This window comes from Bufo gargarizans, chromosome 5 (assembly GCF_014858855.1).
Source record: "Bufo gargarizans isolate SCDJY-AF-19 chromosome 5, ASM1485885v1, whole genome shotgun sequence".
Taxonomy (NCBI): Eukaryota; Metazoa; Chordata; class Amphibia; order Anura; family Bufonidae; genus Bufo; species Bufo gargarizans.
In genome coordinates, this window is record NC_058084.1 from 26615148 (window position 1) to 26687236 (window position 72089).

General features: G+C 45.7%; 2 protein-coding genes across 2 annotated transcripts; both read left to right on the plus strand.

Moving 5' to 3' along the window:
* Positions 1 to 27596: 27596 nt before the first annotated feature.
* EXOSC4 (exosome component 4) lies at positions 27597 to 30213 on the plus strand. The gene is made up of 3 exons (XM_044294500.1): positions 27597 to 27857; positions 29237 to 29443; positions 29663 to 30213. The coding sequence occupies exons 1-3, from the start codon at positions 27687 to 27689 to the stop codon at positions 30032 to 30034; spliced, it is 750 nt and encodes a 249-aa protein (XP_044150435.1). The 5' UTR covers positions 27597 to 27686; the 3' UTR covers positions 30035 to 30213.
* A 6955-nt stretch (positions 30214 to 37168) lies between these two features.
* GPAA1 (glycosylphosphatidylinositol anchor attachment 1) lies at positions 37169 to 56668 on the plus strand. The gene is made up of 13 exons (XM_044294972.1): positions 37169 to 37220; positions 40839 to 40928; positions 44279 to 44458; positions 45720 to 45831; positions 45918 to 46065; positions 46888 to 46989; positions 48186 to 48382; positions 51611 to 51807; positions 51958 to 52111; positions 53400 to 53471; positions 53549 to 53745; positions 55738 to 55908; positions 56320 to 56668. Exons 2-13 carry the CDS (start codon positions 40855 to 40857, stop codon positions 56561 to 56563), a joined length of 1848 nt encoding a protein of 615 aa, XP_044150907.1. The 5' UTR covers positions 37169 to 37220; positions 40839 to 40854; the 3' UTR covers positions 56564 to 56668.
* The last annotated feature ends 15421 nt before the right edge of the window (positions 56669 to 72089 follow it).

Here is a 72089-nt window from a genome sequence, read left to right on the forward strand (position 1 = left end):
ACCTCCGCGGTAAAGATAGCGGGTGGTCTGTCGACTAAACAAGCTCAGGAAGCCAAAGAGTTGGTGAGTCGAAATAGGGACGTATTCTCTGAGCTTCCTGGTCGAACTTCGGTAGTCCGACATGACATCGTCACCGAGCCCCACGTCAGGGTACGGTTAAAGCCGTATTGTGTACCGGAGGCCCGGCGACAGGCCATTTCAGAAGAAGTAAGGTCCATGTTGAGGTTAGGGGTGATTGAGGAGTCAAGGAGCGAGTGGGCCAGCCCCATAGTCCTCATCCCAAAACCTGACTGTACTCTGCGCTTCTGCAATGACTTTAGAAAGCTCAACGAAGTGTCGAAATTCGATGCCTACCCCATGCCCCGGGTAGACGAGCTCATAGAACGGCTAGGGAAAGCTCGCTATTTCTCGGTCCTCGACCTCACAAAAGGATATTGGCAGGTGCCTCTCACGGAGGCGGCAAAGGAGAAGACTGCCTTTGTCACCCCCGAGGGGTTATTTCAGTACCAAGTTTTGCCCTTTGGCCTACATGGCGCTCCAGCCACCTTCCAGCGATTGATGGACGTCATCCTACGGCCCCATCGTCCATATGCTTCGGCATATCTGGACGACATCATCGTGTTTAGCCAGGACTGGGAGAGTCACCTGCCCAAGGTACAGGCCGTAGTCGATTCACTTAGAAAAGCTGGACTGACGGCCAACCCAAAAAAGTGTTCGCTCGGGTTCGAGGAGGTCCGGTACCTGGGATACGTGATTGGGCGGGGAGTTGTCAAACCCCAGGTAGACAAGGTTGAGGCGATCAAGAGCTGGCCCAGACCTCTTACCACCAAGCAAGTACGTTCGTTCCTAGGGATGATAGGATATTACATGCGCTTTATCCCCAACTTTGCCACAGTAGCGGCCCCATTGACAAGACTTTTAAAGGAGAGGAAGACGGTGATGGTCCGCTGGGATGAGCAGGCGGAGGAGGCATTCTCCCGTTTGAAGTCGGCTCTGTGTGGGTCCCCGGTTTTGGTGACACCCGACTTCACACGGGAATTTGTCGCTCAGACGGACGCCTCTGGAGTGGGCCTAGGGGCAGTACTCTCTCAGGAAATCAGTGGGGAGGAACACCCTGTTGTCTTCCTGAGTCGCAAACTCACCCCAGCGGAAACCAGGTACAGCGTGGTAGAGAGAGAATGCCTGGCCATTAAGTGGGCCCTCGAGTCCCTTAGGTACTATCTGTTAGGGAGAAGGTTCCGTCTGGTGACCGACCATTCCCCTCTCCAGTGGATGAGTCGGGCCAAGGAGGGGAGTGCCCGGGTCACCAAATGGTTCTTGTCCCTCCAGAATTTTAAGTTCAGTGTCGAACACAGGGCAGGCCGCTTACAGGGGAATGCCGATGCCCTGTCCCGGGTACACTGTTGTACATGTGTCCAACCCCTCAGGATTGAACAGGGTGTGCAACCCTTCAGGGTTGAACAAAGGGGGGGGATATGTAGGAGAGTACCTGGGGTGGTAGTAGACGGAAGGTACGTGCCACCGGGGTCCTGGCCCCGGTGGAGTAAGAGCCAGAAAAGTGCATTTTGCAGTGGTTATGCTGTTAACACAGCGGATCCGGGCCGGCTCTTATTGGGAGCAGGCAGATATGCGGGCGGGTGCCTGTCTCCCCACGGTCCAGGCCAGGGTTAAAACCTGACCAGCAACAAGGGTGTGGTGTGCAATGTGAAGCTTCTGTGTTCTCTGGCTGTGAGAGTGAGAAGTGGAGGTGAGCTGGGCTGTGTGCTGAGGCCTGTGGAGGACTGTGCAGGATCCTGCAGCTGAAACCAGGAGGGATCCGTGTCCTGTGGCTAGAAGCAAGACCCATGGACTTACTTCACCAAGGAGAAAAAGGTGACATTACTCCTGGCTTTCAATAGACTTTGCTTTATGTGACTGAAACAGGCCTCAAGTAGCTGCAGCAGGGACTTGCTGTGTTTGAACTATTATTTTGCTGTTGTGTGTGGCCACCCTCCCTATGAACTGCACCGTCTTTCACAAATATGCACCGTGTGAATAAACAAAGCATCGTGTTTTACACCAAGACCATTCTGTGTTGCCTCTATACTGCACTCGCTACCACTGCCTACCAGAGCGGATCCCCACAATATATAAATATGTGTGTGTGTGTGTGTGTGTGTGTGTGTGTGTATATATATGTGTGTGTGTGTATATATGTGTGTGTGTGTGTGTGTGTGTGTGTATATATATATAATATAGAAATGGAAATTCAAGGCAGCACTCCTGGTAGTAGATGGTATGGGTGCCAGCGGTGGAGTCACCTCACCAAGGTGTATCATATAGAAAGAAGAATAACACCGCAGCACTCCATTTAGTGAAAAAAGTGGGACCCTTTATTCACCTATGCGACGTTTCGGTCCGCTTGCTGGGACCATTATCAAGCAATACAACATTGTGAAGACTGTGGATATTTATGCAGTCGTGACTAATTGTCTAACATAAGTGACAATTATTAAAATGTTAAAAAAACAGAATGTACAATACATATCATCAAAGAAAAATATGGCTTATCTGGAGGGTAACAAAGAGTGAAATCATAATCGGTATATATCAAGCCCCCAGATATACATATTCATAGTTATTACAATCAATATACATAAGTGACAGTAAATTGTGAATCATCATCACCTGTGAGTATAAAAAATTAACAGGACCAAACGTGGAATCAGGCGTGCTCAATCCTGGGAGAATACAATGTAGCGAGTTGCGTCGCATGGATCCGGCGTCCCGGAACTGCAAATGCGCATGTCCGTGACGTCACTGTGGGTGATTCACGTGATCACTCACGGAACGTCACATGGTAACAGACATATCGCATCAGTGTCATAGAAACTGACGTTTCGGTCCAGCAAGCGGACCGAAACGTCGCATAGGTGAATAAAGGGTCCCACTTTTTTCACTAAATGGAGTGCTGCGGTGTTATTCTTCTTTCTCTTTATATATATATAATATGTGTGTGTGTATATATGTGTGTGTGTGTGTGTGTATATATATTTATGTGTGTGTGTGTTTATATACAGGGAGTGCAGAATTATTAGGCAAGTTGTATTTTTGAGGATTAATTTTATTATTGAACAACAACCATGTTCTCAATGAACCCAAAAAACTCATTAATATCAAAGCTGAATATTTTTGGAAGTAGTTTTTAGTTTGTTTTTAGTTTTAGCTATTTTAGGGGGATATCTGTGTGTGCAGGTGACTATTACTGTGCATAATTATTAGGCAACTTAACAAAAAACAAATATATACCCATTTCAATTATTTATTTTTACCAGTGAAACCAATATAACATCTCAACATTCACAAATATACATTTCTGACATTCAAAAACAAAACAAAAACAAATCAGTGACCAATATAGCCACCTTTCTTTGCAAGGACACTCAAAAGCCGGCCATCCATGGATTCTGTCAGTGTTTTGATCTGTTCACCATCAACATTGCGTGCAGCAGCAACCACAGCCTCCCAGACACTGTTCAGAGAGGTGGACTGTTTTCCCTCCTTGTAAATCTCACATTTGATGATGGACCACAGGTTCTCAATGGGGTTCAGATCAGGTGAACAAGGAGGCCATGTCATTAGATTTTCTTCTTTTATACCCTTTCTTGCCAGCCACGTTGTGGAGTACTTGGACGCGTGTGATGGAGCATTGTCCTGCATGAAAATCATGTTTTTCTTACCTTGCAGACTTCATCCTGTACCACTGCTTGAAGAAGGTGTCTTCCAGAAACTGGCAGTAGGACTGGGAGTTGAGCTTGACTCCATCCTCAACCCAAAAAGGCCCCACAAGCTCATCTTTGATGATACCAGCCCAAACCAGTACTCCACCTCCACCTTGCTGGCGTCTGAGTCGGACTGGAGCTCTCTGCCCTTTACCAATCCAGCAACGGGCCCATCCATCTGGCCCATCAAGACTCACTCTCATTTCATCAGTCCATAAAACCTTAGATAAATCAGTCTTGAGATATTTCTTGGCCCAGTCTTGACGTTTCAGCTTGTGTGTCTTGTTCAGTGGTGGTCGTCTTTCAGCCTTTCTTACCTTGGCCATGTCTCTGAGTATTGCACACCTTGTGCTTTTGGGCACTCCAGTGATGTTGCAGCTCTGAAATATGGCCAAACTGGTGGCAAGTGGCATCTTGGCAGCTGCACGCTTGACCTTTCTCAGTTCATGGGCAGTTATTTTGCGCCTTGGTTTTTCCACACGCTTCTTACGACCCTGTTGACTATTTTGAATGAAACGCTTGATTGTTCGATGATCACGCTTCAGAAGCTTTGCAATTTTAAGAGTGCTGCATCCCTCTGCAAGATATCTCACTATTTTTGACTTTTCTGAGCCTGTCAAGTCCTTCTTTTGACCCATTTTGCCAAAGGAAAGGAAGTTGCCTAATAATTATGCACACCTGATATAGGGTGTTGATGTCATTAGACCACACCCCTTCTCATTACAGAGATGCACATCACCTAATATGCTTAATTGGTAGTAGGCTTTCGAGCCTATACAGCTTGGAGTAAGACAACATGCAGAAAGAGGATGATGTGGTCAAAATACTCATTTGCCTAATAATTCTGCACTCCCTGTATATATGTGTGTGTGTGTATATATATATATGTGTGTGTGTGTGTATATATATATATATATATATGTGTGTATATATATATATATATATAATGTGTGTGTGTGTGTGTATATGTGTGTGTGTGTATGTATATATATATATATATATATATATATATATATATATATATATATATATATATATACTACTCACAAGAAGTTAGGGATATTTGGCTTTCGGTTGAAATTTATGGAAAATGTAAAAAGTTCCGGCTCCAGTGATATGATATCATGAAATTCGGGCATTTAAGAAGAAGCAACAATGGCGATTTCCTCATCTCAAACAATTTATTGAAACCAAAGCCGACCCCAGTGCTGGGTATACCGCCACAAAATGTCAACGTCTCAAGAACTTTTCATGTGGCCTTGAGGATCAATTAGAACATCAATGTCTCCTGCTGTTCAGAAGGCGACTTAATGTCTGCCGAGGCATGGCATCCCACTCTTCTTGAAGGGCGGCCCTCTGGTCATTGAGGTTCTGGGGTACAGAGTTATGAGCCTCCACGCGGCCACTCAGCTGATCCCATAGGTTTTCAATGGGATTCAGGTCTGGAGAAAGTGCAGGCCACTCCATTTGAGGTCCCCAAGTCTCCAGCTGCTGTTCCCTAATAATGGGACCTCGATGAGCTGATTTGCACACTAATTACCGTACACTAATATCTCTGGAAACTTAAATTGATGTCTCTCAAAACTGTCCAAAACACGAAGGTCTTACATATATACTTACATAATCTGTATATAATGGTTTTACATCTTTTTGCGGGTTGCTGCTTATCTCACTTGGGTTTGGTTTCATTTTTGCCTTTCTTACAGAAAATACATAAATTACCAATTGTATCACACGGCAAATAAAGCATATCCCCTATCATCCTAAGAAATCCCAACATATATTTATTCTGTGCTTGTGTATGTGAATGCAAAATGCTACTATCAGTTAGGGCCCGTGCATGCGACAGTGAAAAAATGGCCGTTAAAAACGGATACCCAGTCGGTTTTTCATGGTCATTTTACACCCATTTTCTGTCCGCCTATCCGTTTTTAATGGCCATTATGCATCTGTTGTTAATACCCTCTAAAAACAGCCGTATGGATGAATTTAATTTGTTTTGAAACCCCTGCAGTGCCCCCAGTATATATAATGCCCCCCATGCAGTGCCTAGTAAAAGTAATGGCACCTATTGTGCCCCACTATAGATAATGCTCCTCATTAGTGCCCTGGCATAAATTATACCCCCTTCATGCCCCCCAGTAAAATAATGCCCCCTTAGTGCCCTCAGTATACATAATGCCCCCGATGTAGTGCCACACTAGTATAAGTAATGGCCACTATTGCGCCCCACTATAAATATTGCTTCTTATTAGTGCCCCCAGTAAAAATAATACCCCCTTAGTGCTCCCAGTATACATAATTCACACCCATGTAGAGCCCCCCTAGTATAGGTAATGGCCCCTATAGCGCTCTACTATAGATATTGCTCCTCATTAGTGCCCCTGGCATAAATTATACCCCCCTATGTGCCACCCAGTAAAAATAATACCCCCTTAGTGCCCCCAGTATACATAATGCCCGCCCATGTAGAGCCCCCCTTGTATAGGTAATAGCCCCTATTGTGCCCCACTATAGATATTGCTCCTCATTAGTGCCACTGGAATAAATTATACCTCGCTTTGTGAAACCCAGTAAAAATAATGCCCCCTTAGTACTGCCAGTATAAATTATGCCCCCTCTTTGTGCTCCCTTAGTTGAAATAATGCCCCCTTAGTGCCCCTCAGTATGAATTCTGACCCACTTTGTGCCCCAAAAAAACAAAAACCTCTACCACTTGAACACACTCACTCCTCACTGGTTCTGCAGGACCTGCATGTGACAATGTGGTCATGTGACATCATCATGCTTGGGACGTCAGGTCCTGCTGCATCCAGTCTATTACTGTCTGAGATCAGTAACTGCTGAGGCCAGTGATTGGCTGAGCAGACGCTCTATGAATGTCCTGTGTGTGGAACCAACATGAATGTGGACTTCAGAAGCACAGGCAGCACATGGCTCAGTGGTTAGTGGTGGCTCAGTGGTTAGCACAGGTGCATTGCAGCGCTAGGGTCCTGGGTTCAAATCTGAGATAAGGACGACATCTGCATGGGTCGGGGCGCCACAAAGACTTCAGAAGAGACCCTATAAATCAATGGGATCCATCAGCAAATCCATCATGACTGCCATGTTTCAGGTAATGTGAACAGAGACTAAAATAATTCCACCACAAAGAGGATAATTTAGCATTTGAGAGTCTTCATTGATAAATCCCACAGTAGTTCATTGTTTCTTGGCACAAACACATGAAAAATCCCATCATTCCTGCCCGCGATCCGTTATGTTTCTCTAACAACCGGCTTGACGAATAAAAGCAGCAGTGAGCAAGGTAAATTGACCAAGATGAATGAATGACCCTAATCAAAGCAGGAATTCCCACTCACAGAAACAGGAAGCGTTGCTAGGTAACAATTGCTGCAGTTCCCATGGCGACTGTCTCTGCTAGTATAGTTGTAACATTTCATTCCACTACGGAGGCGACACAATGTTTCAGGCTGGTTTCATTGAGAAGAAAGTCTCGCTAACGATTTATCGGTCACAGATTATTTCCATGTTTTTTCCTGTCATTCATCTAGTGCTGCATATTCTGCCGAGCCGTCCGCAAGACGTGTCTACTCCCATCAGTCATATGGATAAGAGTGCACCGCCATCACTGGCTCTACTTCCACTTAAAGGGGACCTGAAGACGACTTATCTCAGCCATTTAGTTCCAGAGGACATATCACAATATTCTTACTTCTGCTATATTGCTATATTGGATCTGTACCATGACACTATGCTGTCTGCTCAAAATGTATAGGAAGCAGGCAGGCATTTACCGCTTGCCTCACCATTTTTATAATTGGGTAATTTTAAATCCAGGGGGAAGACAGGATATGGTATATAGCAGCAGTATATGTATACTGTACACACTAAAACCACATTTACGATCCATATAAACATAAGACGCTTAGCAAATGTATTTTGATCAAAAATATCTGTGCCCGTCCACCACAGCAAGGTGACCTCAGTCTGGATGGCAAACTAACCGTATGATGTTTTTTTTAGTTTTGGCGGCATAAATGTAGAGGTCTGGCTTCCATAATGTCGTTTGTACTACTACTAAGTCCTTCCTCATGTGGTTTTAATCAGTGTGATATACACTAATCAGTGTGATATATTTTGCACTCCTTGCTCATTGGAGGTTCTTTGGTGTTGTAGCTGGCTGACCTAGAGAGGTAACACTGTAGCTGACACAGCATATATGTGTGGGTTCTGCACTCCTTGAATACAGGTGCCCATGAACGGCACAGTGATAGGTATTCAATAGAGTTAGGTTCCCATCCAGACTGAGGTCACCTTGCTGTGGTGGACGGGCACAGATATTTTTGATCAAAATATATTTGCTAAAAGCCTCATGTGTATATGTATAGTAATGGTGTTGTTAGTGTATATAGATAATTTTTTATATATTTGACATTTATAGACTGCTGCTATATGCCTTATCCAGACTTCCCCTTTAATTATGGCTATGGGCACCTGCGGATTTACTTTATCCTGCAGGATGTGCCGAATAATTCTGTTCACCCCAGTAAAATTGTGTCATGGAAACTTAACAAAAAGTCCTACAAAATATTCCCCCAGATGCAGTTTTTTTTCTTTAAAGGCTCCTTTTGGGGGGTGTAACAAGGGCGTCACCACTGCATCAAACGCTCTTCTACCTTTCACTGTTGGCCACGCCCCCTCTAGCTCTGAGTGACAGGTCCAGACAGTGGAGACACCTGACCCTGAACTCTTGCACCTTTGTGTTCGCACACACAATACAGGCCGGATGCGGAAGGTGCCTGTACCGCACGCGTCTGCCAACCCCCCGAGGCGAACATGTCAATCAAGCGTGTGTGTGTGGGGGGGGAGGGGGTACACAGTAAAATAAAGCAGAGATATTGGTGAAATGAGGTGCAATGGTGACTGTCTTGTTGCACCAAGCAGATCATTTGCATATAATTAATGCATGAATCTCTCTGAAATGGGGGCACAGATTGGGACAGACGAGCGCAACTCTGACAACTCATTTGGATTACTACGGGTTTATGTGGTGACATTCCCTTTAAGGGATTCTGAGGGCCTCAGTGCAGCTCACTAATCAGTTTACGTATCCCAGTGTAAGGCCCCATTCACACGTCAGTGGTCTCCACAGACGGGACACGTACCCATTGACTTTAACCCTTTCAGCCCCAGAGTTTTTTTGTTTTGTTTTTACCTTTTACGTTTTTCACTCCCTGCCTTTCTGGGGCAATAACTTTTTTATTTTACATAGCCGTATGAGGGCTTCTTTTATGTGGGATTAGTTGCACTATCCTATTCCACCATTTAGTATTGCATACAATGTAGTGGGGAGCTGGAAAAAAAAAAATTCCAGATGGTGTGAAGCTGGTAGAAAAACGCGATTCCGCACAGTTTATGGGTTTCGTTTTTACGGCATTCCCTATACGGTAAAACTGACCAGTTACTTTCAGACTTCAGGTCAGTATGATTACGGCGATACCACATACAGTATGTATAGTTTTTCTTGCGTTTTTATACTGAAAAAAAAAAGAAAAACCTTTTAAAAAATGTGTTTTTTCTTTTCGTCACCATATTCTGACCCCTAAAACTTTTTGTAGTTATGTGGACGCTGTATGAGGGCTCATTATTTGTGGGGTGGTCTATACCTCTCATTTGATACCATTCTGGGGTGTGTTTGACTTTTGGATCATTTTTTTATGACAATTAGATTTTTTTATGGAAAAAAATGTTGAATTGGCCAATTTGACTTTTTTGGGGGGGCAGAGAACAGCCGGATGGATTTCTTTGACGCCTGTGAGAAGGTAGCCATACCTGGTCTTGGCTCACAATCACTGATCAATCACTGACTGACTGAGCGAGTGTACGAGTTGATGCTTCTCTTAGGGCTAGGACCGCTCGGCTATTTTCGGAAGACCCATAGAAAGGAATTGGAAACCTACCATACAAGCGTGGCCGCCGCTCCATTCACTTCAATTGGTTTGATGAAAATAGTTGTAGCACTCGGCTTTTTTCATCACTCCCATAGAAATGTATGGACGGCAGCTGCGCATGCGCAGTCCGCTCACCTTCAGTTATAGAGACAAGTGCGGGTCCCCGAGGTGGCACCCACACCTATAAGACATTGGGGGCATAGCGATATTTCAGCAATGCTTGACGATGCTTAGCCAATTGCCTGACGTGGCGATTTAAAGTTTTTTTTTATTTCGCTCCCTGCCGTCCCAGAGCCTTCATTTTTTTTCTTCCGTTCACATAGTTGCATGAGGGCTTGTCTAATGGCACCATTTAATATTACATAGGATGTAGTTGGAAGAGAAAAAAATTCCAGATGCGCTGGAATTGGAAAAAACCTGCAATTTCGCCACAGTTTTACTTTTTTTTTTTCTTTACAGCGTTCACTAGGCGCAAAAACTGACTTGTGCTCTTCATTCTCCAGGTCAGTACAAATCCAGCAACACCACATATGTATAGGTTTTCTTGCTTTATTTTTTTGCGGGACGATCTGTAGTTTTTGCTTATATCATTTTTGGGTGTGTATGATTTTTTGATCACTTTTTATTCCATTTTTTGGGATGATAAAACAACAATTTGGCCATATTTTTTTTTTCCATTACGCCATTCACCGTATGGGCTAGTACGGGCGTTTTCATATGAGGCGATGGCAATGATGTGATTTTTTTTTTAATTGTTAACTTTTTTTTATTTTGGGGAAAACGGGGATGTTTGAATTTTTATATATTTTTTTTATTTTTCCAAACTTTTTTTTTAAACTTTTTGTTAGGTCCCCAGGGGGACCACAACTTGTACAGAATAATGAAAAATAGTCCATTATTCTGTACAGAAATCAGTATTTACCAATTCAGTGCTGCCACCTAGTGGCCTGAACTGGGATATACTAATAATAAGACATGACGCCTAGTATAGGCTGCGGCTCATTATTAGAGCTTTCCCTAATATCCGCAAGGGGAAAGCGAGCCTGACCTGGAAGCGCGCACTTCTGGGTTTTAACTCCTCATTTGACTATGGCATCTGAGAAGTTAAATGTCCGCGGTCGGCATTACCGTCAATCGCGTACATTAGCTGCCAATGCCTGCTGCATGAGCTGGCACCAACTTCAAAGACCCGACATCCATCGTGCATGTACGGCGGATGGCGGTAAGGGGTTAATGGGCAGTTCCTCAGGTAGCAGTGCTTTACGTTTGATGCTGATTGACTGTATTAATACCAATATTCTGGTTCTGCAGGAATGTGCCGGTTTTTGGCCACCGGGAACTTTTCCCGTAGAGTCTACGGCCTGTCCGCCCCTGACTACAGGAGAAGTCTACATTCTAGTTTCTAGCACTGCGCAGCACGAAGGCACAAGAGTGAAACATTTCTCATGGAAATAATTATTTTATATCCGGCGGTCACTTGTGAGGAGACCACATCCGATCGTCTCTCCAACATCCCGGAGAAATGACCCCCCTGACCACGTTCCTCCCAAAACGTACCATAGATTTGATGTCCTGAAAAAGAAAAGTAAAGAAAAAGAAAGCAGTATTCTGGATGAATAAACTACAAACTATTAATCCTTTGGGTCTGAACGAAATCACAGAAACGATCTTAGAAGTAAAACATTTTTTGGGACGTTTCTATAATTAGTATTTTTATTTTTGGGCAATTTGGCTCCCTCTTGTGTTCAACGATGGGAACTACAACTCTTTCTTTTAATTATATTAAACCGTGAATAATTCTACATTTTTATGGTAATCACATTACTAATGACCCAACGGTGCTAACATTATTTTATTATTATTTTTAATGTTTCCAATATAACTGACAGTTGTAACTTTTGCCACGCCCTCCCCTTTTTCCTATTTTAGGAGTACATTCAATCCTTGTCCTTTACCTATAATATATCGCGGCCACTGGTTAGTTTTATTTCATGTATTCTTCATCAAGTTTGTAATGATTTATTATTCTTGTGACGCGCCCCTCACCCATCTTCCTGTCTTTTGGCGTTTTTTTTCCTTTTAAATGGTGACGTTTTTACATTGGATGTGATCTGAAGAAGGAACCGGCGCGGTTATCTGGCATCTCTTCCTACAATGAGCAGCGCGCGGACCTTCTTTTCTTTCTCTCCTGCAAACCGCGGCATCTAGTGAGATTAGACAACGGAGGGGGGGGGGGGGGGTTCCCCTGTCCTCCGATCAAAGCCCCCTCCCATGGTGAAATCACAGGGCACCAATCGGTGGCTACGAGCCTGGGGCCTGTTCTAACCTAGATAACCTGGGAAGCTGTGCCTGAGGCAGCCTGTGAAAATCCCATAGACTGCAATAGTATTCTATTGCAGTCTACAGGACAAGCGATCAGAAGTTCAAGTCCGCTAAGGGGACTAAAAATTAAAGTTAAAAAAAATATATATTTTTTTGTTTTTAAATTAAAAACCCAAAATTTTAAAATTCCTAATCTAATATATAAAGCTGAGTGTATATGTCCTCTAAAGGAATCCTCACCGTCACATTTACAATCACAAACTTTGGCACACAGGTACATCAGGTGTCCGGGAAGGTTTTAGACTGGGTCTCAGCTCTCTAGGACGTACCGTTCCCTAGATATTTCCCTTCAGGGACCCTTTGGACCCGGGATTTCAATTTATTAAGGTTCAAATAGCCAAACGGCTAATAGATTCCCGTTTACGGTCTAATTTAAAATATAACGTTTATTTCGTATTCCTTTTAAAAAATATACGGGAAGACAGAAAAGAAAAAATGTGTCTTAAAATTAAAGTGCACTTGTGCTTGCAGCAATATGTGTTTTCTTTTTCAATAATTACTGCTTTTGTTTGCAGTCCATTTTCTTAGTGTATCTACCACTCTATCCTGAGGGATTAATCTTTATCTGTTTCCCTACTCCGGTTTGGTAAGGGTATGACGAGATGACTGCTCTCTGTCAGCCCTACACCGGAGTAACTGGAGTGTATATAACTCTAAACCTTTATTGCTCTTAATGGATTGAGTGTTGCTGTTTGTATCGGCTTGCCCAGTGTCTGCAGTGCACCGGGAGCCGAACACTAAGCACAAACGCACTGTTTAAAACCTAACTTGCAGCTCCCCCGACATGTTTCACCACAGATGTGGCGTCTTCAGGGGCAATGGAGCTACTATCAACACGATCGCCATATCAGCTGGAGTTTAAATATGGTATGGGTGGATCTTTCCTTTCCAATTTACCAATACATTTCCGGCGATCGCATGATAGTCACAGTCGTTAGACCAATAGATTCTATTTTTGTACTTGGTCAGTCAGAGGACTCACCAATGTTTGCAGAGAGTATGCGCCTGCGTAGCAACTTGTACCTTTATCCCGTCTGCCTTCTCCAGCGCATGTCCAAACAGGATAGATTCTTCGCATGGACACCAAGTCTGGGCACTTGCGCACCACACTCCATATCGCTTCCTCATGGTCTATCCCTACTGCGCATGCCCACCGACTTAGTTCAGGTATTTCCCTGAATAGAGGGGAGAGGAAAGGGGGAAGCAGGGATAAAAGGAGTTTTTGTGGATGTCTTATATTTAGTTCTATTTTTAGAGGATATTTTTGCTGTTATATCTTATTATATTTTATAACTACAGGAAATTATGAATCCATCCTATTTAAAGAAAGGGGGGGGGGTATATAGTGCTGTTTTATTTCATAACCTATAATAGTATCTAATGCTGTAATGCTTGATAGGGTATCACTAAAGATGTACTACAGTGATATCCGTTCTCTCTATAATTTATATCCAATAATCTTATTTATAATTTTTATATAAATTTTATTTTTTATTTTTATTTTTTCTTCTGTTATATTTCTTATCCTGTATATGGGTTATAAGATGCAGACTGCACTACTGGGAATCCTCTCCGTGATACTGACCAAGATGGTAATTGGCCTTACTTTTTTTTCTAAAATTCTTCCTTTTGTTTCTTGTATTTAAATCTATTTAAATATATATCTATGTATTTCAGTATACTAGGTTTCCTTTTTCTATGCAAATATAATTTCATGCTAGATGAATGCTGCGAATGAAAAGCCTTCATTCAGTCCATAGGGACTCATAGTATTTAATCTATCAATCCATCGGGCTTCGCATTGTAACAGTTTTTTATCTAGATTGCCACCTCTTGGTCCCATGGATATCTTTTCTATTCCCCAGAATCTAAGTATCGAACTCTGGTTTCCATGTATATATTTGACATGTCTAGCCAGAGGGGTATCTTTATCTGTTTCAATTGTGCTTAGATGCCCTGAGATTCGGCGTCTCAGCTCCTGTATAGTCTTACCCACATACAGTTTTGGGCATGGACAGGCAGCTATATATATAACTCCTTGTGTTCTACATGTTATTAGTTCTCTAATTTCATATTCTTTCTTGTCTCCAGGGTTCATGAATTTCTTGATACGAGGTATGTATTTACAAAAGGAGCAGTTCCCACACGGTGATGATCCCTTATAATCTTTCTCTTTTATCAACAGGTTGGATTTTTTCTTCTGCCAGGGGGCTATGGACCAACTGGTCCTTGAGGTTCGGTCCTCTTCTGTATGTTATGGATGGATATGGGGTAAGGACCATCCCTAAATCTCTATCAGATCGTATTATATGCCAGTATTTTTTGATTATACGGCATATCTCCTCATTATACCCATCATAGGTTCCAATACATCTGATAACTTCACTTTTTTTCTGAGTTGTTGTTTTCAGTAGTTCTTCTCTGTTCAGGTACTTTTAGCTCTATTATATGCCTTCTTTAGGGGTCTGGTCGGATATCCTCTCTTTTTGAACCTTTGGAATAGTTGTTCACTCTCTCTTCCAAAGGAGATTTCATCCGAGCAGTTCCTACGTGCTCTCAAGTATTGGCCAGTTGGTATTCCCCTTTTCAGGGGAGGTGGATGCCAACTGCTCCAATGTAAATAGCTATTTGTTGCGGTCCCTTTTCTATGTACCTCTGTAATCAAATGACCCTCTTGTGATTTTTTTATTTTGAGATCAAGAAATACTATCTCCTCCTTTTGAGCCTCAAAGGTGTATCTCATCCCTATGTTATTATTATTAAGCCTCTGAGTGAATTCTTGAAACAAAACGTGACCGCCATCCCATAAAATGAGGATGTCGTCGATATATCTGCCCCAAAATATGATGTGGCAGACATATGACGACATCTCATCCGTGAAAACGAAATTATTTTCCCACCACCCTAAAAATAAATTTGCGTACGTGGGGGCACATGACGTCCCCATCGCGGTCCCATTAATTTGGTGATAGAAGTGTTCCTGAAACATAAAATAATTGTGCTCCAAAATAAATCTAAGTGCTAATAAAACAAACTCATTATGTTTTTGGAAATTTTGACTTTTTGTATTCAAATAATATTCCACCGCGTGGATTCCTAGTGAATGCTGAATATTGCTGTAAAGTGACTCAACATCCAGACTTGCTAGAATAGTGTTGGGTGTAACAGTGATATCATTAATTTTTTGGAGTAAATCCTTAGTGTCTCTAATATATGAGGGTAGGGCGGTCACAAAGGGTCTCAATATTTGATCCACATATTCACTCAGAGCTTGCGTCAGGTTTTCATTCCCCAAAACTATCGGTCTCCCAGGGATGGGTTTCTTTTTCTTATGCACCTTTGGTAAGGCATAACATGTGGAGATAGTGGGGCTTTTATTAAACAGATACTGGTATTCATCTTTGGAGATGTTATTTGCCTGACATGCATCTGTGATGAGATTTTTTAGTTCACTCATGTATTCTTTTGTAGGGTCATGAGACAGAACTTTGTAAGTTTTTCTATCTCTGAGGAGTCTAAGAACTATCTCCACATAGTCATTTTTGTCTTGTATGACTATGTTGCCCCCCTTATCACTCGAATTATTATTTTCTGGATCGAAGTTTTCATACAATTTTTCATATTCTTTTGAGTCATGATCAACAGTCACACAAGGGAAAACCAGTCCCAACACTTCCTTGAAATCAATCCAATTATGCTTTTCTTTGAGCTTCACTGTGCTTGTGGTCAACAACACTCGGAATGGACCATCAAACCAGGGTTTTGGGACTTTTCTAACGTGTCTTTTCCTACCACCCAATCTCCAGACACAAGTGGGTGGGTTCCTGGTATTTTATCAAAACCTGGAAGTGAAGCAAAAACTCGAAAATGTACTTTAGTCAAATGCTTATACAAAACTGATCACATAATCTGTCAGACAACCATGTTGCATCTGGAGCCGCTGTGGGAAGTAAAATCCTATTCTAGGGGCCGACCCAAAAAGGACCTTATAGGGACAAAGGCCTGTCTCACGGTTAGGCGTATACCTTACTAAAAGAGGGCTACCGGCAGGCACTCTATTAAGGCTTTGAATCTTTAACTTAGTGTCCCGTTCAGTTCCTTTTCCCTACTCTACTGCTGCTTTGTGGATGGTACGAAGCATGTAAGGCCTGTCCTACACCCAAAACCTTCGTCATCTCCTGCATCACTTCACCTGTGAAGTGAACACCTGTGTCACTTTCAATGATCTAAGGTACCCCATACTTGCACACAACTTCGGCCATAATCTTCTTTACTTCTTTGGGTACGGTTTTGGCCATCCTGAAAACAAGTCATCACATATCAATACATACTCATACATGCCCACCTTGGATATTTGAAGGTAGTCTGCAAACGTTGAAACAGATACAAAAAGCAAGACGTGTTTCTTGGGTACCTTAACCACCTTGCCCACGTTGTTCTGGGCACAAACCATTTATCCATGAGTATGTCTGACTGTTACAGTGCTGAACCCTGGGGCGTACCATATGCTACATGCTAAATCACACATAGCAGTTTTTGTCTGGTGCATCACTCCATGGGTTGCCTGTGCCATCGTGGAGTAGAGGGACCTGGGAATGTAAAGTTTCCCTTCTTATTTGTAGTCCCCCCTTTTTCATCCACCAGTCCCTTTCCTCCTTCCCCATCTTGTTCTGTAAGGTCTTAAGAACTTTCGGGAGACAGGAGAAGTTATTTCAGGGACCTGAACTGTGGCCACTTAAGACAGGGGTCTGTTTAGGTAATTTGGCAGCCATTGTTGCCGCCTGATCTGCCGTGGCTTTCCCCTTTGCCTCCTCTGCATCTGTTTACAGTGGCCTTTCGTTGCTATCATCACCCCTCATGTTAGTGACAAGAGGGCTTCCATCAGAGACCTCACTGCTTCCCCATTTTCGATGGGTTTACCTGAAGCGATCAAGGAGTCTCTGGCTTTCCATATGGGCCCATAGTCATGGGCTATCCCAAACACACCTGGAATCAGTGTAAATGGTAGCTGTTTTTCCTTCTGCATATCTGCAAGCCATCTTCAGAGTCTTTTAGCTCCACTTCTGAGCAGACATGTGTGGTAGTTCACGTTTAATCACCACTGCCCAACCTGTGTAGTACCTGCCATCCTGGCCATACCTCGATCCATCCACAAAGAGCATATGATCTAGATTACCTAATGGCTGATTTACCAAATCCCACTACCTCTTGTGACATCATCTGCAAACAGTCAGGAGCCTCTTCCTTTGAATCTGAAATAAAAGTTTAAAGTGCGGTGCCCTAACTCTTCCCTCCCCCCTTGGTCCAGAGGCAACAGGGTGGCTGGGTCCAAAGTATTACACCTTTGGAGAGCTACATTGTCAGGCAACAAAACAATCATTTGCATTGTACGTTCAGAGGAGTGATCAGCACCTTTAGCCCTTTCTTCCGCAGACAAAGGATTCACCCTCCCCTCTGGTTGGCTCAAATCTGACTATCACGTCTGACTAGTCAGCCGGGACTCCCAGCACGTCTTCCCCAAAACCAGGGGTCAGGCGGGCTCCGTCGCATCTTCCTGGGGTCAGGTCAGGTAGAGAATATCACCGCAGTCTTCCCCTTGATCAAAAGGTCATGAGAGGTTCTACCATCTTCCTAGGGTCAGGTCAGGTAGTCTCCGCAGTCTTCCATCAGATCAAAAGATCATACGGCTCCTACGCATCTTCCTGGTCAGGTCAGCCGGAGTTCCTTTGTCCCACACCTCGGCGCTACAGCGCCCCCTTCCCAACCAGGAGGTTACTGTCCCCTCCCTTTGTCTGTGGTTTTACCGTCTGTGCTCACCTCACTCCTCACATAAATCACAGACACACACAAAACATATACACACCAGAGTGATCTATCATTTCAGACTATTGGTTCAATAGACTCCAAGCTTTCAGCATTACAGCCGACTACTATACTTACATGGCTACCACCTCACAGCAGACTGAGTTATCTGAGCGTGACGAAGTAACTAGCAGAAAGGCAGATGAGATAAAAAGTTTTCTCACCTTTCTTTGAGGTTGCAATCCTCTCTCCTCTGCCGTTCGTCAAGCTCAGGGGCCCGTCTTGTCAGCTGTCTGATGCTACGTTCGCTCAGAGTCCCATCTGGGGTGCCATTTGTTAAAACAACCCTAAATTAGGGCATTTTAGATACACTCTGGTGTTCCAGATCAATGTACCCCCCCCCCCCAGGGGTTAATATCCACGCGTGGCTGAGAGACTAGACACTGACACAGAAGTTGGTCAAAGCAATCTCTAACTTTATTACATGGGCTAAGCGTATATGAATCTTCAGAAGAGGGCAGTCCTCTCTGAGGCTAAAACATTGTTTCATTGGTCAAAAAGGAAAAAGTGATAAGAGAAACAGAGATAACACTTCAACATCTGCACACTGGGCCCTACTTTGGAATGTGAACTAATGTAAACATCTGGTTACCATCGCCATTTTGTAATGGAGTTTATTCTAACAAGAATACTGCCTACGTCATATGTGACACTTCAAAGAGGTGCTTCTCTATAGGCAGCGAATAATATATACATATCATCAAGCCATATGATTGGCCTACGCATTCCACCACACTCTATTGGACACCTGTAGAAAGATGAGAAATCAGACACTTCCCACAGCACAGCTCTTTGCCCCCCTCTCTCTCCTCTCCAGTCTTGAAACAAAGAGGGGGGTGGGTGGGCACTTGGAAGTAGAAAAAGTTAACTCATTACAATCCTAGATATACAAAATATAGAATAAAATTCACACATCTTTAACAAACCATAATGCAAGTCAATGGGGACGGATTAATTTTCTCTGACACAATAGAAAACGGATCCGTCCCCCATTGACTTTCAATGGAGTTCATGACGGATCCGTCTTGGCCATGTTACAGATCATACAATCGGATCCGTTTATAACGGATGCAGATGGCTGTATTATCAGTGACGGAAGCGTTTTTTGTGAACCCTGCCGGATCCAGGCTGCCGCACCTCACATCCAGCGCTCTTCTTGTTCTTCCTGTCGCGCTCTGTGCTGTGACCCATCAGGAAGGAAGCGGTGAGTACAGATCCTGTGGTGTGCAGTATTTACTGCTCCCTGGTAATATGGTCCGTGGTAGCGGAATCCATAACGCGATTCTTCGATAACCCGAACCCGAACTTTAGACGCCGAACTTAATCACAAGTTCGCTCAACACTACTCCCTGGTCCTCCGGTACTAATGAGCGCTTCCATAACGGTAGCGCTCGTTAGTATTCGACCCATAAGATGCAGTGACATTTTCCGCCCACTTTGGAGGGAAAAAAAGTGCATCTTTTGGGGGGCGAATAATATGGAAACTGGTATCCCCACATCCGAAAAGGTCCGAACTATTAAAGTATAAAGATATTTTTTCCTGTGCAGTGAATACAGTGATGGAAAAAAATAAATAAAAAAGGAGTAATTTACCGTTTTTTGCTCAAAAAGATCATCCGTACCAATAAAAACTACAGTTTACAGGCCCCGACACAGATCTGTAGACAGTTCCGGGTGTCAGAAAATGGCGATGGAAAGAAAAGATAATAATTACACTTACCGGTGATTGGTTTTTCCATTTAGCCACCACAACGGCACTAAGCAGGAGGTTCCCCGCCTCCCAGGGACATGAAACAACATGGAGAACATTCATTTAAAAGCCTCCTCCCCTTTACCTTGTCCATCAAGTATCCAAGAAACTCAAGATGATGCTGAATAGGCAAATTTATTTATGCTACCTTTAACAAGAGAAGACAAAGGGAATAGAACATAGCAACAAAAAAAACTAAGCAAAAAATAAATAAAAAACTGGATTCATAATATTTCAACTTAAGGGCGGGAAATCCCAGTGCCGTTGTGGAGGCTAAATGGAAAATCCAATTACTGGTAAGTGTAATTATTATCTTTTCCATATGCCTCTCCATCAGCACCAAGCAGGAGGACTAACAGAGTAACCAAAAAATATTAGGGAGGGACCACGGCAGACAAAACTTTACGACCAAAGGAAAGGTCCCTATTGGAGATAACATCCAGTCTGTGATGTTTGAAGAAGGTACTTGGACTGGACCAGGTGGCAACTTGACATATCTGGGCCAGAGAGGCAGAGGCACCTTCCGCCCAGGAGGTATAAATTGCCTTGGTTGAATGGGCCTTCAACTGCAAGGGAGGAGTAACGCCCCTCTCCCCGTATGCTTTGGCAATGGTCATCTTAATCCAACGGGCAGCAATAGTTATTTTCGAAGCTCCTTGGCCCCTGTTTTTTCCTGCATACTGGACTAGTAGGCGATTCGATTTTCTTATGTCCTTGGTGGCTTCTAGGTAAGCCAAGACGCATCTTCCGACATCAAGATTATGGTATTTAATTTCCTGGTTGGACCTGGTCTGTGGACAGAAGGTAGGTAATAAAATTTCTTGTTCACAATGGAATTTTGAAAAAACCTTAGGCATGTTTCAAAACTATTATGTCATCCAGAATCGTTAAATATGGCGGACGGCAAGACGAGGCTTGGATCTCTCCCACTCTCCTCGCTGAGGTGATCGCAATTAAGAAGGCTGTTTTCAGGGAGAGTAAACTAAGAGGGATCTCACTTAGAGGCTCTAAAGGAGGTTCCATCAGTATCGAAAGAACTAGATTAAGGTCCCAGGGAGGTACAGTAGATCTAACTGCTGGGTTTAATCTATGGGCACCCTTAAAGAAACGTCTGATTAAACCTTCGTCAGCTAGCTAAATTTCCAGAAAAGCACTAAGAGCTGCTATCTGGACCTTTAGAGTACTGACCCTTAATCCGTCTTTAGACCTTTCTGTAGGAAGTCAAGGATTATTTTTACGTCTGGCAAGACAGTAGGATTCCAGGTGTCGTTTGTGAAACCGAGAAAGGCATTTGAGACTCTGAGATAAATTTTAGACCTGACTGGCTTTCTACTATTTAGTAGGGTGCTAATAACCACGTCTGACAGTCCCTTGGCTCTCAGAATGGAACGTTCAGCATCCAAGCTGTCCGATTTAGTTGTCGGACATCCGGATGATGGACCGGGCTCTGAAGAAGAAGGTCCGGGATCTGAGGAAGAGACCAGAATTTCCCGCTCAAGTGGTTTAGCAGAAGGGGAAACCATGTTCTTTTGGGCCAGTATGGGGCTATTAGGATTACCTGGAATTTGTCCTCCCTTATTCTGTAACCGTAACGTATCAGATCTAGAATCCAGGGGGATTTGGAAATTCCTTGAAAGAACATTTTTTCGGCTTCCCCCCCCCAACTGGTTCCCTGGCATCATTGATTTGGCTGCTTGGTGGATTTGTCAGGGTTAAATAGGAAACCCCTTCCTCTGCCCCTAGATGTCTGCCAGGAACCCGAGCCATCTCTCTTTCTCTGGTCAGGCCTGCCCTTACTTTGGGTAAGAAAGGAACGACAATGCTGAAAGAACCTGGACTCTGATGGGAAGCCCTTCTTTCTATCAGATGCCTTGTCTAAGATGTCATCTAAAACCGAACCGAAAAGTCTGTCGTCCTCTTCCAGGGAATATTACAAAGCTTGTTTTTGGAAGTATTATCCCCCGACCAGGACCTCAGCCAAACGGACCTCCTGGCTGAGTTTGACAGGGCTGCTGATCTGGCGGAAAGCTTGACCAGATCAACCGAGGCATCCAATAGGAAATTAGTAGCTTGCTTTAATACTGGAAAGGAGGCCAGGATATCTTCACTAGGAGTACCTGCAAGTAGATGTTCCTCTAACTGAGATAGCCATAGTGACAGGGTTCTGGCAGTGGAGGTGGCAGCAATACTGGGTCTTAACATGAAAGTACATGTTTCCCAGGATTTTTTCTTCAGAATAGACATTGGGTCCCGTAAGAGGCCTACATCCTCAAAGGGGAGGGAGGACTTCTTAGAAATTCTGGCTACTGGGGCGTCCACTCTGGGCGTCTTATCCCAATGGGTTAAATCCGCCTCGCTAAACCGGTATTTACGTTTGAACACCCTAGAGACTCCTGATCTTTTCTCAGGGTCCTTCTATTCATCTGCAATTTTTTTAGGCTTTCATGGACTGGGAAAACATGTCTTTTCTTATCAGCCAAGCCCCTGAACATTTGATCTTGAATTGACTGCGGTTCTTTGGACTGCTCAATGTTCATAGTAGCCCTGATAGTTTTAAGAAGCGAATCGGTGTCCTCAACTGAACACAGGGGTCTACTCAATTCATCGTCTGAGATAACCGAGTAGGAATCAGAGGAGACCTCTCCTTCATCAAAGTCAAATTCACAATCCCAAAGAGCCTCATGAGTAGACCTGGAGGTAGAGGGGGCCTGAGGAAGTGCCACCATTTTGGCCTCAATGACGGAGTCGACTTCTTCTTTAATGACAGATTTCAGGCTGTCCACTAAAGATGGGCTCTCTTCAGCCATAATCTTATCAGTACATCTCTGGCAAAGAGGTTTCTTTATGTGGCCGGCAAGCTGTTTCTTACATACAGTATGGCACACTTTTTTTAAAATGAAGGTTCCCCAATTTTGCTGGGTCTGCCCTGCAATAAAAAAAAAAAACGATTCCATTAGGGGAAGCACTGAAGTAATTTATATTTGAGGGAACCTTCACCAAAAGAAACAGACCCCCAGGTGTACAATAGGCAAAATTAAGGAGGCTTACCGGGCTAAGGGCCTTCGGAGGGACATGGCTGCACCACGCACTGATGCTACCCACGCCGATGAGGAACGCCATTGATCTGTCCAGCTGGCATTTTAAGCGCCCATGTGACCAAATCTCGCAAGACTCCGGCCCCCCGAGTCTCGCAATGCCAGCTTCCTTCCATAGCTGCCCCACATGGAGGTGTCGTATCGCCCAGGGCTGCCTACGACTTGTAGGACTTATGCCTAGACGCCAGAAGGGCCTGTAACTCGCTGCGGATCCTGGCGTCCTGCTGCAGCCCTCCTGACCCATTAGTCAGGGGAACGGATAGACCCGGAGTAAAAAGGCAGCGCGATGCGTCCGAACAGGAGAGAACCCCCCCCCCACCACCACCGCTCCGTTCTCCACTTCATCCCGAGGGACAGGAAACACCTGGACAAGGTAAAGGAGAGGAGGCTTTTACATGAATGTTCTCCCCGTTGTTTCCTGCCCCTGGGAGGTGGGGTAACCTCCGGCTTAGTGCCGTTGGGGAGGCGTATGGAAAATATTTATTTTTTCAACGTTTTTTTTTGTTTTTTTTTAAGTCAAACATAAAAACTATACAAATTTGGTATCGACATAATCCTACCGACCCAAAGATTTTCATTTTTTTTATAATTTCTCCTCACAAAGAAATCTTTTCTCATTTTCCAATACAAGCTATGGTAAATTAAAGGGGGGGGGGGGGGGGGGGGGAGCAGCGGCTCGGCTATTTCCGTCGGCCCCATTGACGTAAATGCGCAGTGCGCCCTCCTTCACTTTGCCAGCTCAGTTTAGGAGATAGGTGCGGGCCCCAGAGGTGGGACCCGCACTTATCAGACAATGGAGGCCTATCCTAGTGATATGCCCCCAATGTCTGAGATGGGAATACCCCTTTAAATGCTCGCCCTCCAACAGTGATCGGATCACCTCGGCGGCCAAGCCTTCTGCGATGAAGGTGCATGGACGGCCAGCAGGGGGTGTGGGGCCTCCATTCTCGTGACCGGTGGGGTTCTCAGCAGAAGGATCCACAGGATAGGGGATAACTTGTACCTACCGGAATACCCCTTTAAGCTTTTTGCGATGAAGGTGCATGGACGGCCTGTAGGCGGTGGAGCCTCGCCAAAGACCGATGTCCGAGCTCAACACAGAAGAGCGGAGGAAGAATCAGTCCCCGAGGAATTCTTGAGAAGTTCCTGGAGAAATGAGGGCAGATCATCTCCTCCGCTCCTCCAGCCGCCTGTTCCATCTCCAGAGGTTCTCCATGTCATCCATCTTCTTCTGCCGACATCGTCTCTGTTCCTTCATGGTCGATCCCGTTCTGTGATGTTTAGAGACTGAGGGAACGCTTTTCTCCATCATTGGCAGCGGTTTGTAACAGAAAATGTTAATAAAAATGGGTATTAAAAAAAATATTTTCATATAGCGACTAAGTTACTCAGAAAATATATATCTGTACAGCGCCACCTGCTGCTTGTTCTTTTCCTTATTTCACTGTCCACCTCACTGAGACGGTCGCTCATGCTCAGTGTCACCTTTCAACTATAACCTCAGCTACAAGTAGAGAGCTGCAGCAGAAAGGACACCCCCAAGCTTGGATAGCGAAAGAGCTACAGCAGAAAGGGCACACCCAAGCTTGGATAGCGAAAGAGCTACAGCAGAAAGGGCACACCCCTGGACTGATAAGGCGACAACTGCAGTAGAACCCCTGAACTGTGACAGGGAGAGCTGCAGCAGAAAGGACACCCCCCTAAACTGTGACAGGGAGAGCTGCAGCAGAAAGGACACCCCCCTGAACTGTGACAGGCAGAGCTGCAGCAGAAAGGACACCCCCCTGAACTGTGACAGGCAGAGCTGCAGCAGAAAGGGCACACCCCTAGACTGATAAGGCGACAACTGCAGTAGAACCCCTGAACTGTGACAGGCAGAGCTGCAGCAGAAAGGACACCCCCCCTGAACTGTGATAGGAAAAGAGCTGCAGCAGGAAGGACACCCCCCTGAACTGTGATAGGGAGAGAGCTGCAGCAGAAAGGACCCCCCCCCCCCTTGAACTGTGATAGGAAAAGGGCTGCAGCAGGGAGGACATTCCCCAAGTTATGATAGGGAGAGAGCTACACGAGAAATGACAAATGAAGATGCCTGAGAAAGGACACGCTCCCTGAGCTGCCAACTAGAAACACATCTAGCAGAATAATTGGAGCAATAAATGTGGAGATCTCTGGATCCATGCGAGCTGCAGGGCTGGTTGTAGACTTGTTAGAAAGAGGTTGTCCTCTACTATATGGGGTCTGATATTTAGTTTTCACATATGGTACAGAAGTACAAAACTGTGTATGGAGTGTGTGTGTGTCAGGTACAGGGGTGCAGAGCTGTGTGTGTGTCAGGTACAGGGGTGCAGAGCTGTATGTGTGTCAGGTACAGGGGTGCAGAGCTGTGTGTGTCAGGTACAGGGGTGCAGGCTGTGTGTGTGTGTCAGGTACAGGGGTGCAGAGCTGTGTGTGTGTCAGGTACAGGGGTGCAGAGCTATGTGTGTCATGTACAGAAGTGCAGAGCTGTGTGTGTCAGGTACAGGGGTGCAGAGCTGTGTGTGTCAGGTACAGAAGTGAAGAGCTGTGTGTGTCAGGTACAGGGGTGCAGAGCTGTGTGTGTCAGGTACAGAAGTGAAGAGCTGTGTGTGTCAGGTACAGAAGTGAAGAGCTGTGTGTCAGGTACAGGGGTGCAGAGCTGTGTGCGTCAGGTACAGGGGTGCAGAGCTGTGTGTGTCAGGTACAGGGGCGCAGAGCTGTGTGTGTCAGGTACAGGGGTGCAGAGCTGTGTGTGTCAGGTACAGGGGTGCAGAGCTGTGTGTGTGTCAGGTACAGGGGTGCAGAGCTGTGTGTGTCAGGTACAGGGGTGCAGAGTTGTATGTGTGTCAGGTACAGGGGTGCAGAGCTGTGTGTGTCAGGTACAGGGGTGCAGAGCTGTGTGTGTGTCAGGTACAGGGGTGCAGAGCTGTGTGTGTCAGGTACAGGGGTGCAGAGTTGTATGTGTGTCAGGTACAGGGGTGCAGAGCTGTGTGTGTCAGGTACAGGGGTGCAGGCTGTGTGTGTGTGTCAGGTACAGGGGTGCAGAGCTGTGTGTGTGTCAGGTACAGGGGTGCAGAGCTATGTGTGTCATGTACAGAAGTGCAGAGCTGTGTGTGTCAGGTACAGGGGTGCAGAGCTGTGTGTGTCAGGTACAGAAGTGAAGAGCTGTGTGTGTCAGGTACAGGGGTGCAGAGCTGTGTGTGTCAGGTACAGAAGTGAAGAGCTGTGTGTGTCAGGTACAGAAGTGAAGAGCTGTGTGTCAGGTACAGGGGTGCAGAGCTGTGTGTGTCAGGTACAGGGGTGCAGAGCTGTGTGTGTGTCAGGTACAGGGGTGCAGAGCTGTGTGTGTCAGGTACAGGGGTGCAGAGTTGTATGTGTGTCAGGTACAGGGGTGCAGAGCTGTGTGTGGCAGGTACAGGGGCGCAGAGCTGTGTGTGTCAGGTACAGGGGTGCAGAGCTGTGTGTGTCAGGTACAGGGGTGCAGAGCTGTGTGTGTGTCAGGTACAGGGGTGCAGAGCTGTGTGTGTCAGGTACAGGGGTGCAGAGTTGTGTGTGTCAGGTACAGGGGTGCAGAGCTGTGTGTGGCAGGTACAGGGGCGCAGAGCTGTGTGTGTCAGGTACAGGGGTGCAGAGCTGTGTGTGTCAGGTACAGGGGTGCAGAGCTGTGTGTGTGTCAGGTACAGGGGTGCAGAGCTGTGTGTGTGTCAGGTACAGGGGTGCAGAGCTGTGTGTGTCAGGTACAGGGGCGCAGCGCTGTGTGTGTCAGGTACAGGGGTGCAGAGCTGTGTGTGTCAGGTACAGGGGTGCAGAGTTGTGTGTGTCAGGTACAGGGGTGCAGAGCGGTGTGTGTGTCAGGTACAGGGGTGCAGAGTTGTGTGTGTCAGGTACAGGGGTGCAGAGCTGTGTGTGTCAGGTACAGGGGTGCAGAGCTGTGTGTGTGTGTCAGGTACAGGGGTGCAGAGCTGTGTGTGTCAGGTACAGGGGTGCAGAGCTGTGTGTGTCAGGTACAGGGGTGCAGAGTTGTGTGTGTGTCAGGTACAGGGGTGCAGAGTTGTATGTGTGTCAGGTACAGGGGTGCAGAGCTGTGTGTGGCAGGTACAGGGGCGCAGCGCTGTGTGTGTCAGGTACAGGGGTGCAGAGCTGTGTGTGTCAGGTACAGGGGTGCAGAGCTGTGTGTGTGTCAGGTACAGGGGTGCAGAGCTGTGTGTGTCAGGTACAGGGGTGCAGAGTTGTGTGTGTCAGGTACAGGGGTGCAGAGCTGTGTGTGTGTCAGGTACAGGGGTGCAGAGTTGTGTGTGTCAGGTACAGGGCTGCAGAGCTGTGTGTGTGTCAGGTACAGGGCTGCAGAGCTGTGTGTGTGTGTCAGGTACAGGGGTGCAGAGCTGTGTGTGTCAGGTACAGGAGGCTCCACACATTGATGCCTTTCTCCATCAAGCGGCCCAGCCTGGAGTCTGACTCCGCCCACTTGTGATAGCCCACGTGGTCATGACATCCAAGGTCCTTCTGCTCCTGTAACAGCACAACCTAGAATCGGACTCCTCCCACGTATAATCGCATGGGCATGACGTCATCACAGGTCCTTTAGCGTCTCCGGTTGCACAGCCTGGGGTCTGTCTCCCTTACCCTGCTGCTACATCCCATCGTTGCTTCAAACCCACGTGACTTTGTCATGTCACGTGACCTTGTGACATCACAAGGTCCTTACAGCGCATTTCCACATATAATGAAATGATAACGACATCGTGAAAGGTCCTTTAGCGCCTTCAGCAGCACGGAAGTCTGACTCCTCCCACATATGGTCACATGGTTATGACATCACCAAAGGTCCTTTCGCCCCCTAGAATTGCCATCGTGTGCACGCTGGAGGATGGCGGGTCTGGAGCTGCTGTCAGATCAGGGATACCGGGTGGACGGGAGGAAGGCCGGGGAGCTGCGGAAGATCCAGGCCCGGATGGGAGTGTTCGCTCAGGCTGACGGCTCTGCCTATGTCGAGCAAGGGAACACCAAGGCGCTGGCTGTAGTGTACGGACCGCATGAGGTGAGAGGGGGGTGCCTGCTGCATGATGGGAGTGCTGGTCTTGGGCTGTATGACTGGTCCATGATGGGAGTGCTGGTCTTGGGCTGTATGACTGGTCCATGATGGGAGTGCTGGTCTAGGGAGGGCTGTGTGACTGGTCCATGATGGGAGTGCTGGTCTAGGGAGGGCTGTATGACTGGTCCATGATGGGAGTGCTGGTCTTGGGCTGTATGACTGGTCCATGATGGGAGTGCTGGTCTTGGGCTGTATGAATGGTCCATGATGGGAGTGCTGGTCTAGGGCTGTATGACTGGTCCATGATGGGAGTGCTGGTCTAGGGCTGTATGACTGGTCCATGATGGGAGTGCTGGTCTAGGGCTGTATGACTGGTCCATGATGGGAGTGCTGGTCTAGGGCTGTATGACTGGTCCATGATGGGAGTGCTGGTCTAGGGCTGTATGACTGGTCCATGATGGGAGTGCTGGTCTAGGGCTGTATGACTGGTCCATGATGGGAGTGCTGGTCTAGGGCTGTATGACTGGTCCATGATGGGAGTGCTGGTCTAGGGCTGTATGACTGGTCCATGATGGGAGTGCTGGTCTAGGGCTGTATGACTGGTCCATGATGGGAGTGCTGGTCTCGGGCTGTATGACTGGTCCATGATGGGAGTGCTGGTCTCGGGCTGTATGACTGGTCCATGATGGGAGTGCTGGTCTCGGGCTGTATGACTGGTCCATGATGGGAGTGCTGGTCTCGGGCTGTATGACTGGTCCATGATGGGAGTGCTGGTCTCGGGCTGTATGACTGGTCCATGATGGGAGTGCTGGTCTCGGGCTGTATGACTGGTCCATGATGGGAGTGCTGGTCTCGGGCTGTATGACTGGTCCATGATGGGAGTGCTGGTCTCGGGCTGTATGACTGGTCCATGATGGGAGTGCTGGTCTCGGGCTGTATGACTGGTCCATGATGGGAGTGCTGGTCTCGGGCTGTATGACTGGTCCATGATGGGAGTGCTGGTCTCGGGCTGTATGACTGGTCCATGATGGGAGTGCTGGTCTCGGGCTGTATGACTGGTCCATGATGGGAGTGCTGGTCTCGGGCTGTATGACTGGTCCATGATGGGAGTGCTGGTCTAGGGCTGTATGACTGGTCCATGATGGGAGTGCTGGTCTCGGGCTGTATGACTGGTCCATGATGGGAGTGCTGGTCTCGGGCTGTATGACTGGTCCATGATGGGAGTGCTGGTCTTGAGGAGTTGATAGGTGCTGTGGTCTTGGGGTGTTTAATGGGAGTGCTGATATTTGACTGGTGGATGATGGGAGTACTGGAGCTTGGAATTGGTGAGGCAGTTAATAGGATGGAAGACGCTTTCTGTGGATCCTCACGGCTTCTTCTCTTAGATCCGAGGGTCTCGTGCTAAAACCCTCCATGACCGGGCGGTGGTGAACTGCCAGTACAGTATGGCCACTTTCAGCACCGGGGAAAGGAAACGGCGACCGCACGGAGACCGCAAATCCACCGAGATGACCCTGCACCTGAAGCAGACGTTTGAGGCGGCCATCCTCACCCAGCTGTACCCGCGCTGTCAGATAGACATCTACGTCCAGGTGAGGGGGGGGGGGGGCTCGTGTTTGCAGCCATTGTGATCCTGCAGTCACTTGTTACTCGGCCTCCTCTACAGCCGGGCTGCAGGATCAGACTACGGGGGTTGTGTGTAGTCTGTTACCATGGTGACACATGGGCCTGACCCTGAACCCTTATCTTCCCTGCGTTGCGCTCTGTTATCAGTGACAGGACATTGAACTCCAAACCTGTCTTCACTTTAGATCCTGCAAGCAGATGGCGGCAACTACTGCACGTGTGTGAACGCAGCCACCCTGGCGGTGATCGATGCCGGGATCCCCATGAGGGACTATGTCTGCGCCAGCTCGGCCGGCTTCATCGAGGACACGCCCCTGGCGGATCTCAGCTACGTGGAGGAGTCGGCGGGGGGCCCCCAGTTGGCTTTGGCTCTGTTACCCAAGTCTGAGCAGATCGCGTTACTGGAGATGAACTCGCGGCTGCACGAGGATCACTTGGAGCGCGTGATCGATGCCGCCAGCAAAGCTTGTAAGGACGTGTACGCCGTGCTGGACCAGGTGGTGCGCGACCACTTACAGGAGGTGGCGGCGCTGGTCGGAGATCGGGGGTCAGTGTAGAGAATGACTTTTCTGGAAGCAGATGGTTGTAACCCACAGGATGGAGAGGACAATGGCGGCAGAGGGAGGTGCAATAATGGCCGCCAGGACCTCCGCAGAGAAGTGCGGACTCTTTATATTTTTATATGTTTTCTTTAATAAACATAAAAAATATCAATAAAATAAATATAAAAATGGAACTTCATTGCCACAACATAATCTGTTTTCTTTAAAGGGCCGGCGTTCGTATTACTCCTGCTATAGTGAAAAACTCAGAAATTTCTAATCGACTATAGTTTTCTATTCTGCACTGTTTTTAAGATCTCTGCTTGCTGTCAGTTTTGATTAAAGACCTGTACCGTCCTGAGAGTTACAATACAGGCGCTGCAGACGGAACGTGAAAAGACCTGAACCCTCCCTGATGCAGTGTAACAAGCCCAAGCTCTGTCAGCAGGACCGAATGTGAAGGAGATGTGTTTCTATTCTTAGACAGGAAGCAGAGATGTTGAAGTTTGAAAGAAACATAAAATCATAGCTGCAGAATTTCTCATTCTTCCTTAAAGGTGTTATGCCATGGGTAATGTAAAAAATGAAAATCAGACGTCATATAGTAGATGACAACCTCTTTCTGCACCTCCCATGGATCCAGAGATCTCCCCATTCATTGCTCTGCTGGATTTATATCAAGCTAACAACTCAAGGGGCGGGGTCTTCTCTGCTGCAGTTAAGGGGGCGTGTCCATGCTCTCCCTATCACAGTTCAGGAGGCGTGTCCATGCTCTCCCTATCACAGCTCAGGAGGCGTGTCCATGCTCTCCCTATCACAGCTCAGGAGGCATGTCCATGCTCTCCCTATCACAGCTCAGGAGGCGTGTCCATGCTCTCCCTATCACAGCTCAGGAGGCGTGTCCATGCTCTCCCTATCACAGCTCAGGAGGCGTGTCCATGCTCTCCCTATCACAGCTCAGGAGGCAGTTGAAGGATGAAACTGAGCATGTGCGGCCATCTCAGTGAGCAGGTCAGAGAAATAAGAAGAAAACTAACAACAGGTGGCGCTATACAGATACATTTTATTGAATAACTCAGTGGCTAGGCTAAATTTTTAATTACATGCAATTACACAAGTATTTAGAATGATCCAGGTTTGAAAACTGTAGAATATTTTTTGTGGGACAACTCCTTTAAACAGCACTGGTCAGCAGGATCAACCATAGTACACAGGGTTATAGCTTGGAACGGTTGATCCTGCTGACAAGTGGTGTTTAAAGGGAACCTGTCACCAGGATTTTGCGCATAGAGCTGAGGACATGGGCTGCTAGATGGCCGCTAGCACATCCGCAATACCCGGTCCCATAGCTCTCTGCGCTTTTATTGTGTTAAAAAAACGTTTTGATTGATATGCAAATGACCTGATATGTGTCCTGTATCCGGAGATGAGTCAAGTGGAAAGGAGCCCAGCACCGCCCCGCGTCCTCCGAATCTCCTTCTTGCTGGCTGACGTCACAGAGCTGGAGCGCCGAAATCTCGCGATGCGCGAGCTAGCGCATGCGCAGTGTCGGCATCATGTTCATTCCCTGTACTGGCATCAGCACAGGGAACGAACTACGCATGCGCTAGCTTGCACATCGCGAGATTTCGGCGCTCCAGCTCTGTGACGTCAGCCAGCAAGGACGAGATTCGGAGGACGCGGGGCGGTGCTGGGCTCCTTTCCGCTTGACTCATCTCCGGATACAGGACTCATATCAGGTCATTTGCATATCAATCAAAACGTTTTTTTAACACAATAAAAGCGCACAGAGCTATGGGGACTGGATATTGCTGATGTGCTAGTGGCCATCTAGCAGCCCATGTCCTCAGCTCTATGCGCAAAATCCTGGTGACAGGTTCCCTTTAAAGGGGATTTTCCAGAACAAAGCTATTGGCCTATACTAGGGATGAATTCTGTCACCCCCTTTATCAGCTGTTTTGGGCGGCACCGGAGTCTTTACTGTGGATGGCGGCGGAAGCACAAGGTTCTGTGCGCCGTGTAGTGGCTGCCGGGGATTCTGCGCAGTGAAGGGAGCCTCTGATGTAGCTGACCTGCGCTGGGGATATGCCATCCATATTAAAGTCCTGGAAATCCCCTCTGAGGGCGAGTTCACATCACATTATTTTTCCATCCTCCTGATCCGTCAGAATAACAGAAGAAAAAAAAAAAACGGATCCTGAGCATCAGTTATGCACATTTTGCATCCGTCTGAGATCCGTTATTTTAGCACTGCGCGCAGGACTTTGCAGAATGTGAAACTGATGCTCAGGATCCGTTTTTTTTTTCTTTTGTTATTTTGATGGATCAGAAGAACGGAAACAGTCCTATCCTTCTCTGTAATGGGACATGTTCTATTTTTTTGCGGAACGGACATACTGATATGGAACGCACATGGGAGTCGTATCTGTTTTTTTGCTGCAAAAAAAAAACGTAACGGACCAAATATACATTGGTGCGCATGAGCCCTAAGTTGTAGAAAGTTCCTGGACTTTTAAGGGTTCGTTCACAAGACAGTGTGAAGCCTGTGCTGTTGTCCGCAACGCACGGGCACCGACTGTGGCCCAGCCGCATGGGGATCGTGGACCCATTCACTTGAATAGGTCTGCGATCCCTCCGTTCCGCAAAAAGATAGAGCATGTTCTATCTTTTTGCGGTGCGGAGGCACTGAACGGAATCCCAGGAAGCACTCTGTAGTGTTCCGTTCTGTGTTTCCATTCCGCATCTCCGGATTTGCGGACCCAGTGAAGTGAATGGGTCCGCATCCGTGATGTGGAATGCACACGGAATGGTGCCCGTGTATTGCGCAATACGGCAATGGGCAGCACAGGTTTGTGAGAACGAGCCCTAACTCTGCGACGTCTGCTTGTCCTGCGATTCTGGATTTGGTCAAATCTGCATCAAACACCACAGGTAAGATGGAAGGATTGTGCAGGAGATTTGTGAAGACGCCTTAAGGGCTCTTTCACACGAGCGGATGCCGTGCGGGTAATCCGCTGCGTGAAACAGAGCCAAGCCCCGTCCCGGACAGCAGAGACGCGGAGCAGTAACATGACTGATAATGCTCCGTGCCTCTCTGTGATCTTTTTACTACAAAATCACAATGAGATAAAGTTGTCACTGATTTTGTAGTAAAGATCACAGAGAGTCACGGAGCGTTATTAATGTTACTGCTCCGCGTCTCTGCTGTCCGGGACGGGGCTTGGCTCTCTTTCACGCAGCAGATTACGCGCACGGCATCCGCTCGTGTGAAAGAGCCCTAAGGGTAACGGCCCCCAGTGCGGATTATGTGTGGTTCTTCTGCGCCGCATTTCAGGCGGAACACTGCAGCATATTACAGAACCAGCGAACGGAATGCGATCTGACAAATCCGCGGCATGTCGATCGCAAAAGAGGTTTTCCCCACAGACGTGAATGGGTCCTTAACATGAACAGAAAAACCTCATCAAAACCGCAGTGAATTTAATGGGTTTCTGCACATAAACCTGCACCATGCGCTGATGCCCTAGGGCAGTGATGGCGAACCTTATACAGGCCGAGCGCCCAAACTGCAACCCAAAACCCACTTATTTATGGCAAAGTGCCGACACGGCAATGTAACCTGCACCATGCGCTGATACCCTAGGGCAGTGCCCGAACTGCAACCCAGAACCCACTTATTTATGGCAAAGTGCCGACACGGCAATGTAACCTGCATGCTACAGTCCAGCATGGTGTGTCCTCCGTGTAGATATAATATCCTGCCTACATTCAAATTTCTGCGACTTAGGGCTCATGCACACAGCCGTTCCCGGCCTCAAACAGCGGGCACCGGCCGTGTGCACCGTGCATCGGTTGAATGGGTCCGCAGTCCAGAGCTGCGTTGCGGAACGGAGGCACGGAACACTACGGAGTAGTGTTGAGCGAACTTGTTTTTTAAGTTCTGCATTCAAAGTTCAGGTTATCGAAGAATCCCTTATGGATTCCAAATTCCGTTATGGTCCGTGGTAGCAGAATCCATATCGGGATTCTTCGATAACCCGAACTTTGGACGCAGAACTTAAAAAACAAGTTCGTGGCGTTTCTGTCCGTGCCTCCGCACGAAGTTGAATGAGTCTACATTCATCAGCGCCTGCCACACTGACGGCGCCCATGCATTGGGGACCGTAATCTGCATGAGCCCTTCGGGTGCGGCCACGAGCTGCGGGTCCCCAACGTATCTACAAGAGTCCTGCAGCAGCCGCATTCACAGCAAATTCTGCAAAGGGCGACATCTCCAGTTATGTGACAGATTGCCGAGTCTTCTGCCAGTGGTGACGCACAGATTTCATAGGGAATCCATCAGCAGTTCTGACCCCCCAGACCTGCTGACAGCACCAGGGAGCGAAGGAAGGAACGAGTGATGCAAGAACAGTGTGCGCCATATTTAAAAAATCACAAATGTGTTTGAGCGCATGCGGTTTTCATGAAGTTTGTCTACAGGTAAATATGTACCCCCCCCCCCCCCCCCCATCAGCTCCTCTAGATCTGTAAGAGAAAAAAAGCATAAGAGAAAAGTATGGGGCAACGATGGAGCGTTGCTATGGAAGGCGGCATCTGATTGGTTGTTATGGGCAACAAAACACATTTTCCACTACAGCAGTTTTGATTAATCTCCCCCAATGTCTATGGAACAAATACTCCAGAAAATGAAGCAAAACGTGCCGGAGACAGAGGCTGCTACGATTTAAAAAAAAAATCCATAAAACAAGAAAAACAGCTGAAAAAGCACTTTTTTTCTATGACAATAATTTTGAATAAAAATGCATAAAAAATCAGCACAATGCCACGCCCATCCTAAGCACATTAGTGTGGAAGGCCTCATGCAAACGGGGGGTCGGCAATCCACGGCCACCAGCATCACGGATGCAGACCCATTCACTTGAATGGGTCCGCAATTCCGGAGATGCGGAACGGAGTCATGGAACACCGGAAGCACCACAGAGTGCGTCCGTGGTGTTTCTTTCCGTGGTTCCGCACCGCAAAAAAAAAATGACATGTCATAATTTTTTTGTGGTGCGGACATACCACAGACTCATTCAAGTTGAATGGGTCCGGCCCGCTGTACGGATGTTGCCCGCCCGTGGGATGAGGGGGTCACAACTGGTACCAGGCCCGGTTCTGACTGCCTCCCCTGCGCCCGCTGTGGCCCTTCCTTTGGAACTAATAGGTTTACCAGTCAATGACTGATCTGATGGGTATAATCAGCAAACTGCAGACAGGTACTAAAGGGTATTCTGACTGGTACTGTGGGGGGATTACTGAGGGCTGCTATGACTGGTACTGTGGGCGGATTACTGAGGGCTGCTATGACTGGTACTGTGGGCGCTGAGAGATACTAGAACTGGTAACGTAGGACTGAGGGTTACTATGACTGGTGCTGTGGGCACTGAGAGATACTAGAACTGGTAACGTGGGACTGAGGGTTACTATGACTGGTGCTACGGCCAAATTAAGCTACACCCCAAAAGGGGTGTGGTTGTGGGGGCATGGCTGAACACAGGGCGTTACGTCGCTGTCATACTGTGGCTCCCAGTAATAGTAATGCCCCCATTAGTGCCCTCCACCATTTGCTCGCGCTGCGGTGAACACTCGCTGCTGACTGAAAGCTCAGGACAGGACCTGCCTCCAGCGTGATGACGTCTCTCGGGTCCTGTCCTCCAGGCAGCGGCCAGTGTTCCCCGCAGTGCGAGAAAATGGAGGAGGGGAGAGAAGGTGGGGTAAAGGCTGCACAATGGAAGTGTTTAGTAGCAGTCCTTATAGGAAAATACCGGAAATTAATATGGCTGGTAGAAAGAAATGAGGCAGGGTCACTAAAATAGCGGCCTTCCTGGTGAAATACCGTCCGGGTTGCAACAGGTACTATGACAGATCCGGTGGGCACTGAGGAGTATGATTAGTGGATACTGAGGGGTACTATGACTGGCACTGTGAGGGCAGGGTACCACCAGTGAGGGTAAGTTATCTTCTCCCTCCATAGATGGTGGCAGTTCAGGTCACCAGGGGCAGAACACTAAGGCCCCTTTCAGACGAGCGGGTGTCACGCCCAGGACTTGCAGCGCAGCTCCCGTCCTGACCTCCCAGCGCTGCCGGGTCACACAGCATTAGGGCACATGCACACAAACGTATTTTATTTTATTTCCGTGTCCGGTCTAGGTTTTTTGCGGACTGTATGCGGAACCATACATTTCAATGGGTCCGCAAAATAAAACAAAAGGTACTCCGTGTGCATTCCGTTTCCGTATGTCCGTATTTCCGTTCTGTAAAAAAATAGAACATGTCCTATTATTATCCGCATTACGGACAAGGATAGGACTGTTCTATTAGGGGACAGCTGTTCCGTTCTGCAAAATACGGAATGCACACGGACGTCATCCGTATTTTTTACTGATCCGTTTTTTTGCAGACCGCAAAATACATACGGTCGTGTGCAAGAGGCCTTATATTGATTTATGATGCTATGTAACCCTTAGAGGTCTGGAATGTATTGGGTAACACCGACAGCATTATATCAGTGTTATCTAATACAGGCCAGGCCTCTAAGGGTTACATAGCATCATAAATCTATATAATGCTGTGTGACCCCGGCAGCGCTGGGAGGTCAGGACGGGAGCTGCTGCGCTGCGAGTCCTGAGCGTGACACCCGCTCGTCTCAAACTAAATCACTGGCCTATCCTGCATTGATTGCATAAATGTTGACACCCTGGCAGGTTCCAGCTGATGATCTGCAGTGTGACCGATGGGACTGAACAGTTATAAATGGCGCACACTGGGGGAGATTTATCAAACTGCTGTAAAGTAGAGCTGGCTGAGTTGCCCAAAGCAACCAATCAGATTCCACCTTTCATTTTAGAAAGGAGCTGTGGAAAATGAAAGCTGGAATCTGGTTGCTATGGGCAACTCGGCCAGCTCTACTTTACAGCAGTTTTATAACTCTCCCCCAGTGTGATTACTGGTTTCCATTGTAGTGCAATTCCCCTTCCTGCCATTAGATGCCGCCGTGTCCTCCTGATTCTCTCTATGGTAACTGCTCGCGGCCGCTCTGCCCTCTGCTTCCTGGTCTCTATGATGCGGAAACATCTGTAGTGACAGAGGAGGTGAGAGAGAGAGAGAGAGCGGCAGTGACAGTGACAGAGACAGAGACAGAGACAGACCACGAGCCTGTGTGAGTGTAATATATAATATACTGTGTGAGTGTAATATATAATATACTGTGTGAGTGTAATATGTAATATACTGTGTGAGTGTAATATGTAATATACTGTGTGAGTGTAATATGTAATATACTGTGTGAGTGTAATATGTAATATACTGTGTGAGTGTAATATGTAATATACTGTGTGAGTGTAATATGTAATATACTGTGTGAGTGTAATATGTAATATACTGTGTGTGTAATATGTAATATACTGTGTGTGTAATATATAATATACTGTGTGTGTAATATACAATATACTGTGAGTGTAATATATAATATATTGTGTAATATATAATATACTGTGTGTGTAATATACAATATACTGTGAGTGTAATATATAATATATTGTGTAATATATAATATACTGTGTGTGTAATATACAATATACTGTGAGTGTAATATATAATATATTGTGTAATATATAATATACTGTGTGTGTGTAATATATAATATACTGTGTGTGTAATATATAATATACTGTGTGTGTGTAATATATAATATACTGTGTGTGTGTAATATATAATATACTGTGTGTGTGTGTAATATATAATATACTGTGTGTGTGTAATATATAATATACTGTGTGTGTAATATATAATATACTGTGTGTGTAATATATAATATACTGTGTGTGTGTGTAATATATAATATACTGTGTGTGTGTGTAATATATAATATACTGTGTGTGTGTGTAATATATAATATACTGTGTGTGTGTGTAATATATAATATACTGTGTGTGTGTGTAATATATAATATACTGTGTGTGTGTGTAATATATAATATACTGTGTGTGTAATATATAATATACTGTGTGTATAGTGTGTGTGTGTGTGTAATATACTGTGTGTGTGTAATATATAATATTAGCCTGTGTGTAATATATAATAATATACTGTGTGTAATATATAATAATATACTGTGTGTATAGTGTATGAATAGTGTGTGTAATATATAATAATGTGTATGTATAGTCTGTATGTAATATATAATATACTGTGTGTGTGTATAGTGTGTGAATGGCCTGTGTGTAATATATAATATACTGTGTATGAATAGTGTGTTGCCTGTGTGTAATATATATTAATATAATAACAAGTGTGTATAATATATACTGATATAATAACCAATGTACATTATATACTGTGTGAAATAATAGCTGTATGTAGTGTGTGTGTGTGTGTGCTAATAACTGTGTATTCACTGTATATTATAATAGAATAACCAGTGTGTAACATCCTTTGTATATTTAATAATTGTACATTATAGTAATATAACCAGTGTCTAATATCTGGATATTATATCCTGTGTTTAATTGACCTGCACATTATAATAATGTAATAATAGGCCTATAAGGCTGGGTTCACACCTGAGCGTTTTACAGCACGTTCCTACGCGCTGTAAAACGCTCAACAGGCAAAAACCAATTAATCCCTATGGGCATGTTTCTCACCTGAGCGTTTTACAGCGCGTACGAACGCGCTATAAAACGCCTAACGCCCCAAGAAGTACAGTAGCTTCTTTGATGCGTATTGTCGTGCGTACGCCTCTGTGGTCAATAGCAAAAACGCGTGTACGACGCACGTTTCCAAATACAAAAACGCCCCAAAATACGCCCGATAAAAACGCCTGTAAACAGCGCTTATCGGATACAATCAGGTGTGAACCCAGCCTAATGACCCCAAAGTCACCTGTATAATGTACAACAGAATATCATATATACTGTACAGTTACCACTTCTGATAATAAGTATTATGCTGTTGAGTTAGTGGACCTATAGCGACCGGCACATTATACTGTGCAGTTGCCGGACCTATAGCGACCGGCACATTATACTGTGCAGTTGCCGGACCTATAGCGACCGGCACATTATACTGTGCAGTTACCGGACCTATAGCGACCGGCATATTATACTGTGCAGTTACCGGACCTATAGCGACCGGCATATTATACTGTGCAGTTGCCGGACCTATAGCGACCGGCACATTATACTGTGCAGTTGCCGGACCTATAGCGACCGGCACATTATACTGTGCAGTTGCCGGACCTTTAGCGACCGGCACATTATACTGTGCAGTTGCCGGACCTTTAGCGACCGGCACATTATACTGTGCAGTTGCCGGACCTATAGCGACCGACACATTATACTGTGCAGTTGCCGGACCTATAGCGACCGGCACATTAAACTGTGCAGTTGCCGGACCTATAGCGACCGGCACATTATACTGTGCAGTTGCCGGACCTATAGCGACCGGCACATTATACTGTGCAGTTGCCGGACCTATAGCCACCGGCACATTATACTGTGCAGTTGCCGGACCTATAGCAACCGGCACATTATACTGTGCAGTTGCCGGACCTATAGCCACGGCACATTATACTGTGCAGTTGCCGGACCTATAGCCACCGGCACATTATACTGTGCAGTTGCCGGACCTATAGCCACCGGCACATTATACTGTGCAGTTGCCGGACCTATAGCCACCGGCACATTATACTGTGCAGTTGCCGGACCTATAGCCACCGGCACATTATACTGTGCAGTTGCCGGACCTATAGCCACCGGCACATTATACTGTGCAGTTGCCGGACCTATAGCCACCGGCACATTATACTGTGCAGTTGCCGGACCTATAGCCACCGGCACATTATACTGTGCAGTTGCCGGACCTATAGCCACCGGCACATTATACTGTGCAGTTGCCGGACCTATAGCCACCGGCACATTATACTGTGCAGTTGCCGGACCTATAGCCACCGGCACATTATACTGTGCAGTTGCCGGACCTATAGCCACCGGCACATTATACTGTGCAGTTGCCGGACCTATAGCCACCGGCACATTATACTGTGCAGTTGCCGGACCTATAGCGACCGGGGGGGATGCTGTTTCAATTTTTGCCCCAGGCAGCATGAATGCTATGTGCACCCCGGCCACAAAGCCCTGAGGGAAAGGTGCCCCAAGCTGACCTCTTGCTATACCCCTGTGTACAGTCACCTCGCCCATTGCTTATCGTCTGTATATTATGTCCGTCTCATCCTTCTCAGGTTATAATAAACCACGTTTACTGACTCCTATCCAGTCGTGCATTATAATGACCGGGTATAACGTACAGTGCTGCTCTGTACTGATCATCATGTTTCTTAAAGGGATCCTGTCAGCAAGATTCCGCATATAGACCTGATTACAGTATGTAACTTATCTGCTGTAGTTTTGCTGAAAAAATGCTGTTATATATATGCAAATCACCCGTGAAAAGAGCCCAAGGGGCGGTCCTAACCGTCAGTGGAGCCCGCCGCGCCCGAGGAGCCCGGCACATCCCGTCATCCTCATGTCCTTAATGAGGCTGCACTGTAACCTCACGTGAGCGCTTTTACTTATCACCTAAGCGCCCGCACGGTCTCCTATCCCTGTGCTGGCATCAGCCTCATGGAAGGAACTGCGCATGCGCCAGCCTCAACTACAGCATTGATAGCTTACATACTGGTATATTTCTGACCTCCAGTAACATGGAATCAGTCATATATGCCTACTCTTGCTGACAGAATCCCTTTAACTTCTCTCTTTTATGTTTATTGTTGCAGGGACGGCACTGACACCATGGGGATCCTCTCTGATCCAAATCGGCGGCAGGCGCTCTCGCGCATCATCACACGGCTAAACGCCCCCCTCTGGTAAGTGCGCAGTAAAGCCTCGGTTCACACGTTGCTGATTAGCTGCGGATTTGCCGTTGCAGATTTTCGTGCGGTAAATCTGCAGCGTTGTACGGAACCAGCATAGTGGATGAGAATGTCAGATTTCTCATCCACTTGCTGCAGAAAGGCTGCGGTATCACCCTTATCAATGCAAAGTATGAGACTGCATCTAATCTGCAACAAAATCTGCAGCACGGATAGCTAATTAGTCACATGTGAGCCTAGCCTAAAACAGCTTTTCTGTACGCCCTCATACATGACTATAGGAAAGAGGAACACAGTCTATTGCTCCCTGTTATCAGCCATTTCAGGGGAGAGGATGACTGTAGGACAGGAGAATACAGTCTATTGCCCCCTGTTATCAGCCATTTCAGGGGAGAGGATGACTGTAGGACAGGAGAATACAGACTATTGCTCCCTGTTATCAGCCATTTCAGGGGAGAGGATGACTGTAGGACAGGAGAATACAGTCTATTGCCCCCTGTTATCAGCCATTTCAGGGGAGAGGATGACTGTAGGACAGGAGAATACAGTCTATTGCCCCCTGTTATCAGCCATTTCAGGGGAGAGGATGACTGTAGGACAGGAGAATACAGTCTATTGCCCCCTGTTATCAGCCATTTCAGGGGAGAGGATGACTGTAGGACAGGAGAATACAGTCTATTGCCCCCTGTTATCAGCCATTTCAGGGGAGAGGATGACTGTAGGACAGGAGAATACAGTCTATTGCCTCCTGTTATCAGCCATTTCAGGGGAGAGGATGACTGTAGGACAGGAGAATACAGTCTATTGCCCCCTGTTATCAGCCATTTCAGGGGAGAGGATGACTGTAGGACAGGAGAATACAGTCTATTGCCCCCTGTTATCAGCCATTTCAGGGGAGAGGATGACTGTAGGACAGGAGAATACAGTCTATTGCCCCCTGTTATCAGCCATTTCAGGGGAGAGGATGACTGTAGGACAGGAGAATACAGTCTATTGCCCCCTGTTATCAGCCATTTCAGGGGAGAGGATGACTGTAGGACAGGAGAATACAGTCTATTGCCCCCTGTTATCAGCCATTTCAGGGGAGAGGATGACTGTAGGACAGGAGAATACAGTCTATTGCCCCCTGTTATCAGCCATTTCAGGGGAGAGGATGACTGTAGGACAGGAGAATACAGTCTATTGCCCCCTGTTATCAGCCATTTCAGGGGAGAGGATGACTGTAGGACAGGAGAATACAGTCTATTGCCCCCTGTTATCAGCCATTTCAGGGGAGAGGATGACTGTAGGACAGGAGAATACAGTCTATTGCCCCCTGTTATCAGCCATTTCAGGGGAGAGGATGACTGTAGGACAGGAGAATACAGTCTATTGCCCCCTGTTATCAGCCATTTCAGGGGAGAGGATGACTGTAGGACAGGAGAATACAGTCTATTGCCCCTGTTATCAGCCATTTCAGGGGAGAGGATGACTGTAGGACAGGAGAATACAGTCTATTGCCCCCTGTTATCAGCCATTTCAGGGGAGAGGATGACTGTAGGACAGGAGAATACAGTCTATTGCCCCCTGTTATCAGCCATTTCAGGGGAGAGGATGACTGTAGGACAGGAGAATACAGTCTATTGCCCCCTGTTATCAGCCATTTCAGGGGAGAGGATGACTGTAGGACAGGAGAATACAGTCTATTGCCCCCTGTTATCAGCCATTTCAGGGGAGAGGATGACTGTAGGACAGGAGAATACAGTCTATTGCCCCTGTTATCAGCCATTTCAGGGGAGAGGATGACTGTAGGACAGGAGAATACAGTCTATTGCCCCTGTTATCAGCCATTTCAGGGGAGAGGATGACTGTAGGACAGGAGAATACAGTCTATTGCCCCTGTTATCAGCCATTTCAGGGGAGAGGATGACTGTAGGACAGGAGAATACAGTCTATTGCCCCCTGTTATCAGCCATTTCAGGGGAGAGGATGACTGTAGGACAGGAGAATACAGTCTATTGCCCCCTGTTATCAGCCATTTCAGGGGAGAGGATGACTGTAGGACAGGAGAATACAGTCTATTGCCCCTGTTATCAGCCATTTCAGGGGAGAGGATGACTGTAGGACAGGAGAATACAGTCTATTGCCCCCTGTTATCAGCCATTTCAGGGGAGAGGATGACTGTAGGACAGGAGAATACAGTCTATTGCCCCCTGTTATCAGCCATTTCAGGGGAGAGGATGACTGTAGGACAGGAGAATACAGTCTATTGCTCCCTGTTATCAGCCATTTCAGGGGAGAGGATGACTGTAGGACAGGAGAATACAGTCTATTGCTCCCTGTTATCAGCCATTTCAGGGGAGAGGATGACTGTAGGACAGGAGAATACAGTCTATTGCCCCCTGTTATCAGCCATTTCAGGGGAGAGGATGACTGTAGGACAGGAGAATACAGTCTATTGCCCCCTGTTATCAGCCATTTCAGGGAGAGGATGACTGTAGGACAGGAGAATACAGTCTATTGCCCCCTGTTATCAGCCATTTCAGGGGAGAGGATGACTGTAGGACAGGAGAATACAGTCTATTGCCCCCTGTTATCAGCCATTTCAGGGGAGAGGATGACTGTAGGACAGGAGAATACAGTCTATTGCTCCCTGTTATCAGCCATTTCAGGGGAGAGGATGACTGTAGGACAGGAGAATACAGTCTATTGCCCCCTGTTATCAGCCATTTCAGGGGAGAGGATGACTGTAGGACAGGAGAATACAGTCTATTGCCCCTGTTATCAGCCATTTCAGGGGAGAGGATGACTGTAGGACAGGAGAATACAGTCTATTGCCCCCTGTTATCAGCCATTTCAGGGGAGAGGATGACTGTAGGACAGGAGAATACAGTCTATTGCTCCCTGTTATCAGCCATTTCAGGGGAGAGGATGACTGTAGGACAGGAGAATACAGTCTATTGCCCCCTGTTATCAGCCATTTCAGGGGAGAGGATGACTGTAGGACAGGAGAATACAGTCTATTGCTCCCTGTTATCAGCCATTTCAGGGGAGAGGATGACTGTAGGACAGGAGAATACATTCTATTCTAGACCTCTGGTTGTTGTCAGTGAGTTCACGGCTTAAAAGCCTTATGGACCTATTCCTGGTTACACTGCTGAGGGTTTGTTACGGTGTGTTAGTGCCGGCGATCCTCTGCCATCCAGCAGTGCACACCTGTCATGGATTCCTGGCTCATCTGTTTTGCCTGCGCTGATACATTGTTCCAAACCCTGAGCTTTGTGAGCAGGATTTCATTTCCTTCGGTGGGAGCTGACAGTTTTGTTCCCTTTGTCTTATTGTGTTGTCCCTCGGTTTCCCCTCAGCATCATCAGCTATTTGGTCGGGGTCGGCTGGTTCCTGGGCCTGGCTTTCCAGCCGTTCACACTGCGCTCCTACATATCGGAGAATTCCATGGGATCCACCATGGTGGATGAGAAGTTCGTGTACGGGGAGAGGGCGCTGTCCTACGCGCGAGAATTTGCTGCACACAAGAAGTCGGCCGGGTGAGTGACCAGATCTGCATCTTCATGTCAAGATGGTTCCATATTAACCCCAGCAGTGCCAACCCTGTATCACCATGCAGTGCGTATAGTGGCCCATAGCAGCATCACATACAGAGCAGCATGTAGAGTATTGACTGACTGTCACATCGGTGTCCACACACCTGACCCCCTGACCAGCCATGTCCTCGGCATTGTCTTCACACCCAGGGCTCGTCCCCAGGACACATTTAGGGGCCACTCTGGGCCAGCACCTCCTCCCACTGCCCCGTTCTCTGGGCTCTCAGCCGCCTGCCCCTGGGGTACAGGCTGTAGCTGGATGACAGCGAGTGGCAGAGAACCAGCGAGCTGGGTAACAACATGGCAGCAGCTCCACCCTGGAGATGGAGAAGGGGCCCTGGGCAGGAACTCTTCGAATGAGTTGTTTCTCCCGCAGGCTGACAATAGAGAGCCGTTTTCTGAGAGATAGGGAATCTCAGAGCAGGAGACGGGCCAAACTAATTAACCCTCTGCTGTAGAGAAAGCTCCTTACTCACAGCTGCCCACCATTGTCTGTAAGTAAGGAGCTTTCTCATTGGCTCCTCTGCACAGTCTGCACTTACTTCATTTGGTGCCACCTGATGTTCATGTTTTACATGATATGGCGCCACCTGGTGTTCATTTACTCATGTAGTATGGCGCCACCTGGTGTTCATTTACTCATATAGTATGGCGCCTCCTGGGGTTCGTTTACTCATGTAGTGTGGCGCCTCATGGGGTTCGTTTACTCATGTAGTATGGCGCCTCCTGGGGTTCGTTTACTCATGTAGTGTGGCGCCTCCTGGGGTTCTTTTACTCATGTAGTTTGGCGCCTCCTGGGGTTCGTTTACTCATGTAGTTTGGCGCCTCCTGGGGTTCGTTTACTCATGTAGTATGGCGCCTCCTGGGGTTCGTTTACTCATGTAGTGTGGCGCCTCCTGGGGTTCGTTTACTCATGTAGTGTGGCGCCTCCTGGGGTTCGTTTACTCATGTAGTATGGCGCCTCCTGGGGTTCGTTTACTCATGTAGTATGGCGCCACCTGGGGTTCGTTTACTCATGTAGTATGGCGCCACCTGGGGTTCGTTTACTCATGTAGTGTGGCGCCTCTTGGGGTTCGTTTACTCATGTAGTGTGGCGCCTCCTGGGGTTCGTTTACTCATGTAGTATGGCGCCTCCTGGTGTTCGTTTACTCATGTAGTGTGGCGCCTCCTGGGGTTGATTGTGTGTTGACGTGCCGTTGTGCAGGGGCTCTCCTGTCGCCTGGCTGGAGCGGACGATGCGAGGGATCGGGCTAGAAGTTTACACTCAGAGCTTCATTAGGAATCTGCCGTTTCCTGATGAGTCCACCGAGCGCTACGTATGTACGGTATATATGGGGGGGGGGGGGGGGGGGGGGGAGTGCTGCCATAACCTTATTCTGCATTTCTGTTGTCGTGGTTACAGATGGTGAAAGGCACTAATGTGTACGGCATCCTGCGGGCCCCTCGTGCTGCCAGTACAGAGTCCTTGGTCCTCAGTGTCCCCTGCAGCGAGGGCCAGAACAATAACCAGGCGGTGGGGCTCCTGCTGTCGCTGGCCTCTTACTTCCGAGGTGAGACCCCCGGAGAGGGGGGTGTTGTATGACAGTCCCCTGGTTGATGACATCACTGGACTTCATTCCGACATATGTCTGTTATTCCCAATGGGGTCGTCTCTGTGTGACATCCCCTGGCGATAGCACCGATTAGGGCCAATGTCTCCCTGCCTGGGACCCCTCTGTGGGTGCAAGAACATAGCTGACATGGCCATGCATTTAACTCTACGTTTTCCCTACAGCATAATTTATTTTTTCCAGACCCCCATCTAGTAGATATGCCATGAATGTCACTGGTTGGGATACCCCTTTAAGAAGGTAAAGGGCATGTCAAAAACACCAGTAAATAGAAGCCCCTGAGTCGTTATCCTTGGGTAGAAATTCTCTTCTCTGGCGTCCTCCCTGAAAGCGCTTTTTCGAAGCCGTCTTAAATGACGGAAGGCAGTGGCGGCCATTACTGTTCCTGTCGAGGAGGGGGGGGGGGTTGTTTTTGGATCTCTCTTCATCTCCTGTAGAAATAACCCCGGGCTCCTCTGACCTCAGATCACCTGCAGGAAGATTCCTTTAATCCAGGGTCGTCGGGAAATGATCAGATATTCTAGATATCGTTCATTCTGCTCTGTTTTCCGCTTCGGGTCTCGTTACGATCCATATGACGTTACATTTACGCCGCCTGGTTAGATTTCCTGAATTAAAGGAATCTTTAGCGGAGGTGATTATGGGTGGGCCGTCCTGTGCCAAATTTTTAAAGGGGTCTCCAGTTTCGTGTTACCGTTTCTTGGTGGCGGTTTGAATTTTCACTAATGCGGACGACCCTCTTGTGATTTGTGCTCCTCACAGGGCAGATCTACTGGGCGAAGGATATCATCTTCCTGGTGAACGAGCACGACCTGATCGGGATGGAGGCCTGGCTGGAGGGATACCACGACGTCAATGTGACCGGTACCAGAGTTCAGTTCTAGAGCGTCGCTGACTCCAGGGGTTGCCCCGGGGGAAGGGACCAAGCGGATCCCTCGCCTGTGCTGATACTTTGTTACAATGTAGCTCTTCAAGGATAATGTATCAGTCTGGGGTCCAGGCTGTGTATTAGGCACCATTCACACGTCCGTAGTGTATTACGGATCCGCAATACACTCGGCCGGCACCCCATAGAACTGCCTATTCTTGTCCGCAATTGCAGACAGAAATAGGACATGTTCTATTTTTTTCCAGAGCTGCAGGATAGCATTTTTATTTATGTTTCCGTTCACCAACAGCAAGCTGAGATCTTGGAAATGAAAGCTGAAACCACAAATTCCATTAGAAAGTTATATATTTACCTACCAGAGAAGGGCCCGGGGTCATGACAGCCCACCCTGTTCATGTGACCCATTAGGGCAGAGGGGTGGGGAGGGGTCCCCCTGTGTGCAGCCCTCTTGTGTTAACCCAATGATGTCATCGCCTGTCCCCTAACCCAGTCCCACATGCATGGCTGAATGGATATGACTGCGGAAGTCATGGCACCCATAGCGGTGTCGGACAGAGGACACCCCACCCAGCAGATGGGTGCGGGAGTGAGCGGCAGGACTGGCATCTATCAGACATTTATGACATATCCTGTGATGGTGGGAATACCCCTATTAAAGGGGTTCTGCGGTTGTTAACAGTTATTACTATTAGAGCAGTGGTGGTCCTGCCGCTGGGACCCTACGGAGCCCCCAAAAATGAACGGAGCGGCAGGTAGAGCCTGTACACTGCTGCTCCATGTCTATGGGTGTTCCAGCGATAGCTGAGTACAGCGCTCCTCTATTTCCAGAACTCCCATAGAAATCAGTGGAGTGGCAGTTCACATGCTCCACCTGCCTCTCCAGGCAGGTACCGTTCTCATGATCACTGGGGGTCCCAGCGATAGGATCCCCACCGATCTAATAGTTATTCCCTAACCTGTGGATTGTACCCCTTTAATGTGTCTGATTGCTTTCACATATTGTTCTTGTGTCTGCTGCCCTCTAGAGGCCGCACCAAATATTGTGCCGCAGTCTGTTCACCATATTAAAGGGGTTATTCAGGAATTGTTATTGATGACCTATCCCGAGGATAAGTGATCAGTGTTATTTCCTGGGTAACCCCTCTATTGTCTTGTCCTCTGCACCCACCAGACATCAAGTCGTCGGTGATGATGGGAAGAGCTGGTGCCATCCAGGCTGCCATGTCTCTGGAGATTAGCAGTGATGTCATCACCAGTTTCGATGTGGTCGTTGAAGGGCTGAACGGGCAGCTACCAAACCTGGACATGGTGAACCTGTTCCTAGCCTTCTGCCAGAAGAACCAGCTGCTCTGCACCATACAGGGCAAGGTGAGCCCGGTGCCCCCTTCATGTGTCTGTGCCCTGTGCAGCGCCAGGCTTGGTTATACAGGGAGTGCAGAATTATTAGGCAAGTTGTATTTTTGAGGATTAATTTTATTATTGAACAACAACCATGTTCTCAATGAACCCAAAAAACTCATTAATATCAAAGCTGAACATTTTTGGAAGTAGTTTTTAGTTTGTTTTTAGTTTTAGCTATTTTAGGGGGATATCTGTGTGTGCAGGTGACTATTACTGTGCATAATTATTAGGCAACTTAACAAAAAACAAATATATACCCATTTCAATTATTTATTTTTACCAGTGAAACCAATATAACATCTCAACATTCACAAATATACATTTCTGACATTCAAAAACAAAACAAAAACAAATCCGTGACCAATATAGCCACCTTTCTTTGCAAGGACACTCAAAAGCCTGCCATCCATGGATTCTGTCAGTGTTTTGATCTGTTCACCATCAACATTGCGTGCAGCAGCAACCACAGCCTCCCAGACACTGTTCAGAGAGGTGGACTGTTTTCCCTCCTTGTAAATCTCACATTTGATGATGGACCACAGGTTCTCAATGGGGTTCAGATCAGGTGAACAAGGAGGCCATGTCATTAGATTTTCTTCTTTTATACCCTTTCTTGCCAGCCACGCTGTGGAGTACTTGGACGCGTGTGATGGAGCATTGTCCTGCATGAAAATCATGTTTTTCTTGAAGGACGCAGACTTCTTCCTGTACCACTGCTTGAAGAAGGTGTCTTCCAGAAACTGGCAGTAGGACTGGGAGTTGAGCTTGACTCCATCCTCAACCCAAAAAGGCCCCACAAGCTCATCTTTGATGATATCAGCCCAAACCAGTACTCCACCTCCACCTTGCTGGCGTCTGAGTCGGACTGGAGCTCTCTGCCCTTTACCAATCCAGCCATCTGGCCCATCAAGACTCACTCTCATTTCATCAGTCCATAAAACCTTAGAAAAATCAGTCTTGAGATATTTCTTGGCCCAGTCTTGACGTTTCAGCTTGTGTGTCTTGTTCAGTGGTGGTCGTCTTTCAGCCTTTCTTACCTTGGCCATGTCTCTGAGTATTGCACACCTTGTGCTTTTGGGCACTCCAGTGATGTTGCAGCTCTGAAATATGGCCAAACTGGTGGCAAGTGGCATCTTGGCAGCTGCACGCTTGACTTTTCTCAGTTCATGGGCAGTTATTTTGCGCCTTGGTTTTTCCACACGCTTCTTGCGACCCTGTTGACTATTATGAATGAAACGCTTGATTGTTCGATGATCACGCTTCAGAAGCTTTGCAATTTTAAGAGTGCTGCATCCCTCTGCAAGATATCTCACTATTTCTGACTTTTCTGAGCCTGTCAAGTCCTTCTTTTGACCCATTTTGCCAAAGGAAAGGAAGTTGCCTAATAATTATGCACACCTGATATAGGGTGTTGATGTCATTAGACCACACCCCTTCTCATTACAGAGATGCACATCACCTAATATGCTTAATTGGTAGTAGGCTTTCGAGCCTATACAGCTTGGAGTAAGACAACATGCATAAAGAGGATGATGTGGTCAAAATACTCATTTGCCTAATAATTCTGCACTCCCTGTACAGTGTAGTTCACATTTTGTGTTGGGCTGCCGTCTATTACCTGCCGCAGCTGGTAATGGACTTTATTACTGATAACCTATTCTCAGGTCCAGCTCCTGGCCCCCCTTCCAATCTGTTATTAGGTGAACTGTTCTGAGGATAACCCTTGGAAAACCCCTTTAATGCTTGCTGCATCTGCGGCTCAACTTTCTAGGCTTCTTAAGCAACTTAAAGGGGTCCTCTCACTTCAGCAAGTGGCTTTGATCATGTAGAGAACGTTAATACCAGGCACTTACTAATGTATTGTGATTCTCCATATTGCCTCCTTTGCTGGCTGGATTCATTTTGCCATCACATTATACACTGCTCGTTTCCATGGTTATGACCACCCTGCATTAAAATCCAGCAGTGGTGGTCGTGCTTGCAAGCTATAGGATAAAACCCGGCCTATGTGCACCCCCGTGGTCCCAGTCACCAGAGAGGTTGGTGCATTGTTCTGTAGTGTGTGAGAACGGCCACCGCTGCGGGATTTCAGGGTGGCCGTAACCATGGAAACGAGCAATGTGTGATGTGATGGAAAATGAATCCAGCCAGCTGCTATTCTGTCTAGGGTTGTCGCGATACCAAAATTTTGATTCGATTTCGATACCATAAAAAAGGATTGCGATATTCGATACCACGCAGAAAAAATAAAACGCCAAAAAAGCCGCGTGCATTCCACATTTTATGGAGCGTCCGGCCCATAATCGAACAGTCCGATCCTATTTTTTGGGGGGACAAGGTGACTAAAAAATGGTGAATCGCGCGTTTTTTTTTTTTTTGTTACGGTGTTCACCGCATAGGTGATATTTTTTTATATTTTAATAGTTTGCACTTTTTTGGGCGTGGCGATATGTACCGTATTTTTCGCCCCATAAGACGTCTCGCTTCAGTTCTGGTGTATGTGAGCAGGGCAGCAGGAGGCAGAGGCAGCGCAAGTCATTACGGAAGCAGTCAGCTGGCACTTTATGGCAAGATTATTGTCTTGCCAAAAAGTGCGTTTTATCGTCTGAAAACTATGGTAATAAAAAAAATACATTGCAAACATGATTTATTTTTATTTTTTGTACATATAAATGTAACAGCTGCGATGCACACGTATCACCAGAGCCGTAAACATTTATTTACAGTGATTGGTGCAAAAAGTAAAAAAAAAAAAAAAAGTCAGTCTAAATATAAATTCATTACTTGCATGTTACCTGAAAATGGCTCCAAAATAAAGAACAGTTAGTCCAGTGAAAAACAAGACCTCGCACAAGTCACTTCGTACTAAAAAAATTAATAAAAAAATATGGCCACCAGAATACTGATAGGAAAAAACAAAAAAAAATCCCTTTGGTCCATTTCACCGAAAAGGGGCGAATGCGGTATGGGATCTTTCTAGCGTTCTAGGAGCGCATATGTCATCATAGTACTGACTGATCGCAGGCCCCAGTAACCAGCAGAATTGAGAATGCAGCTCTGGCTGTGACTAGAGTAGTGTAGCCGCCTTCTCATTTCCAGTCATCATCGTATTAATACTCTGCCCCCTAGTGTTTATTACAGAGTGCAGCGCCCCCTGGTGTTCTCTCAGGTTAACACTGATCTCTTGTGGTACAGCTGCAGCGCAATGACTATGACACCTTCGCGGGATACCTACACAACCTGCAGACGATGCTTCTCATGGTTCTCAAGCAAGGGTCCGGCCGACCTCAGGGAGACCACGGCCTCTTCCTTCGCTACCACATCGAAGCCATCACCCTACGCGGCATCAACAGCTTCCGGCAGTACAAATACGACATGGTCACCATCGGAGAGTGAGTGATTATAAAGCTTCTATTACACCACAGATATGTAACACCATGCTGCTGCGGCTGTGATGAGTGCAGTTCCACCAAGTGGCCATAAGGGGGAGCCGCACAGTGAAGTTCTGGTCTCTTCCTCACATTTTCCCTCTTCTTTCCCAGGACTCTTGAAGGGATGTTCCGCAAACTGAATAACCTGTCCGAGCGTCTGCATCAGTCCTACTTCTTCTACCTGCTTCCCTCCCTCTCCAGATTCGTGTCTATTGGGATTTACATGCCGGCCATCGGTTTCCTCATCCTCATTCTCATCCTTCGAATATCCTTTACCAAAAATAACGATGCCAGGTTTAGGTTCTTGCTGATTGTCTAGAGCTGTCCTCAGGTGAGAGGTAAAGGGCTCCTCGTAGTAGAGATCAGTGATGGCGAGCTCTGCCAGCAGCCACCACTAGGGGGAGCTTGTGACAGTCAGGTTTATTTAGCTTCGTGGGAGCTGTATACATTCTTATGCCGTCAGCTCCCTCTAGTGGTGGAAAAGTAAAGAGAAAAATAAACCTAAATAAAATAATAAAAATACTAAACTAGGGGTAGATCTCGCCCACATTTTGTCTATTTTGGATGATCTCTTTGGAATTTGGAGGTAATGGAAAACATTGGAGTTTCCTCAGATTCTCTGGGATTTACATATTGATGACCTCGGTCATCAATAGGATATCGGTGGGAGTCTCACTCCCAGCATCCCTGCCGATCAGCTTTTTGTGGAGGCCGCATTGATTGCAGCATATCAAGCACAGCGCCATACATTGTATAGTGGCTGTGCTTGGTATTGCAACTCAGCCCCATCTACTTGAATGGAACTGAGCAGCGCCTAGGCCATGTGACCAATGAACGTGACCTCACGTGGCTTAGTAAGAGGCTCAAGATGCCTTGCGACCTCTTCATACAACTGATTGGCGGAGGTCTCGGGAGTTGGAGCCCCACCAATCAGATAGCAATGACCTATCCTAAGGATAGGCCATCGATATGTAAATCCCCTTTATTACTGACTCTCTCTCATGGTTGGCGTATGACACATGTGGTCCGGGGGTCGCTACCTCCAGTGATTCCGAAAGGGGGAGCTGTAAAATCAGTAAGAAGCCAGGTGTTGTCTGTAGCGCAGCTTAATACTGCAAGGAGTAGGAACCGTCGGGGTGAGACGGGTCTGAGGAGCCGGAGACTGAAACAAGTCACAATACTCGAGCTATGATTGAATTGCCTCATGGGTTAATTAGAAAAAGACATGGGGATCCTGACACAGTCACATCCAGAGCTCCACACAGAGTCCCATTGGCTCTGAATTTGTTTCGGACTGCACTCCGAGACCCCCGTTGCCTCATTACGGGAGATTAGTAGTTTTCCCCCACCTGTCTTAATACTTCAGCCTAGTGTGCAGAACCTGGGGTTGTACAGAGGGCAGCAGCGACGACGTTTAACCTGAGAGCTAACAAGAAGCCCAGCAGAATTGTGAATGCAGCTCTAGTATGATTGCAGATTTACTATGGAGGTTTAACCTTCTGCATCAGTTTCAGTCTGATCTTTCAGTCAATGATCCTTGACCTTGTTCCCACGCTCTGGATCTGTGGATTAAGTTGAGCCGGCCTGAAACAACGAGCGAGGACGGCGCTGGCGACGCTGAACCGGTACATATGTCCCCATTGTATACAGCAGGGCTGATCGTCCGTAGACCAGTCTGATCTTCTATATCATTGTGTTACAGGAGGGCAGACCCGGGCTCCTGTCGCTGGCAACTCCCATCGTGATCTGCCACGCTACGGGGCTCAGCCTGTACTACATCCCAGTGCTGAGCCAGGACATGGCCACCGACCACTTCCCAGTTTCAGAGTCGGAAGCGGTCGTGCTCATCGCCATTGCTATATACGTGGCAGGGTTGGCGCTGCCCCATAATACACACAGGTATGGTGCATTTACAGAGGCGCTATCACCTCTCCTGACATGCCTGTTCAGTAATTACCTGCATTCCCATGTAATAACAGTTCTGAAGAATCTATTTGTATGTACTGTTCCTCTATTATCCCTACTAGAAACTATTAATAAATTGCCTGCAGTCTTCATTAAAGGTCCAGCTGGATGTTACCAGTCGGGGGGGGGGGGTCCCTGCCCAGTCTGACACCAGCAGCGCTGATTGGATAGTGTCAGACTGTGGGAAACCCAAACTGGTAACACCTAATTAAACCTTTATTACAAACTGCTGGCATGTCATTCAGAGACTTCTAGTATTAATAGTGGAGGAACAGCACAGCGTAGAGTAATAAGAATGGATGCACATTCCAGAATTGTTATTACATGGGTATACAGGTAGCGTCTAAAACAGACATGTCAGGAGAGGTGACAGGTCTTGTTTACGCCCAAGTGTTTTCATTAATTAACAGCAAGCAGAGATCTTGAAAAGGATGAGAACATGATACACAAAGTCTATAAGAAACTTGCAGAACTTTTCCTTATATAATGTAAAAAGCTTGATTTCTGAAGCTCTAAGAGGCCATCTAACATCTTAAAGGGGTTGTGTAGTGGTAAGATATTGATGAACCATCCTAGGGTTGAGCGATATACCATACTTGGAGATATACCGCGGTATTAAGAAACAGTGATATCGCTGTTTCCTAATAACCGCAGTATTTTGTGACATCATGTGCGCTGGCCGCTTCAAAATCTGCGTCCGCCCGCCCCTGTATCCGTGCATACCAGGTACCAATTAGTGCCCGCAGCGGCCGCCCCTGGGTCCTCCGAGCTCCCATAATGAAGTCTCTGCCCGCCGACGTCTGATGTTGGAATCAAAAACCGAGCGAGGCTGCCGAGCAGCACACGAGCAATGAGGCGTGTAAAGTCTCCCTCCGACCCCCAAAGAGTTTGCGTGCGAGTGATGGAGGAAGAGGAGTGTGAGAGAGACCCTAAAACAGGCATCCTCAAACTGCGACCCTCCAGCTGTTGCAAAACTACAACTCCCAGCATGCCCGAACAGCCTACAGGTATCAGCCTACAGCAGGGAATTGTGGGAGTTGTAGTTTTACAATAGCTGGAGGGCCGCAGTTTGAGAATGCCTGCCCTAAAAGATAGCCCGACTGTCTTAAATAAAGGTTTTATGTCCGTCTATGACCATGTATGTTATACTGAGGGGGGGACCCTCATACAGTATGACGCCTCCTTGTGGCTGCCCCCATACAGTATAGCGCCTCCTTGTGGCCCCAAGTGTTTTTTTTTCTTCTAACTGGGCATTTATCATGATATATATCGTTAACGCGATAAATTTATTAATATCGTTATCATGGGAATATTTTTGATATTGCCCAACCCTAACCCATCCTCAGGGTAGGAGGCATCAGATTGTTGAGGTCCGTCTCCTGTATGATTGGATAGTGGTTCTTGTATGCGCGCTGCCTGCTCGTCATCTCCTTTGTACAGACAGCGCAGTGTCCGTCCCATTCCAGTCAGTGTACAGTATTTTAATTGCACTGTGCTGCCTGTACAAAGGAAGGGTCCCAGGATTCGGCCCCCTGCTGATCTGATATTGATCACCTATCCTGAGAATAAGTCGTCAATATCTTTGCACTGCACAACCATTTAATGATCACAATGATGGGACTTATACTTCCATAGTTTATATGTACAAGTGTATACCTCCCCCCACAATGCCTCATACAGCCACATCAATGAAAATATAAGTGTCATGGCTGCTGAAATGCGAATAGGCGAGAACATTTTGTGTGTTATTGTGCAGGAGCTGCTTCGTGCCCCGGTGTGCACAGGCCTGACATGAGAACCGGTATACTAGGAATGTAAATTTGCAGCCATTTTATTTTCCTTCTTTTCTGGTTACATGAACTGCTGGACAGCGAATATGTGCAACCCCCTAATCCAACCAGAGGCGTCTCTGTCCTTTCCCTGCAGGGTCCTGACTGGCGGCGGATCGGACCAGGGCTGGATGACACTGAAGCTGATCACCCTCCTGTATCTGGCCGTTCAGCTCGGCTGTATCGCCGTCATTAACTTTTCCCTGGGGTTTATCCTGGCAGTCACCATTGTGCCAGTGGCCGCTATTGTCCAGCCCGTCGGACCCAAGTGAGTGATCCCACAAATCACATCAGAAGTCTCCTGTTACACGATTTCCTTATGTTTTCAGGTTGATTCCCACCCCCTTCTTATTACCTACATTATTTGACAAACTCAGAATTTTCCTCTTTGAATCAGTGTAAATTCTGCATCATTTTACTATGATTCATCTTCAAATCCTGACTCTAGTCACACCCAGAGCTGCATTCAGAAGTCTGCTGTTTTACTGTCATGCCTTTAGGCTGCTTTCTTACTACTTTCCCAGTAAGTTTTTTATTTTTTTGCTGCAGTGTACTTCAGATTGTTAACACACAGCTCTGGATGTGACTAGAGTATGAAACTTACAAGATGCTACAGTAGCACAGGATTTTTTTTTCTGTTTATCAGTCATGTCTCAGGCCGCCTCTCTTATGTTTGCAGGCTCCTCTATGCGTTTCTGCTGCTCCTGGTCACGCCGGCCATCACTCTACTGGGCAGCATCTTCCTGTACCGAGAACTTATTGAGTATCCGGTTACGTTCTTGGAATGCTGGCAGATCTTCCTCCAGGCCATTGCCGGGGGCATGCTGGACCACTACCTCTATGGATCACTGCTCTTCCCCTTCATTTCATTCTTTGTCTACCCGTGCTGGCTGCAGCTCTGGAATGTGGTCTTCTGGAAGTAAGAACTGGATTTGGGTTTTATTCCCTCCCTGAAAAAAAAACTTTCTTGGCATTGCAACGTTTGGAGGAGGTCCTCGAAGAATGTATTTCAAGAGCCAAGTCAGGAAGATAGAGCCACTTGAAGGCAGCGTCGGCACAATCGTGGTGGTGGTGGTTTAGGTGAGGCACGAGGAATCCAGAGAAAATATTTATTGGAACTTTTTCAGAAGCGGCGGATCGGTGATATAATGCATGAGACATTTCACTGTCAAGTTTTCATCTTATTTTATCTTGTGAGAAAATAATATGGTTTTGGTATAAGCCGAAGTCAAGAAAGTGACGATGAAGTGACCGGAGACAATGATGAACAGAAGCTGCAGATGAAATACTGTTCAGGAACAGCAAGTTCTGCTACTGGAGTCAGTGACAACTCCTGTATTACATCTGATTCAAAAATAAAAAAAAGTAAATAAGAAATAAAAAGATTTTTCTAAGTGGTCGTGATTTTATGTTTAAGAATATAACTACTATAATACTGCCTCCTATGTACAAGAATATAACTACTATAATACTGCTCCTATGTACAAGAATATAACTACTATAATACTGCTCCTATGTACAAGAATATAACTACTATAATACTGCTCCTATGTACAAGACTATAACTACTATAATACTGCCCCTATGTCTAGAATATAACTACTATAATACTGCCCCTATGTCTAGAATATAACTACTATAATACTGCCTCCTATGTCTAGAATATAACTACTATAATACTGCTCCTATGTACTAGAATATAACTACTATAATACTGCTCCTATGTACAAGAATATAACTACTATAATACTGCCTCCTATGTACAAGAATATAACTACTATAATACTGCTCCTATGTACTAGAATATAACTACTATAATACTGCTCCTATGTACAAGAATATAACTACTATAATACTGCTCCTATGTACAAGAATATAACTACTATAATACTGCTCCTATGTACAAGAATATAACTACTATAATACTGCTCCTATGTACAAGAGTATAACTACTATAATACTGCCTCCTATGTACAAGAATATAACTACTATAATACTGCTCCTATGTACAAGAATATAACTACTATAATACTGCTCCTATGTACAAGAATATAACTACTATAATACTGCCTCCTATGTACAAGAATATAACTACTATAATACTGCTCCTATGTACAAGAATATAACTACTATAATACCGCCTCCTATATACAAGAATATAACTACTATAATACCGCCTCCTATGTACAAGAATATAACTACTATAATACTGTTCCTATGTACAAGAATATAACTACTATAATACTGCTCCTATGTACAAGAATATAACTACTATAATACTGCTCCTATGTACAAGAATATAACTACTATAATACTGCTCCTATGTACAAGAATATAACTACTATAATACTGCTCCTATGTACAAGAATATAACTACTATAATACTGCTCCTATGTACAGGGATATAACTACTATAATACTGCTCCTATGTACAAGAATATAACTACTATAATACCGCCTCCTATATACAAGAATATAACTACTATAATACTGCCTCCTATGTACAAGAATATAACTACTATAATACTGCTCCTATGTACAAGAATATAACTACTATAATACTGCTCCTATGTACAAGAATATAACTACTATACTTTAATACAGACCAGAATTTCTTTTTCAGGTGCAGACCACTACAGTGGCGGAAATAATTATTTGACCCCTCACTGATTTTGTAAGTTTGTCCAATGACAAAGAAATAAAAAGTCTCAGAACAGTATCATTTCAATGGTAGGTTTATTGTAACAGTGGCAGATAGCACATCAAAAGGAAAATCGAAAAAATAACTTTAAATAAAAGATAGCAACTGATTTGCATTTCATTGAGTGAAATAAGTATTTGAACCCCTACCAACCATTAAGAGTTCTGGCTCCCACAGAGTGGTTAGACACTTCTACTCAATTAGTCACCCTCATTAAGGACACCTGTCTTAACTAGTCACCTGTATAAAAGACACCTGTCCACAGAATCAATCAATCAAGCAGACTCCAAACTCTCCAACATGGGAAAGACCAAAGAGCTGTCCAAGGATGTCAGAGACAAAATTGTAGACCTGCACAAGGCTGGAATGGGCTACAAAACCATTAGCAAGAAGCTGGGAGAGAAGGTGACAACTGTTGGTGCGATTGTTCGAAAATGGAAGGAGCACAAAATGACCATCAATCGACCTCGCTCTGGGGCTCCACGCAAGATCTCACCTTGTGGGGTGTCAATGGTTCTGAGAAAGGTGAAAAAGCATCCTAGAACTACACGGGAGGAGTTAGTTAATGACCTCAAATTAGCAGGGACCACAGTCACCAAGAAAACCATTGGAAACACATTACACCGCAATGGATTTAAATCCTGCAGGGCTCGCAAGGTCCCCCTGCTCAGGAAGGCACATGTGCAGGCCCGTCTGAAGTTTGCCAATGAACACCTGAATGATTCAGAGAGTGACTGGGAGAAGGTGCTGTGGTCTGATGAGACCAAAATAGAGCTCTTTGGCATTAACTCAACTCGCTGTGTTTGGAGGAAGAAAAATGCTGCCTATGACCCCCAAAACACCGTCCCCACCGTCAAGCATGGGGGTGGAAACATTTTGCTTTGGGGGTGTTTTTCTGCTAAGGGCACAGGACAACTTATTCGCATAAACGGGAAAATGGACGGAGCCATGTATCGTGAAATCCTGAGCGACAACCTCCTTCCCTCTGCCAGGAAACTGAAAATGGGTCGTGGATGGGTGTTCCAGCACGACAATGACCCAAAACATACAGCAAAGGCAACAAAGGAGTGGCTCAAGAAGAAGCACATTAAGGTCATGGAGTGGCCTAGTCAGTCTCCGGACCTTAATCCAATCGAAAACCTATGGAGGGAGCTCAAGCTCAGAGTTGCACAGAGACAGCCTCGAAACCTTAGGGATTTAGAGATGATCTGCAAAGAGGAGTGGACCAACATTCCTCCTAAAATGTGCGCAAACTTGGTCATCAATTACAAGAAACGTTTGACCTCTGTGCTTGCAAACAAGGGTTTTTCCACCAAGTATTAAGTCTTTTTTTGTTAGAGGGTTCAAATACTTATTTCACTCAATGAAATGCAAATCAGTTGCTATCTTTTATTTAAAGTTATTTTTTCGATTTTCCTTTTGATGTGCTATCTGCCACTGTTACAATAAACCTACCATTGAAATGATACTGTTCTGAGACTTTTCATTTCTTTGTCATTGGACAAACTTACAAAATCAGTGAGGGGTCAAATAATTATTTCCGCCACTGTATATGCCGAGCAGTTTACACTATGGCGGTATATAAATATATAGGCTTCAGTTTGCTGTGATTTTTTTTGAATCCTCAGTTTTCTGAAAGTATCGCCCCCCTGGCAGACCACCCTTAACTGCAGATCGCTCGGTGTTTATGCTCTGCTCCTTTTCTTACATTGTTTTCCAGCCCAACAACTCCCTAGAATGTAGTAAACTAGAAACGTGATATGGAAAATGTTCCAAACTCTTAACAATGACTCTTATGTAGTCAACAGACCCCAGCTGGGAATTGTGAATCAAAAATAATTCTGCGTCCCGCGTCATGGCTTTCTCAGGAACAGGAAGCTGATAGTCTATATTTCCTGTGTGTGCCGTAAACACACTACCAACAAAGAGCGCGTGTCCCGTCTGCCTCCCCGGGAATCAAAGTGTGCTTATTACCAGCATGGCTCCTACAACAGTCCCGACTGTGCTCACAATATTATAGAGATGTAAACAACAGGGTCAATTAAAGGGTATTCCTGTTATGATAAGTTATCTCCTGTTCATAGGATGGAGGATAACTACTACATTGCAGGGGTTCTGCTGGGGCACCCACTGATCATGAGAACAGGGGCCACCCCTTTCCTTACCTACACTGTACATGTCTGTCAGAAGTCGGGTCTTGAAAGATGATGCAGCGAGCACAATAGACACTGGGTTTCTGCAGTTTTAAACAAGACTCCTGGGACTGATGTCTGTGATCGGCGATAACGCCGATCTCTGACTTTTAACCCGTCAGATACTGTGGTCAAATGTCACCACAGCATCTGAGTGGTGAAAATTAGTGAGCTCTGTGCTCCCACGCGGGTAACAGCTTCCCTTCGATGAGTTTGGGGAAGCTGTTTAGAGGTAACGATAGGCCAGCTCCTGCTGGAGGCTCCGATTCCTATCACAGGTATAGTCCGATACAGGCCTGCTGGTGGCAGCACTGCTTTGACATATACAGAATTTTCTATTCAGTAATGGGTCAGATTTCCATCCGCCGACTGCTTGTTATAGTCACCTAGAGTGAATAAAAAAGAAAAAAAAAAAGAATAAATTTATGAAAAATAAAAACCTATAGATATTCAACTCACCACTATTCCCCATAATTAACTTCCCAAAAAATGAATAAAGTGATCAAAAAGTCATGCTCCAAAATGGATTCTATAAAAGTACAAATCACCCCACAAAGAAAGTGAGCCCACAACCCCCACCTCTCCAGCTCCGTAGGCGTAACTATAAAAAATGTAAGAAGGTCAAAATATGGCGACGAAAATAAACAATTTTTTCCAAAGTTGTTTTTTTTTTTACTTTTTTTTTTCTTCCATTTCCACACCATTTGGAGTTTTTTATTTTATTTTTAGCTTCCTATTACGTTGTATGCAATATTAAATTGTGCCATTAGAAAGTACAACTTGTCCCGCTAAAAAATAAGCCCTCATATGGCTATGCAAAGGAAAATAAATTAAAAAAATGATGGCTCCAGGAAGGGAAGGGAGTGAAAAGCGAAAATGGCACGCTCTTGAAAGGATTAACTCAAAATGAAGGAAGGTGCTGATCGAGAGTGCACCATGCTACTCCATTCATTCTCTACGGGACTGCTAGAGACTCAAGTTCCCAAAGCTGCAGCTTCGTTATTCTGTGCCACAGTGAGCCCTATAATCAGGTTTTTGGGTTCTAAAAGCTTAGGCAGGAAAGACAATCTATGCCTCCCCTGACTTCCAGTATACATAGGTAAACCTTGACCCAGTATGTTCTTGTGCTGCCTATTTTTTTGGGGAAGTGGTTGTTTTGAGTTAGACTTAAAAAAGACCAGCATGTTATAGAGCAGGAGGAGCTGAGCAGATTGATATCAAATTTTGTGGGAAAAGATTCTGTAAAACCTGTAATTTATACATTTTACCATATTTTTCAATGTATAAGAAACTTTTCCCCATCACTGATAACACCTCCCGAGGGAGGTGATACCAGTGACTGACAGCTATCGGTACAGGAGGGAGGTGATACCAGTGACAGACAGCTATCGGTACAGGAGGGAGGTGATATCAGTGACTGACAGCGATCGGCACAGGAGGGAGGCGATATCAGTGACTGACAGCGATCGGTACAGGAGGGAGGTGATACCAGTGACTGACAGCTATCGGTACAGGAGGGAGGTGATACCAGTGACTGACAGCTATCGGTACAGGAGGGAGGTGATACCAGTGACTGACAGCTATCGGTACAGGAGGGAGGTGATACCAGTGACTGACAGCGATCGGTACAGGAGGGAGGTGATACCAGTGACTGACAGCGATCGGTACAGGAGGAAGGGGTTATCAGTGACTGACAGCTATCGGCACAGGAGGGAGGTGATACCAGTGACTGACAGCGATCGATACAGGAGGGAGGTGATACCAGTGACTGACAGTGATCGATACAGGAGGGAGGTGATACCAGTGACTGACAGCGATCGGTACAGGAGGGAGGTGTTATCAGTGACTGACAGCTATCGGTACAGGAGGGAGGTGATACCAGTCACTGACAGCTATCGGTACAGGAGGGAGGTGATACCAGTCACTGACAGCTATCGGTACAGGAGGGAGGGGTTATCAGTGACTGACAGCTATCGGCACAGGAGGAAGGGGTTATCAGTGACTGACAGCTATCAGCACAGGGAGGAGGGGTTATCAGTGACTGATAGCTGTCAGTCACTGATAACCCCTCCTCCCTGTGCTGATAGCTGTCAGTCACTGGTATCACCTCCCTCCTGTACCGATAGCTGTCAGTCACTGATAACCCCTTCCTCCTGTACCGATAGCTGTCAGTGACTGGTATCACCTCCCTCCTGTACCGATAGCTGTCAGTGACTGGTATCACCTCCCTCCTGTACCGATAGCTGTCAGTCACTGATAACCCCTTCCTCCTGTACCGATAGCTGTCAGTGACTGGTATCACCTCCCTCCTGTACCGATAGCTGTCAGTGACTGGTATCACCTCCCTCCTGTACCGATAGCTGTCAGTCACTGGTATCACCTCCTTCCTGTGCCGATAGCTGTCTGTCACTGGTATCACCTCCCTCCTGTGCCGATAGCTGTCAGTCACTGATATCACCTCCCTCCTGTACCGATCGCTGTCAGTCACTGGTATCACCTCCCTCCTGTACCGATCGCTGTCAGTCACTGGTATCACCTCCCTCCTGTGCCGATAGCTGTCAGTCACTGGTATCACCTCCTTCCTGTGCCGATAGCTGTCTGTCACTGGTATCACCTCCCTCCTGTGCCGATAGCTGTCAGTCACTGATATCGCCTCCCTCCTGTGCCGATAGCTGTCAGTCACTGATATCGCCTCCCTCCTGTACCGATAGCTGTCTGTCACTGGTATCACCTCCCTCCTGTACCGATAGCTGTCAGTCACTGGTATCACCTCCCTCCTGTACCGATAGCTGTCAGTCACTGGTATCACCTCCTTCCTGTGCCGATAGCTGTCAGTCACTGATATCACCTCCCTCCTGTACCGATCGCTGTCCGTCACTGATAACCCCTCCCTCCTGTACTGATAGCTGTCAGTCACTGATATCACCTCCCTCCTGTACCGATAGCTGTCAGTCACTGGTATCACCTCCCTCCTGTACCGATAGCTGTCAGTCACTGGTATCACCTACTCCCTTTTACCGATAGATGTTCAGGAAGTGAAAAAAGCTAAAATTTAAATGTATAAATTAGGGGTTTTACAAAAACTTTTCCCACTAAAATATATATTATCTGCTCAGCTCCTCTTGCTCTATAACATGGTGCCACCAGATTGCATTTTGTGGTGACAGGTCCTCTTTAAGAATCTGGACTCTTGAAACCGGGAAACTGGTTATGCAGTGAAATCTTTTTGGATATAATCAGTGATGATTTGAGTAGTGTTTTCAAGGAATCGGAGACTCCACATATAAAAAAAACTAAAAAGCATTCCGCTGTTCTCAGAGAAGTGAGCAATATCCAAACTCACATCCGTACTTCAGAGCCAAGTGTGGAGGCAGTGGGAAAATCTCTCCTTCCAGAAAGAAGTTTTTTCCTTCCACCTAATGGATTACAAATCTGTTCTGGCAACAGAAGTCTGGAAGATCATTCAGACATCAGATATGGCCATGGAAAGGAGTCCTTATGAAGGCTGCAAAGTCACATGGAAGATACAGTAGCTTTTCACGATCACGTTTCCATATTGTAGTAGAGCTGATCCCTGAGGAGAAGGACTGGGCCAACAAAGCCATCTCATAGTATAGGTCGCTTCAACTCGTCATTAAACAGCTAGGTTGGCAGATCAGTCTTATTACCATTAGAAGGTATAGTCAGTAGAGCTATCTAATCATTACAGGGCAGCGTCAGCAGTCATCTCATTATCATTATAGGACCAGGTTGGCAGATTAGTCTTATTACCATTAGAGGGTATAATCAGTAGAGCTATCTCATCATTATAGAGCAGGGTGAGCAAAATCAACTCATTATAATTAGAGGCCATGGTCAACAGAGTCATCTCATTATCATTAGAGGCCATGGTCAACAGAGTCATCTCATTATCATTAGAGGCCATGGTCAGTAGAGTCATCTCATTATCATTAGAGGCCATAGTCAGCAGTCAATTCATTATTATTAGAGAACAGGGTCAGCAGAGTCCTCTCATTATTGTTAGAGGACAGGGTCACCTAAGTTATCTCATTATCATTAGAGAGCAAGGTGTGCACAGTCATATTATTAGAATGCAGTGTCAGCAGAGTCATCTAGTATTAGATGGCAGATAATTCTATCAATAAGATTTACGGTCAGTAGGTCTATCTCATTATTAGTGATTAGTGTTGATCACGAATATTTGAATTTCGAACTTTATCGCGAATATAGGTACTTCAAAAATTTGCGAATATTTCGAATATAGTTATATATTTTCGTAATTTCGAATATTCGTTTTTTTTTCCCTTTTTTTATTTTTTGTATTCGATTTTTATTTTTATTTTTTTATCAGTACACATGATCCCTCCCTGCTTCTAGCTTGTGGGCCAATAAGAAGGCTGCAATATACTTGACTTTAGGAGTAGTAATGTTTGCGAATTTTGCTCTATATTCTTTTTTTTCGAATATTCGCTATATTGCTATATATTCTTGTTTTAGAATATTACGAATATTCGAAAAAACGAAGTTATAGCAATATAGCGAATATTCGAAAAAAACGAATATAGAGCAATTTAGCTAATATAGTGCTATAATCTTTTTTTTTTTTATAGTTGTAATTTTTTTCCAATCTGAACTTCAGATGAGAAAAAAATTACAACTATTAGACAAAGAAGATTATAGCACTATATTATCTAAATTGCTCTATATTCGTTTTTTTCGAATATTCGCTATATTGCTATAACTTTGTTTTTTTGAATATTCGTAATATTCTAAAACAAGAATATATAGCAATATAGCGAATATTCGAAAAAAAACGAATATAGAGCAAAATTCGCAAACATTACTACTCCTAAAGTCAAGTATATTGCAGCCTTCTTATTGGCCCACAAGCTAGAAGCAGGGAGGGATCATGAGTACTGATAAAAAAAAAAATAAAAAAAAATAATATTCGTGATCAATACTACTCATTATCATTAAGGAGCAGGATAAGCAGAGTCATCTCATTATGGGGTAGAAAGATGTATAAATAAGAGGGGCACACCTACATCCAGAAAGCACATAGATCACTAGCCAATATGTTACTATAGGCAGTTTATTATGTCATATATATCAGATAAAAGGTACCTCATTAAATCACACTAAAATAATGACATAAAATACAAATGTTGAAATGCATATAATAATAAAACTGATGATGGCCAACTGAAGGGTTAATACTGCACACAATGGTAGTGAACAACAGTCCTGTAGATGGTTACTAATTCAAAATTCCTGAATCGCAGCTGCAAATTAGCAAATGGAGTCACAATATTTGTCAGCATTAGGTTTGCGGTCATTTAATATGAAAGGGTCCCAGTATCACCGGTTATTTATGGGTAGATATAGTCTCCTTTCAATTTGCTGAATAGGTCTCTTCACAATTGTAGCATTGCTTCTGCACCGTAATTTATTTCAACAGGTTACTCACTTTTTTGAAGCAATGGAGTGCCCAAGTACTCGTGCTTAGCGTGGCGTCCCACGTGTTTGCAGCACAGATGGTCTTACCTCCCGTCGGTTCTTTATAGTGAGTAAAAAAGGCTTTAAGGCTAGGAAACAGTCCGCTTTGACGCCAGGAGTCCATGAATAATTTGACTCTCTTTTGGTATCCGGCATTACTTTGTGTCTATTTACTCTAGACGCTGGCAGGACTTTCGTTTCTTCGTATAAGATCCGAGGCGCAGGTTATATGCTGCGGTATCTTCCTTTCTTTGAGACTTGTGTACACCAGACGCGTTTCAGAGTTATCAGGGACTCCTTCCCTGTCAAGTCTCATCTGTGGTAATGCAGTTTATATAGGCCTTGGTCAATCCTCCCATTTAGGGCTGTTGCATCATCACAAAGAAAGCCAGAAACTCTGGATCTGGCTTGGCCGGTCTTTTTCCTTTTACTCATTATATTATGGGCAAATAGTAACTTAAAATACCTTAAAAACATGTTAAAAATGTATGTAGATAGAACAGTAACAACAACAATGATATTTATTATATATTGGCTAGATTTGATCACATATAGCTGTTCTATAGCGGATCCTATATAAATCAAATGCGGCATTTATATATTCTATATTTCAAACACTCTAGTCATCCAAATTTACTCATAAGTCATGTACTATGTGTGAATTTAAGGTCACGATGTATACACATATTGATGCGGTTTTTGTTTTAGTTTTTATTCAATGCGGTTTTTGTGTGTTTAATTAAAAAATCTCTTTAAAATATTTCCTAAATAAATCTATTAATTTTTTTTCCCCATAAATGTATATATATATATATATACAAACCGGATTCCCAAAAAGTTGGGACACTATACAAATCGTGAATAAAAACTGAATGCAATGATGTGGAGATGGCAAATGTCAATGTTATCTGTAATAGAATGTAGATGACAGATCAAACGTTTAATCCGAGTAAATGTATCATTTTAAAGGAAAAATACGTTGATTTAAATTTTCACGGTGTCAACAAATCCCCAAAAAGTTGGGACAAGTAGCAATAAGAGGCTGGAAAAAGTAAATTTGAGCATAACGAAGAGCTGGAAGACCAATTAACACTAATTAGGTCAATTGGCAACATGATTGGGTATAAAAAGAGCTTCTCAGAGCGGCCGTGTCTCTCAGAAGCCAAGATGGGTAGAGGATCACCAATTCCCACAATGTTGCGCAGAAAGATAGTGGAGCAATATCAGAAAGGTGTTACCCAGCGAAACATTGCAAAGACTTTGCATCTATCATCATCAACTGTGCATAACATCATCCGAAGATTCAGAGAATCTGGAACAATCTCTGTGCGTAAGGGTCAAGGCCGTAAAACCATACTGGATGCCCGTGATCTCCGGGCCCTTAAACGACACTGCACCACAAACAGGAATGCTACTGTAAAGGAAATCACAGAATGGGCTCAGGAATACTTCCAGAAACCATTGTCAGTGACCACAATCCACCGCGCCATCCGCCGTTGCCAGCTGAAACTCTACAGTGCAAAGAAGAAGCCATTTCTAAGCAAGATCCACAAGCTCAGGCGTTTTCACTGGGCCAGGGATCATTTACAATGGAGTGTGGCAAAATGGAAGACTGTTCTGTGGTCAGACGAGTCACGATTCAAAGTTCTTTTTGGAAATCTGGGACGCCATGTCATCCGGACCAAAGAGGACAAGGACAACCCAAGTTGTTATCAACGCTCAGTTCAGAAGCCTGCATCTCTGATGGTATGGGGTGGCATGAGTGCGTGTGGCATGGGCAGCTTGCATGTCTGGAAAGGCACCATCAATGCAGAAAAATATATTCAGGTTCTAGAACAACATCTGCTCCCATCCAGACGTCATCTCTTTCAGGGAAGACCCTGCATTTTTCAACAAGATAATGCCAGACCACATTCTGCATCAATCACAACATCATGGCTGCGTAGGAGAAGGATCCGGGGACTGAAATGGCCAGTCTGCAGTCCAGATCTTTCACCTATAGAGAACATTTGGCGCATCATAAAGAGGAAGGTGCAACAAAGAAGGCCCAAGACGATGGAACAGTTAGAGGCCTGTATTAGACAAGAATGGGAGAGCATTCCTATTTCTAAACTGGAGAAACTGGTCTCCTCGGTCCCCAGACGTCTGTTGAGTGTTGTAAGAAGAAGGGGAGATGCCACACAGGGGTGAAAATGGCCTTGTCCCAACTTTTGGGGGATTTGTTGACACATGAAATTCTGATTCAACATATTTTTCCCTTAAAATGGTACATTTTCTCAGTTTAAACTTTTGTTCTGTGATTTATGTTCTATTCTGAATAAAATATTAGAAGTTGGCACCTCCACATCATTGCATTCAGTATTTATTCACGATTTGTATAGTGTCCCAACTTTTTTGGAATCCGGTTTGTGTATATATATATCTTAGAGCATAAGAATATAAAGGTATATAAAAATATATAAAAATATAAATAGATATAGTGGCGCTGCATGTCAATCCATGCAATCCGACTATATAATTCAAACACAGAGTTAACTTTTAATTTCTTTTACAGGATATGCTGGATTTGCAGTATCGTCTAATTGCGGTAAGTATATATCTATAAGTTTGGGTGTCAGTGCTATAAGATTATGGAGGATAGGAGGCAGGGTTTATTATCAAACATCCACACCTTACAAAAAAACAAATACCTCAATTTCTGCATTTAATCCTTAGGGTTGCAGCCCCACTATATCTATTTATATTTTTATATACCTTTATATTCTTATGCTCTAAGAGGAGGAACTCCAGAAGGAAATATAAACCGCATGATGAGAAGTCAGAGGCAGACTGAAATAGAGCCTCTAACCAGCAAACGAGCCGAACCTGTGGACAGGTGGGATCCCGCCCACAACAACAAACTGAAAGGAAACACCTAGAACCTGTCAGATAGACTCACGTGCAGCAAGTCTATCTGATCTCAGATCTCTCACAGGACCGGCAGTGACAATGCCTGCCCCACCTTCTAATGATAAGATGGCTCTGCCTACCTCATCTTCTAATAATAATGAGATGATTCTGCCAACCCTACACTCTAATAATAATGAGATGACTGCTGACCTGTCCTCTAGTGATAATAAAGCGACTCTTTCTACCCCATGGTAGATTTGTTAGGTAGATTGGGATGACTCACCCTCCAGGTAACAAGGAGTGGGTGCTCCCCCTAAAAAGATACCCCCGATCTTTTAAATGGGAACCGAATAAATGTATAAATAAGAGGGGCACACCTACATCCAGAAATCACATAGATCACTAGCCAATATGTTACTATAGGCCTAGTGCCTGCAGCCTATAAGAGGAAGGGGAAGGGACGCGCCTCTCCCTCCCCTGCACCGCCGCAGCACAGGCAGATTACTATGGAGATGAGCGCAATGGAAGCGCTCATCTCCCTGTGCCCGACTGCGGCGGCTCACATGGGGGGGCACAGCGTTATATAGGGGGGGGGGGCGGCAACGCCACTGGTGTCAGGTGCTAAACCTATGCAATTGGGACAGATCTCTTCTTACCCTGATAATAGTAAACTCAAGGTCCTGAGAAGACTTTGTTTCTTTTGTGGTAAAGAAGGACATTTTGTTAATGTATGTCCTTATATTAAACCTCAGGGTGACAAAGGGGTTGTAACTAAGGGGTTTAGCTCTCTTACTCTTGGTAGTGTGGGTGGAGAACCAGAGAAGGCATTTTTGTTGTTTGCCTGTAGTACCCGATTTCTCCTGCCTGCCAGGACTCAGAAAATATTGATTTGGAAGTATTTATTGACAGTGGGACAGGAGTGACCCTTGTGGATTATCAGTTCGTTCAGAATCATGGTTTTAAAACTAGCGCATTAAGCGCGGTCATATCTGTGTTTGCTATTGATTCCGCCCCCCAATCACAAAAATCTCTAACTCATATGGTGCAGGATATTCATTTGGTGATTCCCATTTTGAGTCCATTTCTTGTTTTGTTCTGAAGGCTCTGCCTGCTCCCCTAGTGCTGTGTTTACCATGGTTGACCAGACATAATCCTACCATAGATTGGCAAACAAGACAAATCGGTAATTGGAGTGATTTCTGTATTGACAACTGTCTTGGCGCGTCACTTTATGTGGTATCCACTAAGGTGTTACCCCCACTTTCTTTCTGATTTTGCTGACGTATTCGCTGAGCGTGGAGATCAGGTGTTACCCCCTCACCGAGAGTATGACTGTCCGGTCAGCCTCATTCCCGGAGCTAAATTGCCAAAGTCTCGGCTGTATAATCTTTCTCAACCCGAAAAGGTAGCTATGCGAGAGGATATTACCGAGAGTTTGACAAAAGGATATAAGACCGTCTAATTCACCGTTGGCCGCAGGCTGCTTTTTCGTAAAAAAAAAAAAAAGATGGGACCCTCAGACCATGTTTAGACTTTCGTGAGCTCGATCTTATCACTGTCCATGATCTGAACCCCCTTCCCTTGATTCTGGACTTGTTTAATCAGATTGTCGGAGCCAAGGTGTTCTCCAAGTTGGATTTAAAAGGGGCTTATAGTCTGATAAGAATTAGGGAAGGGGACGAATGGAAGACGGTATTTAATACACCTGAGGGTCACTTCGAGAACTTGGTAATGCCTTTTGGGTTGACGAATGCTCCTGTGGTCTTTCAGCACTTTATTAATGCCACTTTTCATCACTTGACGGGGAGGTTTGTTGTTATATACCTCGATGACATACTAATTTACTCGCCCGTTATGGAGACTCATCAGGATCATTTAAGACGAGTATTATTGATCCTCCTGGAGAATAAGTTGTATGCTAAGTTGGAAAAATGTGTGTTTGCGGTCCAGGAGCTGCAGTTCCTGGGTTACCTGCTTTCTTCCTCAGGTTTTCGTATGGATCCAGAAAAGGTCCATGCGGTATTGGACTGGGATCGACCTGAGAATCAGAAAGCGCTGATGCGCTTTTTGGGGATTACTAATTACTACAGAAAATGTATCCTGAATTATTCTACTGTTGTTAAACCTCTGACCGATATGACCAATAAAGGTGTGGATTTCTCAGTCTGGTCTGATGAGGCGTTGCATACCTTTTCTACTATAAAGAAGTGTTTCGATGCGGCTCCCATTCTGGTGCAACCCAATGTGTCTCAACCTTTCATTGTGGAGGTGGACGCGTCAGAAGTGGGAGTCGGAGCAGTTTTGTCGCAGGGTCCATCTCCTGGCAAATGGCGCCCATGTGCTTTCTTTTATAAAAAACTCTCTTCTGCTGAAAGAAATTATGACATTGGTAATAGAGAGTTGCTGGCCATTAAATTGGCTTTTGAAGAGTGGCGTCATTGGTTGGAAGGAGCAATCCATCCCATTACTGTAATTAGAGACGGCCTTGCGGTTCGCCCGGCAGTCATTTCACGGCAAACTTTGTGTGCTCGCGATTCGCCAAACATGTAAACATATGGAGATATTCGCGCCCGCCATATTCTTTTACATTGTGAAAAACTTTGACCCATGACACATTCATCAGGTGGGACAGGACAGCCAATTGAGATGTTTCAGCACATGGACACACCCTACCTTATAAATAAACCCGACCTGGCCACCATTTTACATTCAGTGTTTTGCCAGTGTAGGGAGAGGTTGCTGTGTGGAGCAGGGACAGAGTGTTAGGGACACCAAACACTAGCTAATAGGGCCACAAAAGTCATTTTAAGCACTAGTATAGGTGTGCTATCGATAGGTGTGATACACAGAGGGGTGCGATACACTTATAATGTACTTTTATAATGAGTCAAAAACACATAGATCTATATAGTGATCACCTGAAAGTCAGGGGCCTAGGGGCTGGGGGCTTACCAGGGTCATTATTATATAGGGTAAGGTTCCGGACGGGGTCGCTCTTATCAGGTCGGGTGGTCTGTGGTTAGGCTATCAGGGCCAGAATAGCCCCCCCTGTAGGGCAATATCAGGGACAGTTCTTTGCCCACCCTGTCCTTCAATACCACATCATCATCTAGCCCAGGGATGGATGTTTTGTTGCTTTCCCTCCGGGATTCATGGATGTGCACTGGAACC

Excerpts from the sequence above, each read along its gene's own strand:
- EXOSC4 (XM_044294500.1), top strand. The coding sequence starts at position 27,687 with ATGGCGGGTCTGGAGCTGCTGTCAGATCAGGGATACCGGGTGGACGGG. Across the intron at positions 27,858-29,236 it reads TAGTGTACGGACCGCATGAG|ATCCGAGGGTCTCGTGCTAA; the intron begins GTGAGAGGGGGG and ends TTCTTCTCTTAG. Across the intron at positions 29,444-29,662 it reads AGATAGACATCTACGTCCAG|ATCCTGCAAGCAGATGGCGG; the intron begins GTGAGGGGGGGG and ends TCTTCACTTTAG.
- GPAA1 (XM_044294972.1), top strand. The coding sequence starts at position 40,855 with ATGGGGATCCTCTCTGATCCAAATCGGCGGCAGGCGCTCTCGCGCATC. Across the intron at positions 44,459-45,719 it reads GCACACAAGAAGTCGGCCGG|GGGCTCTCCTGTCGCCTGGC; the intron begins GTGAGTGACCAG and ends GCCGTTGTGCAG. Across the intron at positions 51,808-51,957 it reads GACATGGTCACCATCGGAGA|GACTCTTGAAGGGATGTTCC; the intron begins GTGAGTGATTAT and ends CTTCTTTCCCAG.